The sequence below is a fragment of the Scyliorhinus canicula genome, unplaced genomic scaffold (genome assembly GCF_902713615.1).
Source record: "Scyliorhinus canicula unplaced genomic scaffold, sScyCan1.1, whole genome shotgun sequence".
Lineage (NCBI taxonomy): Eukaryota > Metazoa > Chordata > Chondrichthyes > Carcharhiniformes > Scyliorhinidae > Scyliorhinus > Scyliorhinus canicula.
Window position 1 is genome coordinate 337,960 of NW_024055441.1, and position 71,818 is coordinate 409,777.

The 71,818-nt window shown below is 44.8% G+C and overlaps 1 protein-coding gene and 11 non-coding genes across 14 annotated transcripts; 8 read left to right on the forward strand and 4 right to left on the reverse strand.

The window, feature by feature from the left end:
- Window positions 1-11,496: 11,496 nt before the first annotated feature.
- On the forward strand, window positions 11,497-13,546 carry LOC119959416 (zinc finger protein 239-like). 3 transcript variants are annotated; one of them, XM_038787702.1, is made up of 2 exons: window positions 11,497-11,525; window positions 12,172-13,546. In XM_038787702.1, the coding sequence occupies exon 2, from the start codon at window positions 12,259-12,261 to the stop codon at window positions 13,015-13,017; it is 759 nt and encodes a 252-aa protein (XP_038643630.1). In that variant the 5' UTR covers window positions 11,497-11,525; window positions 12,172-12,258; the 3' UTR covers window positions 13,018-13,546. The 3 variants fall into 3 exon arrangements, with proteins under 3 accessions (XP_038643630.1, XP_038643631.1, XP_038643629.1); XM_038787703.1 differs by having other exon boundaries at window positions 11,506-11,904; XM_038787701.1 differs by having other exon boundaries at window positions 11,506-11,802.
- Window positions 13,547-16,221: 2,675 nt separating this feature from the next.
- On the forward strand, window positions 16,222-16,294 carry trnav-cac. Its single transcript has one exon. It is a non-coding gene; the product is annotated as a tRNA-Val (tRNA).
- A 2,230-nt stretch (window positions 16,295-18,524) lies between these two features.
- trnan-guu lies at window positions 18,525-18,598 on the forward strand. The gene has a single exon. It is a non-coding gene; the product is annotated as a tRNA-Asn (tRNA).
- Window positions 18,599-27,452: 8,854 nt separating this feature from the next.
- trnav-aac lies at window positions 27,453-27,525 on the forward strand. Its single transcript has one exon. It is a non-coding gene; the product is annotated as a tRNA-Val (tRNA).
- Window positions 27,526-32,084: 4,559 nt separating this feature from the next.
- On the forward strand, window positions 32,085-32,157 carry trnar-acg. Its single transcript has one exon. It is a non-coding gene; the product is annotated as a tRNA-Arg (tRNA).
- A 329-nt stretch (window positions 32,158-32,486) lies between these two features.
- Window positions 32,487-32,559, forward strand: trnav-aac. Its single transcript has one exon. It is a non-coding gene; the product is annotated as a tRNA-Val (tRNA).
- A 2,681-nt stretch (window positions 32,560-35,240) lies between these two features.
- trnav-aac lies at window positions 35,241-35,313 on the forward strand. Its single transcript has one exon. It is a non-coding gene; the product is annotated as a tRNA-Val (tRNA).
- Window positions 35,314-36,207: 894 nt separating this feature from the next.
- trnav-cac lies at window positions 36,208-36,280 on the reverse strand. The gene has a single exon. It is a non-coding gene; the product is annotated as a tRNA-Val (tRNA).
- Window positions 36,281-38,462: 2,182 nt separating this feature from the next.
- Window positions 38,463-38,535, reverse strand: trnav-uac. The gene has a single exon. It is a non-coding gene; the product is annotated as a tRNA-Val (tRNA).
- A 10,331-nt stretch (window positions 38,536-48,866) lies between these two features.
- On the reverse strand, window positions 48,867-48,939 carry trnav-aac. Its single transcript has one exon. It is a non-coding gene; the product is annotated as a tRNA-Val (tRNA).
- A 495-nt stretch (window positions 48,940-49,434) lies between these two features.
- On the reverse strand, window positions 49,435-49,508 carry trnav-uac. The gene has a single exon. It is a non-coding gene; the product is annotated as a tRNA-Val (tRNA).
- Window positions 49,509-62,722: 13,214 nt separating this feature from the next.
- On the forward strand, window positions 62,723-62,817 carry trnap-ugg. Its single transcript has 2 exons — window positions 62,723-62,758; window positions 62,782-62,817. It is a non-coding gene; the product is annotated as a tRNA-Pro (tRNA).
- The last annotated feature ends 9,001 nt before the right edge of the window (window positions 62,818-71,818 follow it).

A 71,818-nucleotide genomic window follows, 5' to 3' on the forward strand; every position in this document is an offset into this window, starting at 1 on the left:
AATCAAGGATTCCAACACTGTGTGTTTGACACAAAGCTGATTTAATTCATCTCTATCCAGAACATTAAACTCCAATTACAGGGATTATTTATTTATTTAAAAATAAAAACATTCATAGAGTACCCAATTCATTTTTTCGAATTGAGGGACAATTTAGCACGGCCAATCCATCTTCCTGCACATCTTTGGGTTGTGGGGGCAAAACCTACACAAACACAGGGAGAATGTGCAAACTTCACACGAACAGTGACCCAGAACCGGGATCGAACCTGGGACCTCGGCACCATGAGGCAGCAGTGCTAACCACTGTGCCACCGTGCTGTGCCCCAGTTACAAGGATTATTAACATCAACTGAAACAAACTCTAACTGTCAGAATGAACATGGTTCAGTCCTGGATGTGATTCATGGCAACAAGAACAGAACATTTTGCCTTTGAAGCTCTTCTCACAGGCAGAATATTTAAAAGGTCTCGTGTCAGAGTGAACACGTTGGTGTGAAGTGAGGTGGGTGGATTGAGCGTATCCCTTCCCACACTCAAGGCAGGTGAATGGTCTCTGCCCAGTGTGAACGTGCTATAATTGGCCTTCAGTGTACAAAGTTGAAGTGGCGTTACGGGGAGAGGGAAGGGAAAGTGCACCTGGGTGGGGTGCTCTTTTGTAGGGTTGGTGCAAACTTGATGGGCCGAATGGCCTCCTTCTGCACTGTAGAGATTCGATGTTGCTGCCAGAACTGTTTAGTTAATCTAGCATTTCCTGTATATTACACACATTTTTAATCCACTAATTATATTTATTGAATCACTACACCATCAACTATGAGGAGCAGTGTGTTGATGTTTCAGCTATTCCGGGCTCGGGTGACAGTGTGGAGTTTGCACAATCTCCCATTTCTGCGGGGTTCCCTCCGGGTGCTCGAGTATTCTCCCACAGTCCAAAGATGTGCAAATTAGGTGGATTGGCCACACTAAATATCGCCTTAGTGTCCAAACAAAGGTTAGGTGGTGTTACTGGGTACGGGGATAGGGTGGAGGCATGGGCTTAAGAGGGGTGCTCATTCTGAGAGCCGGTGCAGGCTCGATGGGCCAAATGGCCTATTTTTGCACTGTAAATTGTTTTACTTTCTCTCCCACAGTCTGACCCAGTGGGTCTGTCTGGTATTATTTCCCTGGCACTGTCTATGTGTTTGGATGTTTGGGTATTTTGGGGAGCAGGTAGAACTTCCTTGGTTCTACCTCTTGTCCCCTGTTGTTTTTGGTTAATGTGTCTGGAGTCTTTGAGTTCTTCCAGTCAGTCTCCAATTCTCCTTCCTGTCTCGGGTATATTGGTCTAGGTAGCTTGGTGTTGTTTAGTTGTCTGTCTCCAGCAGGTATTGTTGTCTCTCGACAATGACTGTGCTGCTACCCTTGTCTTCTGGTCTTATGAACATATCCGTGTTGGATTCAAGCTCGCGGATTGTCTGTCTTTCTCTCCGGGTAAGATTTTGTTTGTCTCTTGTATTTCACTGTGACAGGGCAGAGACCTGATTGAAGGATCCAAACATGGGAATTCTGGGAAAGATGGTCAAGGATTTATCATAGATATCATAGAATTTGCAGTGCAGAAGGAGGCCATTCAGCCCATCGAGTCTGCACCGGCTCTTGGAAAGAGCACCCTACCCAAGGTCAACACCTCCACCCTATCCCCATAACACAGCAGCCCCACCCAACACTAGGGGCAATTTTGGACACTCCGGGCAATTTATCACGGCCAATCCACCGAACCTGCACATCTTCGGACTCTGGGAGGAAACCGGAGCACCCGGAGGAAACCCACGCACACATGGGGAGGATGTACAGACTCCGCACAGACAGTGACCCAAGCCGAAATCGAACCTGGGACTCTGGAGCTGTGAAGCAATTGTGCTATTCACAAGGCTACCGTGTTGCCCCCTGGGAGGTGACAACATGTTCAAATGATTTGGAGAGGAGAGGGAGGTTGAAGATGGGGCAGTAATTTGTAAGGATGGAAGGGTCAAGGGTTTGTTTTATTGAGGAGGGGGTGATGATGGCAGATTTGAAGGACAGAGGGACAGGGCCTGAAGAGAGAGAAATGTTGACAATATCCATGGACACAGGGTAGTTGGCTGATCAGTAGCTCAGTGGGAATAGGGTCGATGTAGCAGGAGCTGGGTCTCATGGACAAGATGAGCTCTGAGAGGGCATGAGGGGAGATGGGAGAGAAACTAGAGAAAGATGTGGGTTCAGGGCTTGGGAAAGGATGAAATTTCGAGACAGTTTGGTCCGGTGGGCTCGTAGAAGGGAGGGAAGCAGCAGAGGCAGCTGATCGGATTGACTCAATCTCAGTCACAAACAAGCTCCACAAGCTCCTCACACTTCTTGTTCGAGGTGAGGATGGAAGAGACAGGGGAGAGCGAGAGTACTTCAAAAGGAACAAACCTGTGTCAGAGATATTAAAAAGTTTCAACACACTGCGTATTTAACACAAATCTAATTTATTTGACTTTTAGCCAGAATGTTAGCCCCTGTAAATGGGCTGGAGTTTGTCATCAGCAGAAAGAGACCCAAACGAACATGGTTCAGTCCTGAATGTGAGTAACAGCAAAATCCAATCACTGCAGTTACTTGTGGCCTCGCTGGTGTCTCAGGAGGTGGGATGAAGTGGCGAATCCCTTCCCACACTCTGAGCAGGTGAACGGTCTCTCTCCAGTGTGAATCCGCTGGTGCTTCCGCAATGCGGATGACTCAGTGAATCCCTTCCCACACTTGGAGCAGGTGAACGGCCTCTCCCCAGTGTGAATTCGCTGGTGCTTCTGCAAGTTGAATGACTGAGTGAATCCCTTCCCACACTTGGAGCAGGTGAATGGCCTCTCCCCAGTGTGAATCCGCTCATGTACAGTGAGGTGAGATGATCGCCTGAACCCAGTCCCGCAGTGAGAGCACCTGAACGGTCTCTCGTCAGTGTGAACACGTTGATGGTGCATCAGTTCCCCAGAACTTTTATAGCACTTCCCGCAGTCTGGGCATTGAAATGGTCTCTCATCAGTGTGACTGCGTTGATGAGTTTCCAACTTGGATGGGTAAGTGAATCCTTTCCCACAGTCCGCACATTTCCACAGTTTCTCCTCAGTGTGACTGCATTTGTGGCTTGTGAGGCCTGATGATAGAGTGAATCCTCGACCACACACACAAATCAAGTACGGGTTCTCCCCACTGTCAATGATGCTTTTTTCTTCCATATTCAAAATTCGCTGATATTCAGGATATGATAAATTGAGGGCTGTCAGATCCTGATGTGATTCTTGGTTTGAGTTTCCGGACTTTGAAGGCACCCCTTCGAACACCCTGTGAAACTGATTTAAAATAGAAAATAGGGAGTGAGAGAGAACCCACAAAAACACAAAGGCAGGTTGTGAAATTGAGCTGAATGAATCTGGTCATTTGTGAGGCCGGCACTGGGGAAAAGGTGACCATGAAAACTGCTGGATTGTTGTAAAATCCCAACTGGGAGGAAAGAGAAAGAGGCAAAGAAGGATTTTGTATATCTACAAGACATATTAAGAGAGTAGATGGCAAAGCAAATTTGATTTTGAGCTTCATAAACAGTCATATTGATACCAGAACGATGCTTCTGGTGGCACAGTGATTAGCACTGCTGCCTCACAGCACCAGGGACCCGGATTCAATTCCGGCCTTGGTGACTGTGTGGTGTTTGCATTTTCTCCCAGTGTCTGCGTGGGTTTCAACCCGGTGCTCTGGTTTCCTCCAACAGTCTAAAGAAAAGCAAATTAGGTGGATTGGCCTTGATAAATTGTCACTTAGTGTCCAGGGATGTGCAGGTTAGATGGGGCTATGGGGTTACAGGGACAGGGTAGGGGTGTGGGACCTAGGCAGGGTGCCCTTTCAGAGAATCAGTGCAGACTCGATGGGCCGAATGGCCTCCTGCACTGTCGGAATTCTATGGTTCTAATTCTATTCTATGAATCTTTATAAAGCTCTGGTCACCACTCTTCAGGAAGGATGTGAAGGTTCTTGGAGAAGGTGCAGAGGAGATTTACCAGAATAGTTCCAGCAAAGGAGGTTGAGGGGAGATTTGATTCAGGGACACAAGATTATGCCAGATTTCCATCGGGTGGACAAAGAAACTCTGTTTCCATTCACTGATCGTACAAGCAGACGGGACACAGATTTAAAGTTTTGGGTAAAACCTGGATTGAACGATTTTAGATCCTGAGGGGTCTTGACAGGCTGGATGTGGAGAGGATGTTTCCTCTTGTGGGAGAATCTGGAACCAGGGGGTCACTGTTGCAAAATAAGGGGTCAGCCATTTCAGATGGAGATAAGGACTTTTTATTCTCTTGAGGGTTGTAAGACTTGGGAACTCCCGTCCTAAAAAGGCAGTGGAAGCAGAGTCCTTGAATATTTTTAACGCCGAGCTGGATAGATTCTGGATGAGCAAGGGGGTGAAAGGTTATCAGGGGTAGGCAGGAATGTGGCATTGAAGTTAGAATGAGATCAGCCGCAATCTTATTGAATGCTGAGCAGGCTCGAGGGGCCGAGTTAGCACTGCTACCTCACTGCACCAGAGACCTGGGTTCAATTCCTACACTGACTGTGCGGAGTTTGCACTTTCTCCCCGTGTCTGTGTGGGTTTCCTCCGGGTGCTCCGGTTTCCTCCCAGTTCAAAGATGTGCAGGTTAGGTTGAATCGGTTAGGATTGTATTCGCTGGAGTTCAGAAGAATGAGGGGGATCTCATAGAAACCTATAAAAAGTGGGTGGCACGGTGGTGCAGTGGTTAGCACTGGTGCCTCATGTCACCAAGGACTCATAGAACATAGAACAGTACAGCACAGAACAGGCCCTTCGGCCCTCGATGTTGTGCCGAGCAATGATCACCCTACTCAAGCCAACGTATCCACCCTATACCCGTAACCCAACAACCCCCCCCATTAACCTTATTTTTTAGGACACGAAGGGCAATTTAGCATGGCCAATCCACCTAACCCGCACATCTTTGGACTGTGGGTGGAAACCGGAGCACCCGGAGGAAACCCACGCACACACGGGGAGGACGTGCAGACTCCGCACAGACAGTGACCCAGCCGGGAATCGAACCTGGGACCCTGGAGCTGTGAAGCATTTATGCTAACTGAAGCATTTATGCTAACTGAAGCATTTATGCTAACTAAGGTTCGATCAGGTTCGATCCCTGCCCCGGGTCACTGTCTGTGTGGAGTTTGCACCTTCTCCCCGTGTTTGCGTGGGTCTCACCCCACAAATCCAAAGATGTGCAGGGTAGGTAGATTGGCCACGCTAAAACTGCCCCTTAATTGCAAAAAATAAATTGGGCTCTCTAATTTATGTTTAAAAAAAAAATAGGGCAAGACAGAGTAGATTCAGGAAGGATGTTCCCGATAGTGGCTGAGTCCAAAAATAGGGGTCACAGTCTGAGGATACGGGGCAGACCATTTAGGACGGAGATGAGGAGAAATTTCTTCACCCAGAGAGTGGAGAGTCTGTGGAATTTGTCACTACAGGAACTAATTAAAGCCAAACATTGCATGTTTTCATGAAGTAGTTTGATGCAGCACTTCGGATAAAGGGGATCAAAGGATACGGGGGGAAAGCGGGATTAGGCTATTGAGCTGAATCCGCTCTGATCGCAATGAATGGTGGAGCCGGCTTGAAGGGCCGAATGGCCTCCTGCTTCTATTTTCTATGTTGCTCCGTATCTATGCATGTAAATGGTCCAGGAGGTATGAGGAAGAATGTTTTTACACAGTCAGTGGCAACGACCTTAAACTTGCTGCCTATAACAGTGTTTGGAAGTAGATACAATAAAAAAAATTTAAAAAATAAATTGGATAGAAACCCGAGAGAAATAAACATGTGAGGATACAGAGACAGAGCAGGAGAGTGACTCTGACTGGATTGCTCCAGATAATAATATTTATTAGTGTCACATTAGGCTGACATTAACACTGCAATGAAGTTACTGTGAAAATCCCCGAGTCGTAACACTCCGGCGCCTGTTCAGGTACACAGAGCGAGAATTCAGGATGTCCAATTCACCTAACAAGCAGGTCTTTTGGCAATTGTGGGAGGAAACCGGAGCACTCAAGAGGAACCCCACGCAGCCACGGGGAGAACGTGCAGACTCCGCACAAACAGTGACCCAAGCCGGGAATCGAACCCGGGTCCCTGGTGCTGTGAAGCAACAATGCTAACCACTGTGCCGATTAGAGAGCTAGCATGGACTCAATGGACCGAATGCCCCTCTGCTCATAATGACTAACATTTTTTGTTTTTCTAAATTTTTAAAATAGATTTAGAGTACCCAATTCATTTTTTCCAATCCACCTACCCTGGGCTGTGAGGGCGAAACACACGCAAACAATGTGCAAACTGCACATGGACAGTGACCCAGAGCTGGGATCGAACCTGCGACCTCGGCGCTGTGAGGCAGCAGGGCTACCAGGGACCTCGGCGCCGTGAGGCAGCAGTGCTACTCACTGTACCACCGTGCTGCCAGCTGACTCTGACATTTTTGTCTAATCTCGCCTTGTAATTTAACCCAACCCCGGGGGGGTTCAGATATCACTCAGATAAATCTGTGCTACACTCCCTCCGAGGCCATTCTATCCTTCCTCAGGATTGTTGCCCAGAACTGAACACAGTTCTCCAGATTTGGTCTGACCAGGGTTTGTGAATCTCGGGGCTTTTCCAGTCACACTGAGTCCTGAAATCTTCCCTCACAGACAGAACAGACAAACCTTTTACCTTCCACACCCAGATGCTGCTGAAATTCAGGTTCTTATGAATCGAGTGACTCTGTCAGATCGCGATGTGACGTTTGGTTTGCGTTTCCCATCTGTTAAACCTCCACTTCCAGTATCCTGTAAATTTACAGAAACCTCACTGTCAGTTTAGGATAGATAGTCACAACATTCTCTCCTCACCAACTTTGATTAAATGTATTCCTGGAGGTTTGATCACATGACCTGTCACCATCCTGGATGGTGGTTTAACACACTGGGCTAAATCGCTGGCTTTGAAAGCAGACCAAGGCAGGCCAGCAGCACGGTTCAATTCCCATACCAGCCTGCCCGAACAGGCGTCGGAATGTGGCGACTAGGGACTTTTCACAGTAACTTCATTGAAGCCTACTCATGACAATAAGCAACTTTCATTTTCATTTCATTTCCTCCGGCCATTAATCGGTCAACTCATCCATCCTTGTGACACACTGCCTTCCTTGGCCAATTGAGAGGCAAAAGGACTCCTGACCGACCAGGAAAATGTTTGACTTGGGCAGCACGGTGGTGCAGTGGTTAGCATTGCTGTCTCACGGCCCTGTGGTCACAGGTTTGCTCCGGGTCACTGACCGTGTGGAGTTTGCACATTTCACCCCCAAAACCCAAAGATGTGCAGGTTAGGTGGATTGGCTACGCTAAATTGCCCTTTAATTTGAAAAACTGAATTGGGAATTCTAAATTTATTTTAAAAAAGTAAAAAAGATTGACTGTCAGCCAAACAACCTTTATCCCATTTTCAATATTTTTATATCCGCTGAGGAGAAATGTTCAAAAGTATTTTTTACTGTCCTAATGACCCAAAATTAATATCTTTACTGTCCAATTCATGTTCCAGAGTGACAAAAATATTTTGTACTGTCCCAATGATCTTCCAGGCACCCAGGTATGGATCTCACCAAGGCAGAAGGTAAAATTTGAATTCATTGAAAGTTTACTTTTTAAAAATAAATTGAGTGTACCCAATTCATTGTCACGGGACGCCCGTCCATCCGCTGTCACAGCGTCTGCATGGTCTCGCCAATGTACCACGCTTCGGGAGCTTATTGGGGGTTTGTGAATCCTCCCCGCCCACCTGCCAGGGTTTCCTTCCCAGGCAGGAATGTTCCCTTCCAGTCGGGGAACACTTCAGCAGTCAAGGGCATTGAGCCTCTGATCTCCGGGTAAGCATTCTAAGGCAGCCTTTAGGATGCGCGACAACGCAGAATCGCCGAGCAGACTTATAGCCAAGTCCCGCACACATGTGTACGGCCTCAACCGGGACCTTGGATTCATGTCACATTACATTCAACCCCCACCATCTGGCCTGGGCTTGCGAAATGCTACCAACTGTCCAGGCTTGAGACAATTCACACCTCTTTAACCTGGATTCCCCCTCTCTCTGGATCTGTCAAGACTTAATTACCTGCAAATGTTCGCATTCAAAACATTGTCTGGCATCTTTGACTTTCCCTATGTATATATTTCTGGAACATACCTCTTCATTCACCTGAGGAAGGAGCAGTGCTACAAAAGCTAGTGATTTGAAACAAACCTATTGGACATTAACCTGGTGTCAGATTTCTTACTGAGCTCACCCCAGTCCAACACCGGCATCTCCACATAATGATTGTGAAGGGTTTGCTCCAGCTCACAATGCCCGAAGACTGATTGACGGCAGGTTCGGACCAATAGGAAGAGGGGGCGGGGCTGGAGGACCGAACAAGTGCGGTTGGTCCTCCAGCCAGAGTGAATGGGAGGCGGAGCAAAGCCGTTCCTCTCGCTCCCTCCGCATGCGCCCGGCCACCTGGGCCTGTCTCGGGGAAAAGCCCGAACAGCGATCGCCAATTGAACTCCCGTATTCCAGCTTCGTAATCCGAATTTGGGGCCTACACGGAGTGTTTATGAAACCTCCCGACCCATCCACTGGCTCCATCCCTCCCTTATGACTCACCCGACCTGAAATTGACCGGCTGAGAATTTCCACCCGACCGCCGAAATCCAAAACTATCATCGGCACTGCGCATGCTCCAATTTACGATGGTGATTGGGGCTCAGTCACGCCCCTGATTCACTCCGATTGGTTGGAGGAGCAGCTGGGTCCTCCAGTTCCGCCAGTCTCTTTCTATTGGTCCAGGGTTGCCGTCAATCACTCCCCGGGCATGGTGATGTGGAGCATGCGCAGTGCCGATGCTGGACTCAGCCGGGAGGTTTCACCGGAATCAAACCCGCGTGAAATCACTGTGCCATCGTGGGGCACAGAAGCAGAGGTACCTACGTGTATATGTGCAGAAGTCATTAAAGGTGGTAGGATAGGTGAAGAGAACAGTTAAGGCATATGGGTCAGCACGGTAGCACAGTGGGTAGCACAGTGGCTTCACAGCTCCAGGTTCGATTCCCAGCTGGGTCACTGTCTGTGTGGAGTCGGCACGCTCTCCCTGTATCTGCATGGCTTCCCTCTGGGTGCTCCAGTTGTCTCCCACAATTCCCGAAATACGTGTTTGTTAGGTGAATTGCACATTCTGAATTCTACTTCCGTGAACCTGAATAGGTGCCAGAATGTGGTGACTTGGAGCTTTTCACAGTAACTTTGTTGCAGTGTTAATGTAAGCCTACTTGTTTCAATAAAAATTATTAAAGGTTATTATAATACAGTATTCTATAATAAGGGCATAGAGTACAGTAGCAAGCTGGTTATGCTGAACTTATATGAGAGACTAGCTGGTTCTGGGTGCCACAGCACTGTACACAATATTCCAACGGTGGTCCATGGTGGACTTCTTCCAACTAATAACAGGAGATCCAGGAACAGGTAACAATAGTTAATTTCAATTCAAGCATGGAGGGAACTATCCCAGTGAAACATCTGTAGGAGCACCTTCCCCTGAACCAGATCTTTGACTTTCCCACCTAAATGTTTAGTATTACCTGGCTGGAGCTCAGAAAGGAAAATTTGAAGAGCGGTGATCGTATGACATTGTCCACGAGCATGGTGACCATCCACATCTAGTCCCTTTTGGATAAAGTCAAACATAGTACTTATTCTCAATCTAGTTATCAGACTTCTTAAATTTTGTACCTGACACACTCATTTCCATAGTAACATAGATACCGTGCTTCCTTCCCTCAGTTCTGAATAGCCCATAAAAGACTTGTTCTTCCCAATTTATCCAGACCATCATGTGGAACTTCCCAATTAGTCTTCCTGCTGCATGACTGGATTAGTTTGGACACAGGTTCAGGTGCTGATAAACATCCTGGTGTTTCCTCAGCCACCAGAACTAATTATGAGCATATGGGGACATGAAAGACAAAAACACTCCCCCAATTTGATCCCTAAACAAAAAATCTTTTTGTAAGACATCAAGATGTGACCCAAATCGAATTAGAGCCTCTTTGTGATAGAAAACCTCATCATGTAGGATGGGTGAGTCCTTGCTGTGAGAGATAAGGGAAAGTCTATTACCTCTTTACCATTCTCACGCTAGGGTATGGATCCTGACAAGTGTTTTAAATCAGGTTTATCTGGAGTCTGTCATACCGGTGCCAATGATTGTACTTTGGGTGGATCCCATGGACCTTCCTCTAGAGCAGCATTCCTGGTGAGTCAGACTGCCTGGTTATTACCATCACCCTCTTCACCAACTCCTGCTACTGATGTACCTTCACCTCGCAAATAACAACTAGTTCTGGACAATTACTAGCAACATCCGAAATCATTCAGAGTTTGGACTGGTGTGTGAGTGGTTTCCTTTCTGCTGTGGAGAAGCTGTGTGTTTTTTGCTAGATAAATATGTTTTCACTGAGAGTGTTACAACTAATGGAGCTTTCAGAATTGTGGTTGATTCTGTCAACAGTTTCAAGGGCAATAATAATGATGATGTCCTCAGATTGATAGGCTAAATGCTGTGATGGTGTGGAGTTTGCACATTCTCCCGTGTTTGCATGGGTTTCGCCCCCACAACCGAAAGATGTGCAGGCTGGGTAGATTAGCCACGCTAAATTGTCCCTTAATTGAAAAAATGAATTGGGTATTCTAAAAGAAAACGGGCAAATCATTTTTTTCCACAGGGGTGATTGTGACTATGAACAATCCAATTGGAAAACAGCAGATACACATTGTTCTCACTCTGCCAGCAGGGCTGTGGGATTCAATGAAGAGATCTTCCAAAGAGCCAGTACAAGTCTAATAAGACCATAAGACATAGGAGCGGAAGTAAGGCCAAACGACTTCCATTCATGCAGTATCATTCTGTGAAACACTGAATATTCAGTATCAGGAATAGAGAGAGAAAGCGAGAGGGACCAGTGACGGCGCGATTGAACCCAGCCAGAGTCAGTACCATGAGAGGAGGCAAGAGAGTAAACAGCATAGAAGCTTGAATACCTTTGCGTGGTCACACAAGAGAACACTGAGAAAACGGAACATAGTAGATCACCAATTCACAATTTGAGATTTTTAATTAATTAATCTCAAATCGTAACAAAGTTATTTGGTTGAGTGTTTCGGATTTGATTGGTAGGACTATTACCAATCATTCCCTGCGGTTGTGAATGTGCCCTATTCACTCCACAGGAGGCCAGTGAGCAGGCGCAGTGCTGTATCCGGAGCATGCGCAGTGGTGTCACGGTGCTTGCGCAGTGGTGTCTCCGGTGCATGCGCAGTCGAGGCTGTATCTGGAGCATGCGTATTGTCACTTTGTTCGGAGCACTGCCAGTGCGGGAGCGCCTTTGTGGTGGGTTAGAGTCGGTGGGGCGGAGTGAGTAATGGAGCTGTGAGTCCGGGTGGAGAGGGAACGGAGGCTTCATAAACACCTGGTACAGGCCCCACGGTCGGAATCAGATCCTGCATGTCCCGAGTTTGCAGCTGCGGAGCTTCTATCCGGGAAAGGCCCAGTTCCAGCGGCGCCATCTCCGTTCAACAGGGAGCGGGGCGCATGCGCGGTCATTTTTGCGGAGCAGCAGATTCAGGGTCCCAGTGACCAGGAGAGAAAATGTTTGAGTAAATGAAAGGTGCGAAATACGGGCGCCCTCTTTATGTGATATGGAGATGCCGGCGTTGGACTGGAGTGGACACGGTACAAAGTCTCACTCCATCGGGTTAAAGTCCAACAGGTTTGTTTTGAATGGCTAGCTTTCGGAGCACAGCTCCTTCCTCGGGTGAATGAGGAGAAATTTCTTCCCTCAGAGGGTGGATAGTTTTTGCAATTCTCTTCCCCAGAGAACAGTGGAGGCTGCATCATTAAATATATTCGGAGCAGTGGGTGGAAAGTTACAGCATTTGGGGAATGAGATAGGAAAGCATGTTTCACAGTGTCAATTGTCTGTTCTGAATTTGTGAGCTGTACTGACAGTGATGACATTTTTAATCTCCTTTAATAGAATATTAAAAGCAAGATCTGACGGCATCATTCGGCCATTTTACGATCAGTGTGACTGGAAAAGCACCGAGACACGGACACCAGCACCATGAGGAAACCATGGAAATGTGGAGATTGTGGGAAGGGATTCACTTTCCCATCTGAGCTGGAAACTCATCGACGTACTCACACTGGGGAGAGACCGTTCACCTGCTCTCATTGTGGGAAGGGATTTACTAATTCGTCTGACTTGTTGAGACATCATCGAGTTCACTCTGGGAAGAGCCCATTCACCTGCTCCATGTGTGGCAAAGGATTCAGAGATTCATCCAGCCTGCTAACACATCAGCGAGTTCATACCGGGGAGAAGCCATTTACCTGCTCAGTGTGTGGGAAGGAATTTACTAATTCATCCAACCAGCTGAGACATCAGCGAGTTCACACTGGGGAGAGACCATCCACCTGCTCCGAATGTGGGAAAGGATTCAGAGATTCATCCTGCCTAATGGCACATCAGCAAATTCACACTGGGGTGAGACCATTCACCTGCTTACTGTGTGGGAAGGGATTCACTAATTCATCCAACCTGCTGATACACCAGAGAGTTCACACTGGGGAGAGACCATTCTCCTGCTCTGTCTGTGGGAAGGGATTTACTATTTTATCCAACCTGCTGACACACCAGCGAGTTCACACTGGAGAAAGACCATTCACCTGCTCCGTGTGTGGCAAGGGATTTACCAATTCATCTAACTTGCTGACACACCAGCGAGTTCACACTGATGAGAAGCCGTTTATCTGCTCCGTGTGTGGGATAGGATTCAGAAATGCATCCCATCTGCGGAGGCACCAGCGAGTTCACAAGTAATTAGAGGGGTTGGATTCTGCTGTTAATCACATCCAGGACTGAACCATGTTCACTCTGACATTTGGTGAACAGGGAAGGTCAGAGGGTTTCTCTCTGGACTGGTCGGTCTTCCAATTTTCACTCCAGTGGACTGATTCTCTTTGAGCAAGAGCACATTTCCACTGCAATGATCCGCAAATGCAGATATAGTACATTAATTTTATCCTGTTTAGTAAATATTCTTTTGCCTACCGCAAAAGGTGTCCTGTCTTGTCTTTCATCCATCCTCATTCCAAGTGTTGGCCGCTGTCTAGACAATCTTTCTCACTGATTTCTCCACTGCTGTTACTGCCTGTCCCATTGAGAGGCCAGTCCACATTCTGATACTATCCACCCAGGCCACCTTTGGGCTTTCCTTGTACACAGTGTCCAGGTGCCTGGCATTACCTCTTTGTCCAAACACTCCCTTCCTATTCACAACACATGTCCAAAATACGTGAGCTTCCTTGATATCACTGCCTCAAACTGGTTCCTCTGAACACCAGCTTTCTCCAGCACCCACTCATTCGTCCACTTTGCCATCCATGACAGACAGAATATCCGTCTGAGTCCTTTCAATTCAAACACTTTTATTGGAGCCTCGTCCGGCTTCTTGATGCTGCAGCTTTCACAGCCGCACATTGTCACCGGCCACACAAGGGCTTCCAGAAGATGAATGTTCATTGTAACCCAGATGCTGCGACTGCTCCACACTCTTTAAGTGAGATCACAACACCATGACCCTTCAGTCTGGCCTGAACATATTTGGTAGACTCTGGGGAGTGGGAAGTCAATTCAGTTCCAAAAACAAGTAGCAGGATAGAGAGTAAAGAAATAGTCCGGAACCTAAGTTCAGGAACTGCAGCCAATGGCAAAATGCCAATAAGTATAAGGGTGGGATGGTGGCACAGTGGTTAGCACTGCTGTCTCATGGCACCGGGGACCCGGGTACGATCCCGGCCGCGGGTCACTGTCCGTGTGGAGTTTGCACATTCTCCTTGTATCTGCGTGGGCCTCACTCGACCAATCCCAAAAGATATGCAGGGTACGTGGATTGGCCATGTTAAATTGCCCCTTAATTGGAAAAATAATTGTGTACTCTAAATATTAAAAAAATAACTACGGTGAGTATACTGGTTAAACCAAAAGAGGTAAATAATAAACAAGTGAATAAAGCAACAGTGCTGAGGGGCATGTTGGGGGTCTCGCCGAAGTAAGAGTTCGACAAACTAATGCACGGAGTGTAAGGAATAAACTAGATGAGGTGTAGGTGCAAATTCAAATTAAAGATTATGATGGAGTAGGTATTACAGAGACATGGCTGCAGGATGGTCGGGACTGGGAACTAAATAAAGCTTACAGGAGGGACGGGGAAGATGGCAGAGAGGGCTGAGTAGCCTTACTGATTAGATATACTGTCTCCTCTATGGTGAGGGAGGATAAATGGAGGGAATGAATCCAGTGGAGAGCATATCGGTGGAACTGAGGAACAGAAAAGGAACTAAAACTGTAATGGGTGTTGTGCATCGATGCCCTGGTGCCAGATCTGAGGTGTTAGATTGTGTAAATGCAGAAATTAGGCATGTGTGTAACAAAGGCAGAGTAGTATTAATGGGGGATTTTAACTGACACATAGATTGGGAGAGGCAGACAAGCAGCTGTCAGAAAGGTGGTAAATTTCTGGAATGTGTCCGGGATAGTTTCCTGCAGCAATATGTTCCAGATGTAACAAGGGGACAGGCTATATTAGATTTAGTTCTGAGTAATGAATCATATTTAATTAGTAGACTAACTGTGCGGGAACATTGATCAAATAGTGATCACAACATGACTGAATACAATGTTGGGTTTCAAAGTGAAAAACACAAATCATCGCGACATGTGCTAGGCTCGGGCTGATTCAATTTAAGGTCGTTCACCGGGCCCATATGACGGTGGCTCGGATGAGCAAATTCTTCGGGATAGGGCACAAATGCGCTAGGTGCGCGGGAGGACCAGCGAACCACGTGCACATGTTTTGGGCATATACTAAGCTGAGGGGGTACTGGGAGGGATTTGCGGGGGTCATGTCCTGCCGTCTGAGCCGCAAGGAAATGAGGTAAACATGCTGCGTGACGAACAGAAAAGGGCTCGTCCGGGATTTGAACCCGGGACTTGTCGCAAATTTCGACACCGAGACACCCGAAGCGAGAATCATACCCCTAGACCAACGAACCCCTCGAAAGCAAACAAATCAGAGTTAGGTTAGCATCAAATCAGAGAATAATGACACCACAGTATGAGGCCATTCCGGCCGCCGTGTCTGTGCCAGCTCTCTGTTAGCGCAATGGAAGAAACAAAGAAACAAAAGATATGTCTGGAGGAGCTATCGATGGCATATTGATCAACAACTACCGCCTGGACACAAAGAATAAGTGGAAACAAGATTGAAACCCAAATCTGCGATGTAAGGACACGCAAAATGGGTGCAGCATTTACAGTGTGAAACTGCTGAACACACACTGAGTGTGAAAGCTGTATTGAGCCCAGTGGAAAGATGCGCTGCTGTTCCTCGAGTGGCTGTTGAGCTTCTTTGGAACATTTCACGACGCCGAGGTCCGGGAGGTCAGCGTTAAGATCCGGCTCCCCAGTCAGTTCAATTCTCCACTTTGGCTCTGTGGATTAGATGGTTCACGTCCCTGTGGTTAACACAGATCTGGAGCATCAATTTTATCCAAACGCACTCCAGCTCAGACACTGTCTCTCTCTCTCTCTCTCTCGAGCATCATCTGTGGGGAGAGAAACGACGTAAACATTCCGAGTCCTGAGAAATCTTTTTCAGAGTGGGCCAATGTAAATCAACCCCGCCGTCAGCATCGCAAACAATTCGTAATCTCTGACCTGGAGTAAAGAGCCTGTCCTGGATTTAAACCCACGACCACTCCCATAGGCATTGATTGAAAATCCTTAAACGAGAACCAGACCTCGAGACCAAAGAGCACAAATTTAAGACCGACATTCAGCAAAATATAATTTATGTTAATTTCGATATAATTTCTACATCTCACGGCTTTATATGTTGAGACATCTGTTAATTTCAGACACAGCTGTCGCTTGCAACAAGGTACCTGGCCTCTCAAACAGACCATCAGAATCTGCAGCAACACAGTGAGGTTGTACATTCCGCACGTCCTTTGCTTGCCAGCGGTTTCTGTAGTGTAGTGGTTATCACATTCGCCTCACACGCGAAAGGTCCCCCGTTCGAAACCGGGCAGAAACATCGAACATTTAGCATTTCGTGTGAGAAAAGTTTGCACAATTATTGGGCACAAAATAATTCTGTTTCCTGAATGTTGCCGGAATCTCGTGTGTTCCAGGACTATGAGATTTCGTCTCACATGAGCCACTACACTGAATTGAACATTAAGGCCCAAGCACTGAATTTTCGGCAGGCAATGAGAGGTGAAGAATTTTCATATCTTGGCACAGCTCGGATATTAGCAGCTAGTTCATCCACAACAGAATTTCAGCGATTTACAAATGAACATATTTAATCACCATCTCAAACATGTCTAAATGTGTGACAAATGCAACTTACTGCGGATGCTTCAAACGGAAACAAAAACAGAAAATACTGGATAATCTCAGCAGGTCTGACAGCCTCTGGGGAGCGAAATGGCAGCTGTCGTTTCCAGTCAAGTGGACTCTTTGTCAAAGCTGGAGAACTGGAACTGGACATTCAGACGATTGTGGGTGGGGGGTGGGGGTGGTGGAGTGCTGTATTGGGTCTCGATAGAGGGCTAGCAATAGGTGGGAAATGACGAAAATGTCTCGGGCAGAAAGAAAAAGGGAATGTAAATGAGGCTAATCAAGGCTATGAAAGGTGCTGATGGCGCATCAAGCGGTCAGAATGTGTTAATGGCAGAACAAAGGTAAGCAGTGCGTCAGAGAACAATTACAAACAGGGATCAGATTGCTGAAGTAGGATGGTATGGGCTGGTGGGAGGGGGGCAATGCTGAGGGTAAAACATATCAATGGAAGGGATGATGAGTTGATGGAAAAAACATGTGGTGAAGGGGGAAGTGAGAGTTCACAGTCTGAAGTTGTTGAACTGATAAAATGAAAGGGACAAAGAGCTGTCTGAGTCCACCAGAATTAGTCAATAGAAATGTGAATGCCCACCCATAGACAAGCTTCTCGGGAACGTATTGGTTCCACGCAGCTTGAGCTCAGCTTCTCAAAGCAAACCCAATGTGAATGAATCCCGCCGTCGACGCTGCAAAGAAATGAAGAAAACATGCGGTTTGACCAACGGGAAAACCTCATCGAAGGGCTCCTCCGGGATTTGAACCCGGGATCTCTCGCAAATTCCGACAGAGATACACGCAAAGCGAGAATCATACCCCTAGACCAACCAGCCCCGCGAAACGAAACAGAGCATACTGTCATTGCCATCGAAAATCAATCTAACATTTGCGGAGAACGCCAAAAGTACTGCAACATCTCAGGGAGTCAGGAGGCATTTGTCGACAGGACAACAAAGTTCGTCTTTCACCGTCACCTTTCATAAAAACCGGGGCAGGTTAGAAATCAGAAGGGGGTTCAGTGCAGTTAGATTGCGAATATACAGACCGGACGATGTACCACATGCTATGGTATCAGCAAAAGCCGGCACAGCCGCCGAGATTGGTCATCATTAACATATTGACGATGAAGAAAGAGGAGATCTCAGGACGATATCTGGGGGCTGCCAACAAGTCTAAAAAGAATGGTTACCTCAATATAAACGCGCTCAGTGTGGAGGACGGGGCGGTCTATTACTGTGCAATGAGCAGAGTGTCACAAAGCAGCTACAACCACGTCCGAAAGCCTCAGAGAGTATTTTCAATTCCAGTAAATTTGCGTTCCTGCCCTTGTACCGGAGGATGGTTTGATCTGGATTCAGAAAAATACTCAGGTCTATTTCTCCACAATTGCATTGCCGTCTCTGTCCTTGTATTGGTCAATAGAGGAGCCGTTTCGGATTCGTGAGATTAATCAGCATGTCGCGATGCACAGTAAATTTAAGCTTGGAATATCCACTTCCGAGCAGCAGTAATGAAAGTTCTCAGATGTGGGGATAATAAAATCTTCCAGGACCGTTAACTTAGGTCGACCTTATGCCAATGAGTCTGAGCTCCCAGTAGTCTTCAGCGGAACATCGACTTTCTGATCGAAAATACATCAAATCTATGTTGACATTTCCTGCTTTCTGTTATGGAGGTTCCCAGATAAGGGACGTGTTTCAACGAAAGTGTGGTGCTGTCCAAGTGAGTTCTGTAAAATCCACGGGCCTGTGATGATTCCACGTCTCACAAATGTCCATGCCCGCGGGACCATGTGTACGCTCCTTCCAGATATTTTCCGCACTGCCTCAGGGGACCAATATTGCCAGCATTCTCATTCGGTCCCTGGCAATCAGAGGATTGGCGGTCACTGTTGAAATTCACAGAGTTGTGATCCTGTTGTCGTCTCCGTGGCGCAATCGGTTAGCGCGTTCGGCTGTTAACCGAAAGGTTGGTGGCTCGATCCCACCCAGAGACGAATTGTTGTTCCACTCCTGGATTATATCTGTTTAGGACAGGGCTAAATCGCTGGCTTTGAAAGCAGACCAAGCAGGTCAGAGAGGCTGATCATTAAGCCCATCACCTCCATACTCCCGGAATGCCTTGCCCCACTTCAATTCGCATACCGTTGCAACCGGTCCACATCAGACGTCATTTCCCTGGCCTGACGCTCATCCCGAGAGCATTTCGAAAACAAGGACTCCTATTTATTGCCTACAGCTCCGCCTTCAACACCATAATCCCAGCCAAACTCATATCAAAGCTCCAAAACCTGGGACTTGGCACCCCCACTCTGCAACTGGATCCTTGACTTTCTGACCAACAGACCACAGTCAGTAAGAATGAACACCAACACCTCCTCAAAACTGTTGCCCCGCAAGGCTGGGTACTTAGCCCCCTACTCTACTCTCTGTACACACACGACTGCGTGGCAAAACTTGGTTCCAACTCCATCTACAAGTTGGCTGACTATACGACCAGAGTGGGCCGGATCTCGAATAACGACGAGTCCGAATACAGGAGGGAGATAGAGAACCTAGTGGAGTGGTGTACCGACAACAATCTCTCCCTCAATGCCAGCAAAACTAAAGAGCTGGTCATCGACTTCAGGAAGCAAAGTACACACCCCTATCAGCATCAACGGGGCCGAGGTGGAGATGGTTAGCAGTTTCCCCACTGTCACCAGACTCCGAAATGACTCTCTTATTGACTGACTGTGTGCTTCAACCGATGCCAATGCATATGTAGTTACATTGTATATCTTGTGTTGCCCTATTATGTAGTCCCATGTATTTTCTTGAAATTTGTTTAATTCCCTTTTCTTCCATGTACTGAATGATCTGTTGAGCTGCTTGCAGAAAAATACTTTTCACTGTACCTCGGTAATAAACAAATCCAATCCAATAACCCGTCTTGCTCCATTTTCACATAATAATAAATGGCGATGGTCTTTCTGACCGCCCTCTCGCATCCACCTTGAGAGATGAATATCACCGCCCCCCCCCCCCCCCCCCCCACCACACACACACACACATATACCCCTACCCCTCTTGGTGTCGGTTTGTTTCTGGGACCCACTGCCTTTCTGCTATAATGTGATTGACGGCACAGACACATATAGGGATCTCTATATTGTTGTGCTGGTATTTCTCTATATATGTGTCATATTGCGATCACTTCTACATTTGCTGCTGCGCAGATTCTCTCCAATCAGACGGAATATGAACCGTGCAGGCTGCCCGGATGCTGATTGTGTATCAGGATCGTCAGTATCGATTGTACTGCTGTGTGGCGTCAGTATCCTCTTCAACCCTCATTTCAGCGTCCAGATGTTCCACTGGGTCTTGGTGGCTCCAGTCTGATAGAAACGAACAGAAAACAATAATAATCTCAAAATTCAGAATCAGCCTCATTTTGACCAACGTAACGGTCACCTGCACCATACTCATTATTATTTAATTAACAATAATATCTGGTCACTCAGTAAGGGGAGAATAGGGGTTTTGCATTGAAGGAAATACTGAGTAGCGAGATCATAACGAGGAGGGTGACGAGGCGGTTCCCCGCGATAGTTCCTGAATCAATCGCTTATCAATTATCAATTATCTGTCAGAGCAGCAATCCAGATTCAGGTCCCACTGCATTGCTGATCCAACCAATGACAGGAATCGAGCAGCGGCAGCAATGTCTAGAATATCCCAATGGTGTTGGAGCGAGGGCATCACACGGAAACTGTGACCGGTGCACCGCAGACTCAAAGCTGAAAATTGTGCGGCGGCTATCAGCTGCAGTCACAAGTGATGGGGCGGAAATAGCGACAGTTGAGCACCCAGCATCCCGTGACCATCCTGCACCTGCTCAACTCACTGAGAACAATATAGTGTCGGAGGGGTGGGGCAGATTGAACTGACGCTACCTGCGCCTATTTGAAATAACTTTTTCTATTGCCCTTTTTACCCTGCATTTAAATCCCGCGGGGTTTTCCGTTCTCAAGTTCTGACAATGCTTTTTGAAATGTTCTATTGATTCTTCTTCTCTCATTAATTGTTGCGCCAGACTCCAAATGATAACAACTCACAGTGCAATCAACCTCACTTGCTTTCATAAGGTGCGGTGGCCAAGAGGAAAGGCGTTGGTTTCGTAAACCAAAAATCGCGGGTTCAAATCCCGCCCCTGCCTCGGTGCTGATCCATTCAAAGAAGTTTCATTGTCTCGCAAACACTTGCAGCATGAAATATCGTTCACCTATCTTCTTTATAGGACATTTAACCTTCAGCTAATGAAAATAATTCCAGATAATCTGGTCTCTGAAAAAAGCGATGTTCAGAGCAGTTCCCCTTTTGTACCTTCTTCGTCAGAACCACAATAAACTGCTATTATTCTGAGTTCTAACCTCCGCATGTCCACCAAAATCTTGGCATTCTTTCGACTTCATCGCATCCATGGTGTGAACCGAGAACTACAGATTAAGCATCATTTTTTGATTAGAAACACCTATAGTGACAAAGATAGTGTATTAACAGCTGAAATTTAGATTTCTGTCCAGGTTTCTCGCCCTGATATGCATTGCAGTCAACACTGAATCCACTCAACAGCCGAATTCTAACACGGAGTAAACCGAATCCGGCAGCAGAGGGCGCCAAATTCAAGCACGGGCGTCAGAAACTCACCTGATGGTGTCGGCCAAGCCGATAGGATGGGAGGCGAGTGATGTCACAATAGACCCTCTCCCTGCACTGCACTAAGTTCCCTCTCTCCTACACAATCCCTGACTCAGTCCAGTCCAGTTCACTGGGAGAGATTCAGTCAGACATGGTTGTGATAATACTGGCGGCGCTTTGGCACAGTAAGTAGTTACAGTGTTAATTAAACCAGATTAGCATATTAATACACATAGGCTATGTGTAATTAACGATCGGGAATGTCGACGAAGTGCCTGCATCAGAGGTCCCAAAAAATGCCGCAGTTAGAAGTAGATTTATATCAACTCTGTTTAAACTCAGGGCGGCACGGTGGCGCAATGGTTGGCACTGCTGCCTCATTGCACTGAGGACACGGGTTCGATCCCGGTCCCAGATCACTGTCCGTGTGGTGTTTGAACATTCTCACTCCCACAACCTCGATGTACAGGCTCAGTGGAGTGGCCACGCTAAAAAACACCTCTTAATTGAACAAACTCTAACTTTATAAAGGAACAACAATCTGTTCATTTCATTCCTTTCACTTTCGCAGGCCGGCAATGTTCAATCCAGTATCTCAGTCACCAGTGACAATAACAGTCTCAGAAGGGGCTTCAGTGAAGTTAAATTGCCAATATAAAGGCCCCAACATGTACAAAATGCAATGATATCAGGAGAAGCCGGCACAGCCACCGAGATGGATTATCACCAACAACTCAGCAATGAAGAAAGATGTGGGTTCAGGACGATATATGGCGTTTGCTGACAAATCTAAACAGAACGGTTACCTCAGTATCAGCGCATTCGATGTGGAGGATGGGGAGGTCTATTACTGCGCACTGAGAAACAGCGTTCGAGAAAACCTAAAGCCCCGGACATAACCCTGAGTGAGTGTTTACAGCATCACTGAGGTTCCTTTCCGAGAAAGAATTGATCCCAGGCTCAGGCAAGCAATCATGTCTATTTACCGGACATTTCTCTGTCCTTGTGTAGATCAAGAGAGGAATAGTTTTGGGAAATCTTGAGAGCTATGGTTGAAAATATCAGCCATGATTGAATGGCAGAGCGGACTCGATGGGCCAAGTGACCTAATTCTGCTCCTATGTCTAATAGTCTTATGGTCTTATTATGGTCCATCATACCGCAAATTGTATTGTAACTTTAAAACCAGAATATCAACCTACCGGCAGAGGGTGGCAGTCAACTGAGGAGATGGACGAAAATCATGGCCTGCTCTTGCAGAAAGTCCAAGGACAAAGACTCCTTGTCACCTGTTCTTTTAACGAAAAGCATAATGGATCAATACGAGCTGCGGTACAAAATGTACAAGGTACTTAATGGGCGGCACTGTGGTTCAGTGGGTTGCACTGCTGCTTCATGCTCCTAGGACCCGCGTTCGATTCCCGGCATGGTTCTCTATCCGTGCGGAGTCTGCACGTCCTCCCCGTGTCTGCGTGGGTTTCCTCCGGGTGCTCCGGTTTCCTCCCACAAGTACCGAAAAGACGTGCTGTTAGGTGAATTGGACATTCAGAATTCTCCCTCTGTGTACCTGAACAGGGGTCGGAGTGTGGTGACTCGGGAATTTTCACAGTAACTTCATTGCAGTGTTAATGTATGCCTACTTATGACACTAGTGAAGATTATTATTACGACAATATCCGCTTAATGTATAATAACCGCCGAGCAACATGAGAATTACTATCAGTTGGGACATGGGAAGCACATGGTGCCAGGTTTAGACTTTAATAGAAATCAATTTTTCGATCGAAAATACCTGAAATTTCTGTTGACACGACATGTCTTTTGTTCGATTCCCACGCAGATCAGGGACATACTTCGCCCATTTATGTTATGAAGAGACGTTGCATAGTTTTGGGTGTACAAGATTATGAGGGGCATGGCAGGGTGGATAGGGAGCAGTTGTTCCCCTTAGTTGAAGGGTCAGTTACGGGGGGACACAAGTTCAAGGTGAGGGGCAGGAGGTTATGGTGAATTTGAGGAAAATCTTATTTAGCCAGAGGATGGTGACTGTTTGGAGTAAACTAGGTGGGAGGGTGGTAGAGGCAGTGTGCTTCACATCCATTAAATAGTACCTGGCTGAACACATGGCACGTCTTCACATTCAAGGCTATGGAACACGTGTTGACAAATGAGGTCCTGTAGTTCGTCCTGTATCTTTCACATGTTGGTGCTGACTCGATTGACCGGAAGGCCTCATCTGAATTGCTTGGTTCTGTGCATCTGTGATTCTGAGTGCTATAACATTCCTGGCACTATATTAATTCCGCGAGTGACAAACTTCCAGTATTTCTACGTACATATTTATGTCCAACTTTGGCTGCCCAATTTTACTGGCCTTGTCTTTCACTGGCGTGTCACTGGCAATCAGAGGAATGCATTTCTCTGCTGCAATAAAGCAAGATGTGATAATGTTGTGATAACAAGTACCGTGAGCCGGCTGCGGTATTGGGATCGCTGCACCATTGAAGGACCTCTCGCAAATTCCGACAGCGAGACACCCAAAGCGAGAATCATACTCCGAGACCAACGCCCTTCTAATCCACAGAGCCCAAGTGGAGAATTGAACTGACTGGAGAACTGGATCTCAACGCTGACCTCCCGGACCTCGGACTTTGAATTGTTCCAAAGAAGCTCAACAGACATTTGTTGCTTCCATTGATCTGACAGAGAGCTGGCACAGACACGGCGGGCGGAATGGCCTCAATCTGTGGTGTAATCATTCTCTGATTTGATGCGAACCTCCCCTTGTGGCCAGGAACCCAAAGCCTCTTCTCATTTAATCTCTCTTGATTTGCCCCCAATTAGAGCCCTTTCCTGTTGTTCTGTTTGCTCCCTCCGGGATTTCACTTGGTTAAGACGCCCTACATTTCTAACCCGTCCCGGTTTTAATGAAAGGTGATGGTGAAAGACGAGCTTTATTGTCCTTTCGCCAAATGCCGCCTGACTCCCTGAGTTGTTCCAATATTTTCCGCTTTCTCCGCAGATGCTAGAGTCACAGACAGACTCTCGGCGGTTGTGGCAAGGACTAAACAACATTACGGGCTACAAAGCGAAGCCGAGCAGTATCTCTGGCAGCAGAGCACCCCTCCCCGATGAACTTAATGCATTATATGCTCGGTTTGAGCAGGTAACCAACAATCCGCGGTCGAGTGCCCCAGCAGCCCATAATTCACCCATACGCACCATCAAGTTTCCGAAGTCAGATCGGCCTTCCTGAAAGTGAACCCATGGAAGGCAATGGGCCCGGACAGGATTCCTGGTCGTGCACTGAGAGCCTGCGCATAGCAGGTGGCAGAGGTAGTCACAGACATCTTTAACCTATCCCTACTCCACTCCGAGGTCCCCACCTGCTTCAAGAAGACCACCAACATACCGGTACCAAAGATGAATCAGGCAACATGCCTCATTGACTACCGCCCTGACGTCAGTTGTAATGAAGTGCTTCGAGAGGCTGATCATGAAGCGCATCACCTCCATACTCCCGGAACACCTTGACCCACTTCAATTCGCATACCGTCGCAACCAGTCCACATCAGACGCCATTTCTCTGGCCCCACACTCATCCCTAGAGCATCTCGAAAACAAGTACTCCTACATCAGACTCCTATTTATTGACTACAGCTCCGCCTTCAACACCATAATCCCAGCCAAGCTCATATCAAAGCTCCAAAACCTAGGACTTGGCTCTCCACTCTGCAACTGGATCCTTGACTTTCTGACCAACAGACCACAGTCAGTAAGAATGAACACCAACACCTCCTCCACAATAGTCCTCAATACCGGTGCCCCCCAAGGCTGCTTGCTTAGCCCCCTACTCTACCCCCTGTACACACACGACTGCGTGGCAAAACTTGGTTCCAACTCCATCTCCAAGTTTGCTGACGATACGACCATAGGGGGCCGGATCTTGAATAACAACGAGTCCGAATACAGGAGGGAGATAGAGAACCTAGTGGAGTGGTGTAACGACAACAATCTCTCCCTCAATGCCAGCAAAACTAAAGAGCTTCTCATCGACTTCAGGAAGCAAAGTACTGTACAATCCCCAGTCAGCATCAACGGAGCCGAGGTGGAGATGGTGAGCAGTTTCAAATTCCTAGCGGTGCACATCACCAAAAATCTATCCTGGTCCACTCACGTCGACGCTATCACCAAGAAAGCACAACAGCGCCTATACTTCCTCAGGAAACTAAGGAAATTCGGCATGCCCACATTAACCCTTACCAACTTTTACAGATGCACTATGGAGAGCATCCTATCAGGTTGCATCACAGCCTGGTATGGCAACTGCTCGGCCCAGGACCGCAAGGAACTTCAGAGAGTCGTGAATACCGCCCAGCCCATCACACGAACCTGCCTCCCATCCATTGATTTCATCTACACCTCCCACTGCTGGGGGAAAGCGGGCAGCATAATCAAGGATCCCTCCCACCCAGCTTACTCACTTTTCCAACTTCTTCCATCGGGCAGGAGATTCAGAAGTCTGAGAACACGCACGAACAGACTCAAAAACAGCTTCTTCCCCACTGTCACCAGACTCCAAAATCACCCTCTTATTGACTGACCTCATTAACACTACACCCTGTATGCTTCAACTGATGCCAATGCTCATGTAGTTACATTGTATATCTTGTGTTGCCCTATTATGTATTCTCATGTATTTTCTTGAATTCTGTTTAATTCCCTTTTCTTCCATGTACTGAATGATCTATTGAGCTGCTTGCAGAAAAATAATTTTCACTGTACCTCGGTACATGTGACAATAAACAAATCCAATCCAATCCAATCCAGATGTTAGATCGAATTTCGATGCCAATGACAATATGCGTCCATACTTTTCGCGCGGTTCGTTGGTTTAGACTCTAGTTTTGGCGTCCCCTTTAGTTCGATGGAGCGAAGGTGTTTTGCAAAGTGGTCACTCAGTCGGCATTTAGTCTCTCCAATGCAGAGTAGATGGCATAGGGATCAGCAAATGCAACAGGCCAGATTGAAGGATGTCTTATAGTAACGTGTACTCAAAAGGACAGACACAAACGATACTGTAACTGACTTAGAGGAAATGCCAGAGACTTAACTGAACCAGCTTTTGGAAAGAAAAACGGTCTTCCTGATGGAGAAACAGGAAAAGCCAGTGTGGGAATCCAGGCTCAAAGTTGATTTACAATTACCCCTCCTTTCTTCTACATGAACGGTATTTAGGCTGCAGCATTTTACACACCAAAACACAAAGAGGTCAAATATAAGAAACACATAATTGTCAATTCTTAAACTCAACTCAAGCATTGAATAACGAAACAAATATTTTGTAAGTCGGTTGCTTATTTCTGTAGGATTTAAGAATGCTGCATTAATAATAGAAGAGAGCATTCCGCCGTTAGAGATTTGCTGAACAAATACTTCAGTTCAATATAGGTTCTTCTTCTGGCTTGTAAGTTTAGACATCTATTTTAAGGAAACAGACGTGTTCTTGAAAGAAATGACATGGCCTCTCAGCCGAACCATGCGAAGCTGCAACAAGGCAGTTGAGTTGGAGGTGACACAGGTCCGTTGGCATCTGCTTTGCCAGCTGTTTCTGTAGTGTAGTGGTTATCACATTCGCTTTGTACGCGAAAAGTGGCCGGTTCGAAAACGGGCAGAAACATCTGGCGTTTCCAGTTTAGTCTGTTGCTAAATATTACCTCAACCTCGTAACTGGTCTTCATCATCGAGGAAAAACAAAAGCTTGTAACTGCTGTGGGCCAGTGGCTCAATGGATAACGCGTCTGACTACGAATCAGGAGATTGCAGGTTCGACTCCTGGCTGGCTCGCAGTTCCTAGTTTTGGCGTCCCCTTCAGTTCAGTGGGTTGGACAGCTGGTTCCCGATGCAAAGTGAGCAGGGCATCATCAATTCTTGTTTCAGCTGTGGTTAGTTATGAAAACTCTGCCCTCACAATTTAACTTCAAGCAAAACATAACTTATCTCCAGTTCAGCAAAGTTCAATATCTGATCCTTTGAAAAGTTGAGACATCAGTTTTAAAGAAACGGCTTCTTCCAATAAGTTACATGGCCTCTCAGCGGAACCATTAGAAGCTGCAGCAACACATTGAGGTTCAACATTGCACAGGGCCACTGATTGTGACGCTTTCAGCAGTTTCTGTCGTGTAGTGGTTATCACATTCGCCTAACAGGCGAAAGGTCCCCGGTTCGAAACCGGGCAGAAACATCGCGTGCTTCTGATTTTGCGTGACGAATGTTTGCACAAAATACGTTTCTTCCCACAATCTCGCAAGTTCGAGGAACATGAGATTTGGTCTCGCATGAGATATTAAAATTCCTGCAACAAAGTCAGAAATACTGAATTTTCAAGACGCCGGGGGAAGAAAAGCGTTTACTATTTTGCCACAATTCGGATATCAGCAGTTTGTTCATCCACCACAGAATCTATTGGGTTTACGGATGCAGATGAACATATTTAATCACCATTTCAAACATCTCTAAATGTACGATAAAAGCAACTTACTGCGTATGCGTCAATGAGAAAGAAAAACAGAAAACACAGGACAGTCTCAGCAGGTCTGACAGCCTCTGTGGAGAGAGATGGCAAGTGTCGTTTCGAGTCTGGGTGACTCTTTGTCGAAGCTGGACAACTGGATCTTTGGTCATGTGTAGACTGGCGGAGTGGGTGGGGGGAGAGGGGAGCGTGAAGCATTGGGCCTCGACAGACCGCCAGCGATAGGTGGAGAATAACAAAAATGTGTTGGGTCGAAAGAAAAAGGGAATGTAAATGTTTCTAATCAGTGTTAAGAACTGTGCTTCAGAGGCGTTTAGAAGATTAGAATGTGTTAATGGCAGATGACAATGAGGAACAAGGGGTGGATTTCCCAAGAGGGATGCGATTGGCTTGGGGAATGCGGAGGGGGAGACAATGGGAGAGGAAGACATATCAATGGAAGCAATGAAAATAAGTTGATGGAAATAAACATGTGGTGAAGTGGGAAGTGTGATTTCACGGTACAAAGTTGTTGAGCGTACTGTAAAATCCGCAAGGCTGTACCGTGCCTATTCTGAGGTTGGGGTGCTGTTCCTCGGCGTTGTGCTGAGCTACATGGGAATATTGCAGCAGGCCAAGATCGGACATGTGGACATGAGAGCAAGACAGTGAGTTGAAATAGCAAACGACAGGAGAGTCTGCCGCCAGCTTGTCGATGGAGCGAAGGTGTTTTGCAAAGCGGTCACCCAGTCGGCATTTAGTCTCTCCAATGCAGAGTAGATGGCGTTGGGATCAGCAAATGCAACAGGCCAGATTGAAGGATGTCTTATAGTAATGTGTACTCAAAAGGACAGACACAAACGATACTGTAACTGACTTAGAGGAAATGCCAGAGAGTTAACTGCACCAGCTTTGGGAAAGAAAAATCGGTCTTCCTGATGGAGAAACAGGAAAAGCCAGTGTTGGAATCCAGGCTCAACGTTGATTTGCAATTACCCCTCCTTTCTTATACATTAAGGGTATTTAAGCTGCAGCATGTTACACACCAAAACACAAAGAGGTCAAATATTTTTTAAAAACATAATTGTCAATTCTTCAACTCTACTCAAGCATTGAATAACGAAACAAATATTGAGTAAAGTCGGTTGCTTTTTTCTGTAGGATTTAAGAATGCTGCATTAATAATGGTCTTCAGGACACGCGACAACGAAGAATTGCCGAGCAAAGACTTGTAGCTAAGTTCCGGAAGCATGAGTGCGGCCTCAACAGGGATCTTGGATTCATGTCGCATTACATCCACCCCCCACCATCAGGCCTAGACTTGCAAAACCTACCAACTGTTCTGGCTTGAGGCAATTCACACGTCTTTAACCTGTGATTATCCCTCTCTCTGGATCTGTAATTACCTGCAAATGCCTGCATTCCAAGCATTGTCCAGCATCTCTGACTGTGTCTATATAAATGTTTCTGGAACATACCTCGCCATTCACCTGAGGAAGGAGAAGTGCTCCGAAAGCTCGTGTTCGGATCAAACCTGTTAGACTTTAACCTGGTGTTGTAAGACTTCTTACTGTGCTCTCCCCAGTCCAACGCCGGCATCTCCACATCATGGCATTAATAATAGAAGAGAGCATTCCGCCGTTAGAGATTTGCTGAACAAATGCTTCAGTTCAATATAGGTTCTTCTTCTGGCTTGTAAGTTTAGACATCTATTTGAAAGAAACAAACGTGTTCTTGTAAGAAGTGACATGGCCTCTCAGCCGAACCATGCGAAGCTGCAACATGGCAGTTGTGTTGAAGGTGACACAGGTCCGTTGGCGTTTACGTTGCCAGCTGTTTCTGCAGTTTAGTGGTTATCACATTCGCTTTACACGCGAATGGTTCCCGGTTTGAAACCGGGCAGAAACATTCCAGTGAGATTCCACTTTAGTCTGTTTCTAAATATTACCTCGATCTCGTAACTGGTCTTCATCATCGAGGAATAGCAACAGCTTGTAACTTCTGTGGGCCAGTGGCGCTATGGATAACACGTCTGACTACGAATCAGGAGATTCCAGGTTTGACTGCAGGCTCGCAGTTCCTAATTTTGGCGTCCCCTTTAGTTCAGTGGGTTGGCCAGCTGGTTCCCGATGCACATCAAACTGAGCAGGGCATCATCAATTCTCGTTTCAGCTGTGGTTACTTATGAAACCCCTGCCCTCTCAATTTAACTTCAAGCAAAACATAACTTATCTCCAGTTCAGCAAAGTTCAATATCTGATCCTTTGATAAGTTGAGACATCAGTTTTAAAGAAACGGCTTCTTCCAATAAGTTACATGGCCTCTCAGCGGAACCATTAGAAGCTGCAACAATACATTGAGGTTGAATATTGCACAGGGCCTCTGATTGCGATGCTCCCAGCAGTTTCTGTAGTGTACTGGTTATCACATTCGCCTGACACGCCAAAGGTCCCCGGTTCCACACGGGGCGGAAACATTTTGCTTCTCATTTTGTGAGAGGAATGTTTGCACAAAATACGTTTTTCCCTCAATCTTGCACGTTCGAGGAACATGAGGTTTGGTCTCGCATGAGATATTAAAATTCCTGCAACAAAGTCAGAAATACTGAATTTTCAAGACGCCAGGGGAAGAAAAGCCTTTCCTATTTTGCCACGATTTGGATATTAGCAGTTTGTTCATCATCACAGAATCTTTAGGGTTTACAGATGCAGATAAACATATTTAATCACCATTTCAAACATGTCTAAATGCACGATAAAAGCAACTTACTGCGGATGCGTCAATGGGAAAGAAAAACAGAAAACACAGGACAGTCTCAGCAGGTCTGACAGCCTCTGTGGAGAGAGATGGCAAGTGTCGTTTCGAGTCTGGGTGACTCTTTAAGGGTCAGGTGTAGGCTGGCGGACTGTGTGGGGTAAGTGGGGGTGGGGGGGGGGGGAGCGTGAAGCATTGGGCCTCGACAGACGGCCAGCGATGGGTGGAGAATAAAAAAATGTGTTGGGTCGAAAGAAAAAGGGAACGTAAATGTTTCTAATCAGTGTTAAGAACTGTGCTGACAGAGGCGATTAGAAGATTAGAATGTGTTAATGGCAGATGACAATGAGGAACAAGGGGCCGATTTCCCAAGAGGGATGCGATTGGCGAGGGGAATGGGGAGGGGGAGACAATGGGAGAGGAAGACATATCAATGGAAGCAATGAAAATAAGTTGATGGAAATAAACTTGTGGTGAAGTGGGAAGAGTGATATCACGGTGCGAAGTTGTTGAGCGTACTGCAAAATCCGCAATGCTGTACCGTGCCTATTCGGAGGTTGGGGGCTGTTCCTCGGCGTTGTGCTGAGCTACATGGGAACATTGCAGCAGGCCAAGAAGGACATGTGGACATGAGAGCAGGACAGTGAGTTGAAATGGACAGCGACAGGAGAGTCTGCCACCAGCTTGTCAATGGAGCGAAGGTGTTTTGCAAAGTGGTCACCCAGTCGGCATTTAGTCTCTCCAATGCAGAGTAGATGGCGTTGCGATCAGCAAATGCAACAGGCCAGATTGAAGGATGTCTTATAGTAACGTGTACTCAAAAGGACAGACACAAACGATACTGTAACTGACTTAGAGGAAATGCCAGAGACTTAACTGAACTACCTTTGGGAAAGAAAAAACGGTCTTCCTGATGGAGAAACAGGAAAAGCCAGTGTGGGAATCCAGGCTCAAAGTTGATTTACAATTACCCCTCCTTTCTTCTTCATGAACGGTATTTAGGCTGCAGCATTTTACACACCAAAACACAAAGGGGTCAAATATAAGAAACACATAATTGTCAATTCTTAATCTCAACTCAAGCATTGAATAACGAAACAAATATTGTGTAAAGTCGGTTGCTTATTTCTGTAAGATTTAAGAATGCTGCATTAATAATAGAAGAGAGCATTCCGCCGTTAGACATTCGCTGAACAAATGCTTCAGTTCAATATAGGTTCTTCTTCTCGCTTGTAAGTTTAGACATCTATTTTAAGGAAACAGACGTGCTTTTGTAAGAAATGACGTGGCCTCTCAGCCGAACCATGCGAAGCTGCAACAAGGCAGTTGAGTTGGAGGTGACACAGGTCCGTTGGCATCTGCTTTGCCAGCTGTTTCTGTAGTGTAGTGGTTATCACATTCGCTTTGTACGCGAAAAGTGGCCGGTTCGAAAACGGGCAGAAACATCTGTTTTTTCCAGTTTGTCTGTTGCTAAATATTACCTCAACCTCGTAACTGGTCTTCATCATCGAGGAATAACAAAAACTTGTAACTTCTGTGGGCCAGTGGCGCAATGGATAACGCGTCTGACTACGAATCAGGAGATTCCAGGTTCGACTCCTGGCTGGCTCGGAGTTTCTAGTTTTGGCGTCCCCTTTAGTTCAGTGGGTTGGACAGCTGGTTCCCGATGCAGAGCAAAGTGAGCAGTGCATCATCAATTCTCGTTTCAGCTGTGGTTACTTATGAAAACGCTGCCCTCACAATTTAACTTCAAGCAAAACATAACTTATCTCCAGTTCAGCAAAGTTCAATATCTGATCCTTTGAAAAGTTGAGACATCAGTTTTAAAGAAACGGCTTTTTCCAATAAGTTACATGGCCTCTCAGCGGAACCATTAGAAGCTGCAACAATACATTGAGGTTCAACATTGCACAGGGCCACTGATTGTGACGCTCCCAGCAGTTTCTGTAGTGTAGTGGTTATCACATTCGCCTAACACGCGAAAGGTCCCCGGTTCGAAACCGGGCAGAAACATCGCGTGCTTCTGATTTGGCGTGACGAATGTTTGCACAAAATACGTTTCTTCCTCAATCTCGCACGTTCGAGGAACATGAGATTTGGTCTCGCATGAGATATTAAAATTCCTGCAACAAAGTCAGAAATACTGAGTTTTCAAGACGCCGGGGGAAGAAAACCGTTTACTATTTTGCCACAATTCGGATATCAGCAGTTTGTTCATCCACCACAGAATCTATTGGGTTTACGGATGCAGATGAACATATTTAATCACTATTTCAAACATCTCTAAATGTACGATAAAAGCAACTTACTGCGTATGCGTCAATGGGAAAGAAAAACATAAAACACAGGACAGTCTCAGCAGGTCTGACAGCCTCTGTGGAGAGAGATGGCAAGTGTCGTTTCGAGTCTGGGTGACTCTGTCGAAGCTGGACAACTGGATCTTTGGTCAGGTGTAGACTGGCGGAGTGTGTGGGGGAAGTGTGGGGTGGGTGGGGAGAGAGGGGAGCGTGAAGCATTGGGCCTCGACAGACGGCCAGCCATGGGTGGAGAATAACAAAAATGTGTTGGGTCGAAAGAAAAAGGGAATGTAAATGTTTCTAATCAGTGTTACGAACTGTGCTTCAGAGGCGATTAGAAGATTACAATGTGCTAATGGCAGAGGACAATGAGGAACAAGGGGTGAATTTCCCAAGAGGGATGCGATTGGCTTGGTGAATGGGGAGGGGGAGACAATGGGAGTGGAAGACATATCAATGGAAGCAATGAAAATAAGTTGATAGAAATAAACATGTGGCGAAGTGGGAAGAGTGATTCCACGGTACAAAGTTGTTGAGCCTACTGTAAAATCCGCAAGGCTGTACCGTGCCTATTCGGAGGTTGGGGGCTGTTCCTCGGCGTTGTGCTGAGCTACATGGGAACATTGCAGCAGGCCAAGATCGGACATGTGGCCATCAGAGCAGGACAGTGAGTTCAAATAGCAAGCGACAGGAGAGTCTGCCACCAGCTTGTCGATGGAGCGAAGGTGTTTTGCAAAGTGGTCACCCAGTCGGCATTTAGTCTCTCCAATGCAGAGTAGATGGCGTTGGGATCAGCAAATGCAACAGGCCAGATTGAAGGATGTCTTATAGTAATGTGTACTCAAAAGGACAGACACAAACGATACTGTAACTGACTTAGAGGAAATGCCAGAGACTTAACTGCACCAGCTTTGAGAAAGAAAAGACGGTCTTCCTGATGGAGAAACAGGAAAAGCCAGTGTGGGAATCCAGGCTCAAAGTTGATTTGCAATTACCCCTCCTTTCTTGTACATGAAGGGTATTTAGGCTGCAGCATGTTACACACCAAAACACAAAGAGGTCAAATATTTTTTAAAAACATAATTGTCAATTCTTGAACTCTACTCAAGCATTGAATAACGAAACAAATATTGAATAAAGTCGGTTGCTTTTTTCTGTAGGATTTAAGAATGCTGCATTAATAATGGTCTTCAGGACACGCGACAACGAAGAATTGCCGAGCAAAAACTTATATCTAAGTTCCGCACGCATGAGTGTGGCCTAAACAGGGATCTTGGATTCATGTCGCATTACATCCATCACCCCACCATCAGGCCTGGACTTGCAAAATCCTAACAACTGTTCGGGCTTGAGACAATTTACATCTCTTTAACCTGTGATTATCCCTCTCTCTGGATCTGTAATTACCTGCAAATGCCTGCATTCCAAGCATTGTCCAGCATCTCTGACTTTGTCTATATAAATGTTTCTGGAACATACCTCACCATTCACCTGAGGAAGGAGCAGTGCTCCGAAAGCTCGTGTTTGAATCAAACCTGTTGGACTTTAACCTGGTGTTGTAAGACTTCTTACTGTGCTCACCCCAGTCCAACGCCGGCATCTCCACATCATGGCATTAATAATAGAAGAGAGCATTCCGCCGTTAGAGATTTGCTGAACAAATGCTTCAGTTCAATATAGGTTCTTCTTCTGGCTTGCAAGTTTAGACATCTAGTTTAAAGAAACAGACGTGTTCTTGTAAGAAGTGACATGGCCTCTCAGCCGAATCATGCGAAGCTGCAACAAGGCAGTTGAGTTGAAGGTGACACAAGTCCGTTGGCGTTTGCGTTGCCAGCTCTTTCTGTAGTATAGTGGTTATCACATTCGCTTTACACGCGGTTCGAAACCGGGCAGAAACATTGCTGAGAGATTCCAGTTTAGTCTGTTTCTAAATATTACCTCGATCTCGCAACTGGTCTTCATCATCGAGGAATAGCAAAAGCCTATAACTTCTATGGGCCAGTGGCGCAATGGATAACGTGCCTGACTACGAATCAAGAGAGTCCAGGTTCGACTGCTGGCTGGCTCGCAGTTCCTAGTTTTGGCGTCCCCTTTAGTTCAGTGGGTTGGACAGCTGGTTCCCGATGCAGAGCAAAGTGAGCAGGGCATCATCAATTCTCGTTTCAGCTGTGGTTACTTATGAAAGCCCCGCCCTCACAATTGAACTTCAAGCAAAACATAACTTATCTCCAGTTCAGCAAAGTTCAATATCTGATCCTTTGATAAGTTGAGACATCAGTTTTAAAGAAACGGCTTCTTCCAATAAGTGACATGGCCTCTCAGCGGAACCGTTAGAAGCTGCAACAGTACATTGAGGTTCAACATTGCACAGGGCCACTGATTGTGATGCTCCCAGCACTTTCTGTAGTGTAGTGGTTATCACATTCGCCTAACACGCGAAAAGTCCCCGGTTCAAAACCGGGCAGAAACATTTTGCGTCTCATTTTGTGAGACGAATGTTTGCACAAAATACGTTTCTTCCTCAATCTTTCATTTTATCAGTTCAACAACTTCAGACTGTGAACTCTCAGTTCCCCCTCCACCACATGTTTTTTTCCATGAACTTATTATTCCTTCCATTGATATGTTTTACCCTCAGCATTGCCCCCCCCCAGCCCATACCATCCTTCTTGATCAATCAATGTTTGTAATTGTTATCTGACACACTGCTTACCTTTGTTCTGCCATTAACACATTCTGACCACTTGATGCGCCACCAGCACCTTTCTTAGCCTTGATTAGCCTCATTTACATTCCCTATTTCTTTCTGCCCGAGACATTTTCGTCATTTCCCACCTATTGCTAGCCCTCTATCGAGGCCCAATACAGCACTCCACCACCCCCACCCCCCACCCACAATCGTCTGAATCTCCAGTTCCAGTTCTCCAGCTTTGACAAAGAGTTCACTTAACTGGAAACGACAGCTGCCATTTCGCTCCCCAGAGGCTGTCAGACCTGCTGAGATTATCCAGTATTTTCTGTTTTTGTTTCCGTTTGAAGCATCCGCAGTAAGTTGCATTTGTCATACATTTAGACATGTTTGGGATGGTGATTAAATATGTTCATTTGTAAATCGCTGAAATTCTGTTGTGGATGAACTAGCTGCTCATATCCGAGCTGTGCCAAGATATGAAAATTCTTCACCTCTCATTGCCTGCCGAAAATTCAGTGCTTGGGCCTTAATGTTCAATTCAGTTTAGTGGCTCATGTTCGACGAAATTTCATAGTCCTCGAACACACGAGATTCCGGCAACATTCAGGAACAGAATTATTTTGTGACCAATAATTGTGCAAACTTTTCTCACACAAAATGCTAAATGTTCGATGTTTCTGCCCGGTTTCGAACCGGGGACCTTTCGCGTGTGAGACGAATGTGATAACCACTACACTACATAAACCGCTGGCAATCAATGGACGTGCGGAATGTACAACCTCACTGTGTTGCTGCAGATTCTGATGGTCTATTTGAAAGGCCAGGCCCATTGTTACAGAGGACAGCTGTTTCTTAAATTAATAGATGTCTCAACATATAAAGCCGTGAGATGTGGAAATTATATCGAAATTAACATGTTATATTTTGCTTAATGTCGGTCTTAAATTTGTGCTCTTTGGTTTCCAGGTATGGTTCTCGTTTAGGCATTTTCAATCAATGTTTCTGGGAGTGGTCGTGGGTTTAAATCCAGGACAAGTCCTTTACTCCAGGTCAGAGATTATGAATTGTTTGCGACGCTGACGGTGCGGTTGATTTACATTGGCCCACTCTGAAAAAGATTTTCTCTTTAAAATTGATGCTCCAGATCTGTGTTAACCACAGGGACGTGACCCATCTGATCCACAGAGCCAAAGTGGAGAATTGAACTGACTGGAGAGCTGGATCTTAACGCTGCCCTCCAGCACCTCGGCGTCGTGAAATGTTCCAAAGAAGCTCAACAGACACTCGAGGAACAGCAGCGCATCTTTCCACTGGGCTCAATACAGCTTTCACACTCAGTGTGTGCTCAGCAGTTTCACACTGTAAATGCTGCACCCATTTTGTGTGTCCTCATATCGCAGATTTGGGTTTGAATCTTGTTTCCACTTGTTCTTTGTGACTGGGCGGTAGTTGTTTATCAATCTGCCTTCGATAGCTCCTCCAGACATATCTTTTGTTTCTTTGTTTCTTCCATTGCGCTAACAGAGAGCTGGCACAGACACGGCGGCCGGAATGGCCTCATACTGTGGTGTCTTTATTCTCTGATTTGATGCTAAACTAACTCTGTTGCCAGGGACCCAAGGTCTCTTCTCATTTAATCTCTCCTGACTTTCCCCCTATTAGAGCCCTTTCCTGTTGTTCTGTTATCTCCCTCCGGGAGTTCACTTGGTTAAGACGTACTACATTTCTAACCTGTCCCGGTTTTAATGAAAGGTGACGGTGAAAGACGAACTTTGTTGACCTGTCGACAAATGCCGCCTGAGGTGTTGCAGTACCTGAGATGTTGCAGTACTTTTGGCGTTCTCCGCAGATGTTAGATTGATTTTCGATGGCAATGACAGTCTGCTTTGACTCTTTTCGCTGGGCTCGTTGGTCTAGGGGTATGATTCTCGCTTTGGGTGTTTTGCTGTTGGAATTTGCGAGAAGTCCCGAATTCAAATCCTGGATGAGGTCTTCTGTTGGTTAAGCAACAAGATTTCTTTGCGGCGCAAAGCAATCTTCTGTTTTTGTTTGCCATTGACGCATCCGCAGTAAGTTGCTTTTTTCGTACATTTCTACATGTTTGAAATGGTGATTAAATATGTTCATCTGCATCTGTAAACCCAATAGATTCTGTGGTGGTGGAACAAACTGCTAATATCCGAATTGTGGCAAAATAGGGAAGGCTTTTCTTCCCCCCGAGTCTTGAAAATTCAGTATTTCTGACTTTGTTGCAGGAATTTTAATACCTTATGCGAGACCACATTTCATGTTCCTCGAACGTGCGAGATTGAGAAACAAACGTATTTCGTCCAAACATTCGTCACACAAAATGCGATTTTCCTGCTCGGTTTCGAACCGGGGACCTTTCACATGTTAGGCGAGTGCGATAACCACTACACTACAGAAACTGCTGGGAGCGCCGCGAACTGTTGACGTGTGTAATGTTCAACCTCAATGTGTTGCTGCAGCTTCTCGTGGTTCAGCTGAGTGGCCATGGAACTTATTGCGGTAAGCCGTTTCTTTAAAACTGATATCTCAACTTATCGAAGAATCAGATATTGAACTTTGCTGAAGTGAAGATAAGTTATGTTTTGCTTGGTAAGTTAAATTGAGAGGGCAGGGCTTTCAAAAGTAGCCACAGCTGAAAGGAGAATTGATGATGCCCTGCCCACTTTGCTCTGCATCGGGAACCAGCTGTCCAACCCACTGAACTAAAGGGGACGCCAAAACTCGTAAATGCGAACCATTCAGGAGTCGAACCTGGAATCTTCTGATTTGTAGATAGACGCGTTATCCATTGCGCCACTGGCCCACAGCAGTACCAAGCTTTTACTATTCCTCGATGATGAAGACCAGTTACGAGATTGAGGTAACATTTAACAACAGACTAAACTGGAAGCACCACATGTTTCTGCCCGGTTTCGAACCGGGGACCATTCGCGTGTAAAGCGAATGTGATAACCACTACACTACAGAAACTGCTGCTAACGCAGACTCCAACGGACCTGTGTCACCTTCAAGTCAGCTACCATTTCAATTCACTGTCCTGCTCTCATGTCCACATGTCCGATCTTGGCCTGCTGCAATGTTCCCATGTATCTCAGCTCAACGCCGAGGAACATCCCCCATCCTCCGAATAGGCACGGTACAGCCTTGCGGATTTTACAGTCGACTCAACAACTTCGTACCGTGAAATCACTTGTTCTGGAAAATACAGAATGTGTCATTTGAAACATCGAGGTCTGCCAACATCTGATCGGGGAGAGTGCAGGGAAAGATCCCACAAGAGGTTGGTGGCAGCTGAAGGGCACAGAAACTGTGGGCAGCAATTTCAGTCTATCAGAATGGTTATTACAACCTGCAGCAGGAGAAAGGCAAAAGAAAAAAAGTTTTAAAAAATCTCTTTGTGTTGTTGGAAAATTGTGATGGACTGCCCCTTTAAGACCCGAAGTCCGATCCTTATCAGAGGTCCCGATCAGAACAGCTGAAACAAAGAAACCAGCGTGGACTTCAGACTCCTCCCCTTTTTCTCCCCACGAGGCAAGAAGCAAGAACAAAGACACCAGCAGCAGAACACCAGCGGCACCCGAAGAAGCAAGAAGGACAGCAGGAGCAGCAGCAGGAGAGAAGCGGCCCAACGGCAGACCAGACCAGACCAGACCAGAAGGAAGACGGCCCAGCAGCAGGAGCAGCAGCCACTGAAGACAGAAGAGGAGAAAAAGAGAAAACTGCACCAGGAGAGATGACCAGGAGGCTTGAAAGTGAAAGAGAGAGAGAGAGAGTCTGAAGGCCTCACCAACCAACTAGACAACATCAAAAAGTAAATAATGTTTTTAATTAAATGAGATAAAAAAGAGTATGTTAATAATAAAATAATTTAACCTGAAAAAGTGGTTATTAGCTTACTTCACTTCCTTAAGAACGCAGGACCCGGGACATCAATGCCATTAAGGGGTAAGTAAGTAAAATTCTTCAGTGAAGGTAGGAGTTATACCGGGGGATAACTTGAAAGGAGAGTTTGACCCGAATAGCACTCTCAGAGGCCTGTACTGGAGTCAGGGAGGGAGTTCCCTGGTCGCCGTTTTTAGAATATTGGCCCTTAAGGTTCTTTGGTATAAAGGGAATTCTAAAACATATAGGTGAATTTAGAAAAACATGGCGCCCAGCGTGGAGGCCTAGAATATTAGAAGTTTCTAGGTAAAGCGAGGCTAGAATATTAGAAGTTTCTAGTTAAGCAGAGTAGGGGCTAGAATATTAGAAGTTTCTAGTTCCCAAGAAAGGCCTAGAATATTAGAAGTTTCTAGGTAAAGCGAGGCTAGAATATTAGAAGTTTCTAGTTAAGCAGAGTAGGGGCTAGAATATTAGAAGTTTCTAGTTCCCAAGAAAGCCTAGAATATTAGAAGTTTCTAGGTAAAGCGAGGCTAGAATATTAGAAGTTTCTAGTTAAGCAGAGTAGGGGCTAGAATATTAGAAGTTTCTAGTTCCCAAGAAACGGGTGGAATATTAGAAGTTTCTAACCGGCAAAAAGGCTAGAATATTAGAAGTTTCTAGTCTATGTGTGAGTCAAACTTTACCTGCCGAGTTTAGTTTGGAAAGTCAGGTGTGATTGGCTTTTGTAAGGATATTCTGTGGATCGAGGGGACTGAAGCTCAGGTTGGGTGTGAAAATCAGTAGACTAGAAGATACTGACCCTGAGAAAAAGTCTGCAAGACATTTTGGTGATAGCACTAAAATCTTGCATCCATCACTGGTAAAAGGGGCTAAAGAATAAATCATCCTCAGAGTAAGGCGGATTGTGCGGACATTTTCTGGAAAATAGGGACGCTTATATTCAGAAACCAATAATCAATCGACCCTTAACTAGAGCAGGAAGATAGTGCCTTGGTCAGCCTTGGATAGGGCCCAGAAAGGGTACTTATCCTTAATTTCAGAGTGCACCTGAAAGGGACAACCAGGAACAGAACTAAAAATCCGAAAATGGCAATTAGGGTAATTCTCATGCCCTGGGATACGGTCAAGAGAAATGTAGAAATGAAAAGGGAATGGAAGAAATTAAAAGAGCAAAAGAAATCCTGGACAAGCGATATGTATCCAGACGGAGATATCTCCCTCTTTGTTAGAGTGCCAAAAGCCCTGCAATATACAGATTCAGTCAGGGTCCTTAAAGCACTTTGTCAGTTTGCATTTGAAAAGCGAGCTGAATCACTAATCGTATTTGGACACAGACAGAAGCATGCAGCTGCTCAAGTGGGCAAAGTGTGTTCCAAACTGATTAAAATCATTGACGGAGTAAACAGGACAGAAATAATACAGATCCATAGTAAACACAAAATTAACTCTGAAGTGGTAGGCAAATATATAAAACAACTGCAGAAAAATGAACCATTAGAAATGGAAAGTGACGAGGAATCAGGCCTAGAATCAGATAGCCGAGAGAATTCGGACTCCTGTGAAAATTTCCCAACGGGATACAATTTTCCATACCCAGATCCAAGTCTGTTTCAGGAAGAAAATTGGCCTCAGCAATCTGCCACACATAAGAGAGAAGCGTTTATCGATCATTTCGTTGAACCACAAGAAAGTGAAGAGGAACAAGGCATAGTTGGGATTATGGCGCCTTATGTGATGGGACAGGAAGAGTTATCATCCTCATCCGAGAATGAGGAAATAGTCAAACCAAAGAGAGGAATAGGGAATAGAAAAAATTCTAAACCATTAGAAATAGGGGATTATAGCGATCACTGGAAACACCAACAACCTTCCACTTATCAACCAGTAAATAAGGATGTACCGTATTATATTTATAATCCAGAAGCAGAAATGGTACACCATAGAGATCAGGAAGGATGGGAAAGAGAGGTTACAGCTAGGGGACTTAAAATAGGAGAAATATTAGGCGGAAGTCAACAAATTGATTCTACGAAATTACTGGAATTACCAAACGTTACCCCCAAAGCTAAAATTTGGCAAATGAGCAAAGGGTATGACAGTTTCGGAAGAGCCATGAGTAGGGTAAGGAACAGCACAGAAACACAAGGCCAGATAATAGCAGCACTAAGACCACAGGAAAGGATACAGAATCGTCCAAGACCCCAAAAAACTGCTCCTACTCCAATGGATAGGGCAAGTTATGCTCCACGAGATAGCCAGGTACCAAGTGCAAGGTTTGAAGAATATATAGAATCGGTGGAAGAGTTTGCACAACATAGTACCCCCTATTTTGAGGAAGAACCGGTACGACGACGGATACATTTCTCCGAATATAGGGACCCAGATAGAGGTGCCCCTTTGAGAACACCATGCCCCAGAAGTGAGAAAATAGTTCAGTCATTTACACCAGGTCCAGAGGAAGGACAGGGAGGCATGATACCGTATAAAATAGTAGCAGCCGTAATGAAGACAGCAGGCCCAAAGAAACATGGGGAGAGTAAAATTGAGTATTCACAGAGGTTAAAACAGTTAGCGAAGAAAATGGGGGCATCAGGAGAATCCACCAAATTGATTGATTTACATACAGTGGGAGAAATAGTTACAGGCGAAGTCTCAGATTTAATAAGTGAGTTAGATTTGGGAAATGAGAGAGCTAATTTAATGAAAGAGATGACAGAGGCAGCATATGCAGGGGAACACCTCACACCATATATCGACCGAATATATGAGGTTAATAAGGAAGAGGGGGTCGATGTAGTCAGATTCCTGAGGGAATTAGGACCCAAGATTCCAGGAGGAAAAAGCCTCTCAATAATACTGTTAACGACCTCTAGAAGAGAAATAGGAAGAGAACTGGTTAAATTTGATTTGGCAGGCAAAGCATTTAAGGATAAGCACACAAAAGGGGAACAAAAAAGAGCAGCTGCCCAGAATAATGTTTCAACACAAAATGCTCAGATTAGACCACCAAACCGGCAGATACCTGACAAATCGGAACAAAATCCAGCACAACCAGCAATGCCACAACATGGGTATAATTTGCGGTCACAAGGGCCACCTCCACCACAAAATCTAGATTATTTACCAAGGGAACAATTCCTAGCCCTCAGCCAGGAGGAAAGAGACAGATTCATTGAGGATAGGAGAAGAAGAGCAGCTGGTCAGGGGAGGATTGAGCAAGGTAGATATCAACCACCAGAAGGGTATCCGGGACGCTCGCGAGGGGGATCCCGAGGAAGAGGCAGAGGAGGCCCCGGTATATAGTGACAGGATTCGGCTTCTCCCCTTAAACAGGCTATACAAAATCTAACCACAGAAACAGACAAAGGAGAATTAGTAGTAGTGTACAAGGGGGTAAGATTTATAGTGGACACAGGGGCTGAGATGTCAATGATAAGGGAAGAAGCGGGAAATCCGACAGGAAAGAAATACATAGTAGAAGGAGCATTAGGGAATAAGGATATTAGGCCAGAAGTTAGATTGGGAGAATTACTGGCAATATCAGGAACTGCTAATCTGATGGCAGGGAAAGATTTAATAAAAATAGATACTGGAAAAATAAGGATATTAAAACCAATTGATAACATGGAGGAAATAAGGAAACAGAAAGAGAAAAGTATTTTAAATGACGAAGCTTGGAAGAAGATGGAAGAAGTACTGATGGGAGCAAACCTAGCGATAGGTAAGAATGACACAGGTTTGCTTAGCCAGCAATTTCAACACACAATTCACGGGGGACAACACAGACCTCAAAAACAGTATCCTTTGCCTAGAGGAGCTAAGAGCGAGCTGGAGATAATAATCAAGGAATTGGAGCAGCAGGGGATTATTCAAGGGGTCACATATGCCTCAACAAATAGTCCACTTCAGGTAGTAAGAAAACCAGATGGTACATTTAGAATGGTAACAAATTACAAAGCTTTAAATAAAGTCACAAAGAAGGACAAGAGATATTTAATAAATCCACAAGCTACCTTAGAGCAAGTCGCGGGAAAAACTTACTTAACTAGTATAGATTTGGCGAATGGATTCTGGAGTGTTCCATTAGACCCAGACAGCAGGGAGAAAACAGCATTCACCTTTGGAACTAAGCATTATGTATATTGTAGACTTCCACAGGGATATGTTAATTCTCCAAATCACTTTCAGGCAATAATCAGGGAGCTGATTCAAGATGATTTGGCCTTAGTATATATCGATGATATATTAATTGGAGATGACGATCAGGACAAACATGTGGAAAGAGTGGCCAGGATCATTAAGACACTTGGTGAAGCAGGCTTTAAAATAGGGCTAAAGAAATGTCAAATTGGGAGAAGCGAAGTCAACTATTTGGGTTATTCAGTATCGAAGGAAGGTAGAGAGGCCAGTATTGAAATGAGGAAGAAGATAGCTGAAATTACTGCGCCGGTTTCGAAAAAAGGGGTTCAAAAAATAATGGGAATGTTGGGATATCTAAGGCCAGTAGTGAAGGACTTCAGTCTCTATGCTAAAGCCATTTATCAAACCTTGAAGGGGGATTTTATTTGGACCAGCGAGGCCCAGAGAGGGTTAGATCAGTTAAAGGCAGCAATTGCGATATCGGGGTCATTAGTTGGGAGACAAGAAGAGGATGACTTAAGCATTAAATTAGACATATATAAAAATGGATATGGTATGGTACTTGCTAATCTTAGCAATCAGACACCTATCAAACATCTGACAGGAAACTGGTCGAGAGCTGAACAAAAGTTTTCAAACATCGAGAAATGTCTAGCAGCTATAACAAAGAGAATAGCAGAGATAGAAAACTTGTCGGGTGGTAAGAAAATTTATGTCACCACTGAGTTTTTGGAGTTAAAGGAGCTAACCAAGAGACAGATTTGCCAGCAAGGCGCGAATACAGCTCGATGGGAAAGATGGGAAACCATTCTTCTAAACCCTGACTTAATGTTTGTTCATAACATTCAAAAGGGACAGAAACTTGATGAGCCAGTTAGTAAAACGGAGTTGGTGAATGCTTGGGTATTATACACTGATGGTAGTAAAGTCAAGAAGGACGAAGAACAAGCCAGATGGGCATTCATTTTAAAAAATTCAGGAAACATAGTAGTGGAGGAACAGGGAATAATCATTGGATCAGCTCAGACAGCAGAGGTAGAGGGAGTATTGCAAGGGTTAAAGGAGTGTCACCAGCGAAAGCTGCAGGAAGTTACCGTTGTAACCGATAGCTTTTTCGTGCAGCAAGGATTGGAGAAAGATTTGGAGTTTTGGAAACTAAACGGTTGGACGAACGGTAGAAATAAACTACTGGAACAGAAAGAACAGTGGGAAGAGATAGATAAAATTTTAGCCGATATGGAGATCCAGACAATTCATCAAAAAGCACACACAAAAGGAATTGGGGAACTGTGTAAGGGGAATCAGGAAGTGGATGAATTAGCCAGACTTAGGACAATAATCTTGGGGACTCTTGGGAACTCAGCAGCCGACCATCAAATGATAATTAAGCAAGTACATGAAGCCACAGGACATGGGGGTCATGTTGTAGTCTCAAGGGAGTTGAAGAAGTTGGGACTTAAAATAGCCTATTGGAGACAACATTTAACTGCAGTAAGGAGAAAATGTGAGAGATGTATGGCCTGTGGAGGACAGAGAGGAAATAAAACATATGGGAGCATAAAAACTGAGAAACCAATGCAGGAATGGTCATTAGATTATGCAGGACCACTTTTTCCCAGAAGCAGCAAAGGTAATTTGTATTTTTTAGTCAAAGCTGATAGCTGCACGGGAGAAATTGACCTTAGAGCAACCAGCAAAGCAAATGGAGCCACAACCAAAAGGGTATTGGCAGAAATGATGACCTCCAGAGGTAGACCAGAATCGATCCGAATGGACAACGCGCCACACTTTAGAAACAATACTGTTATTAACTTTTGTGCTGACAGAGGAATAACAATCAATTGGGCCGTGAAATATGCACCTGAGAGTAATGGAATGGCTGAGAGGTCTGTAAGAAAAGTAAAGGATTGGATCATAAAGAATCAGAATAATAAAGGCTGGGATAAAGACATTGAAAGAATAGTATTTGATCTTAATAGCAACCTTGGAACCTCTGTCCCCCAGGGACAAGGAGACCCAAGTGAATCTGGGAATTATCAAGTAGGAGACGAAGTTTGGGTGAAGTTACCAACTAAGACTGCGGGGAAAATCATTCGCGAGACTGTAAAATGTAAAGACAAGATTCTGGGTACACATACAATTGAATTAGAGAAGCATGGTGTCTGGAGCAAAAGAAATTGTGTCACGCTTGAAACACACGACCCAGTGAGCATCAGAGGAGTTTGAGATTCTTCGAATCTCACTCAGGGGTGCAATGACAGAAGGAGGCTTGACTACATCAAGGATATGGAATATAAACCAGTTCAAAAAGAAATGATGGCAAAAGGAATCCGGAAGTCCTGGAGAGGGCACTTCTGGGATAATCCGAATTAAAGAATAGGGCCCTCTCCACCCTTGATCTGTTCATTTGCTTTTTCAGGTGGAAAAAATTAATAACAAACCAGGTCGCAAGAAGGAAGAGAACTACACTCCAATAACAAACCAGTTCGCGAGAAGGAAGAGAACTACACTCCAGAGAAGAATCTGTTCGACAGGATTGGGGGGAAACTAATGATATAATTGGCTACAAATTTGAGGGAATTAAATGCAAATTAGAATATCAAATTATAACTGGACAGTGAAACCCCCGGTCAGACATCTCTAACTGGACATTAGTTGATGGATGATCTGTGGTCTCCATGGGGTATGTACTACGCAGTGGAATCATTAAGGTCTCGGCAGCAGATAGCAGCGACTGACGAGGAACCCCAATATGATCAATGATAATAGGTTAAGAATTTCAGTAGCTTGATACTACGGCGGGAAAATTGTTACCAATGCAACAAAACAATATTGCATTGAAGAGCTATAATCGTTGATAAGAAATTTTTTTTTATTTTCATGTAAATTGATAGGGACTGTTGTATATATATGAGAAGGGGGGTATGTGTGTCGTTAAATAACTTGATCCGCATTTCTAAACTGTGAATGTTTTAATAGAGGGTTAGTTAGTATGTAATAATGGTTGTTCCAAAAGCCAAGAAGCGATGTTTCGATATTGATATTAAATTGTTAACAGTTGAAAATATGTAAAGTGTAACACGCAGTCTATTGGTTAGGTAATGAATAAGGTGTTAAGATAAGATAAAAATTTTACTATGTATAGAACAATAGGGAGAAATTGTTTGGGAAGAAAAAAAAAAGAGACGGTTCAATGCGGTTTTGTAAATGCTGAAATGAAAAATATACACGTTGTCAGAAAGATGTTCTCTCATGTAAACCAGGGGTTGGCAGACTTACATGATTCACGACAATGTTAGACATTAATGGGGAAGTTAGGAATACAAGCAGGATCAATTGAACATTTTAAATTAATAAGACTAGGGGATCAGTGGGGGGTAAAAGATATCACAATTACCACATTCCAATCAGAAATGGAAAACAAGACTCGTATTGACACTGGTCTATGATATGCATACAAATGACAATGATCAGGGATGTAGGTTAGTACAATTGGATGGGGGGACAATAAACCAAATTATAGTAATGTTTCAAATGTCAAGACGGGGTGTTCTGGAAAATACAGAATGTGTCATTTGAAACATAGAGGTCTGCCAACATCTGATCGGGGAGAGTGCAGGGAAAGATCCCACAAGAGGTTGGTGGCAGCTGAAGGGCACAGAAACTGTGGGCAGCAATTTCAGTCTATCAGAATGGTTATTACAACCTGCAGCAGGAGAAAGGCAAAAGAAAAAAAGTTTTAAAAAATCTCTTTGTGTTGTTGGAAAATTGTGATGGACTGCCCCTTTAAGACCCGAAGTCCGATCCTTATCAGAGGTCCCGATCAGAACAGCTGAAACAAAGAAACCAGCGTGGACTTCAGACTCCTCCCCTTTTTCTCCCCACGAGGCAAGAAGCAAGAACAAAGACACCAGCAGCAGAACACCAGCGGCACCCGAAGAAGCAAGAAGGACAGCAGGAGCAGCAGCAGGAGAGAAGCGGCCCAACGGCAGACCAGACCAGACCAGACCAGAAGGAAGACGGCCCAGCAGCAGGAGCAGCAGCCACTGAAGACAGAAGAGGAGAAAAGAGAAAACTGCACCAGGAGAGATGACCAGGAGGCTTGAAAGTGAAAGAGAGAGAGAGAGAGTCTGAAGGCCTCACCAACCAACCAGACAACATCAAAAAGTAAATAATGTTTTTAATTTAATGAGATAAAAAAGAGTATGTTAATAATAAAATAATTTAACCTGAAAAAGTGGTTATTAGCTTACTTCACTTCCTTAAGAACGCAGGACCCGGGACATCAATGCCATTAAGGGGTAAGTAAGTAAAATTTTTCAGTGAAGGTAGGAGTTATACCGGGGGATAACTTGAAAGGAGAGTTTGACCCGAATAGCACTCTCAGAGGCCTGTACTGGAGTCAGGGAGGGAGTTCCCTGGTCGCCGTTTTTAGAATATTGGCCCTTAAGGTTCTTTGGTATAAAGGGAATTCTAAAACATATAGGTGAATTTAGAAAAACACACTCTTCCCACTTCACCACATGTTTATTTCCATCAACGTATTTTCACTGCTTCCATTGATATGTCTTCCTCTCCCATTGCCTCCCCCTCCCCATTCCACTAGCCAATCCCATCCCTCTTGGGATATCCGCCCCTTGTTCTTCATTTTCCTCTGCCATTAACACATTCTAATCTTCTAATCGCCTCTGTCAGCACCGTTCTTAACTTTGATTAGAAGCATTTACATTCCCTTTTTCTTTCGGCCCAACATATTTTTGTTATTCTCCACCCATCGCTGGCCGTCTGTCGAGGCCCAATGCTTCACGCTCCCCTCTCCCCCCCCACCCACCCTCCACTTCCCCCACACACTCCGCCAGTCTACACCTGACCAAAGATCCAGTTGTCCAGCTTCGACAAAGAGTCACCCAGACTCGAATCGACACTTGCCATCTCTCTCCACAGAGGCTGTCAGACCTGCTGAGACTGTCCTGTGTTTTCTGTTTTTGTTTCCCATTGACGCATCCGCAGTAAGTTGCTTTTATTTAGACATTTTTGAAATGGTGATTAAATATGTTCATCTGCATTTGTAATCCCAATAGATTCTGTGGTGGATGATCAAAATGCTAATATCCGAATTGTGGCAAAATAGAAAAGGCTTTTCTTCCCCTGCCGTCTAGAAAATTCAGCATTTCTGACTTTGTTGCAGGAATTGTAATACCTTAAGCGAGACCTGTGCGAGATTGAGGAAGAAAGGTATTTTGTGTAAACATTCGTCACACGAAATGAGAAGCACGGGACGTTTCTGCCCGGTTTCATACCGGGGACTTTTCGCGTGTTAGGCGAATGTGATAACCACTACACTACAGAAACTGCTGAAAACTTTACATTAGTGGACGTGTGTAATGTTCAACCTCAATGTGGTGTTGCAGCTTCTAACGGTTCCGCTGAGAGGCCATGTAACTTATTGCAAGAAGCCGTTTCTTTAAAACTGATGTCTCAACCTATGAAAGCATCAGATATTGAACTTTGCTGAACTGGAGATAAGTTATGTTTTGCTTGAAGTTACAAAGAGAGGGCAGGGATTTTATAAGTAACCACAGCTGATACGAGAATTGATGATGGCCTGCTGAATTTGCTCTGCATGAAGAACTAGCTGTCCAACCCACTGAACTAAAGAGGACGCCAAAACTCGGACCTACGAACCAGCCAGGAGTCGAACCTTAAATCTTCTGATTCGTAGTCAGACGCGTTATCCATTGCGCCACTGGTCGACAGCAGTTTCAAGCGTTTGCTATTCGTCGATGATGAAGACCAGTTACGATATTGAGGTAACATTTAGCAACAGACTAAACTGGAAGCACCAGATGTTTCTGCCAGGTTTCGAACCTGGGAACCATTCGCGTGTAAAGCGAATGCGATAACCACTACACTACAGAAACCGCTGGCAACGCAGATTCCAACGGACCTGTGTCATCTTTAAGTCAGCTGCCTTGTTGCAGCTTCGCATAGTTCGGCTGAGAGGCCATGTCGCTTCTTATAAGAATACGTCTGTTTCTTCAAACCAGATGTCTAAACTTACAAGCCAGAACCTTAAAAGAAGAACCTATATTGAACTGAAGCATTTGTTCAGCAAATCTCTAACGGCGAATTGCTCTCTTCTATTATTAATGCAGCATTCTTAAATCCTACAGAAAAAAGCAACCGACTTGAAACAATATTTGTTTCCTTATTCAATGCTTGAGGCGAGTTTAAGAATTGATAATTATGAGTTTTGAGTACACATTACTATAAGACATCCTTCAATCTGGCTGGAATTGACACTTATGTGTTTCTTATATTTGACCTCTTTGTGTTTTAGTGTGAAAAATGCTGCAGCCTAAATACCGTTCATGTATAAGAAAGGAGGGGTAATTGAAAATCAACATTGTGTCTGGATTCCCACACTGGCTTTTCCTGTTTCTCCATCAGGAAGAGCGTCTTTACTTTCCAAAAGGTGGTTCAGTTAATTCTCTGGCATTTCTTCTAATCAGTTACAGTATCGTTTGTGCCTGTCCTTTTGAGTACACATTACTATCAGACATCCTTCAATCTGGCCTGTTGTATTTGCTGATCCCAACGCCATCGACTCTGCATTGCAAACACTAAATACCGACTTGGACTTGGTGACCGCTTTGGAAAACACCTTCGCTCCATCCACAAGTGGGTGGCAGGCTCTCCTGTCGCTGTCCATTTCAACTCACTGTCCTGCTCTCATGTCCACATGTCCGATCTTGGCCTGCTGCAATGTTCCCATGTAGCTCAGCACAACGCCGAGGAACAGCCCCCATCCTCCGAATAGGCACGGTACAACCTTGCGGATTTTACAGTGGGCTCGGATATTTCTGCCAGCTTTCGAACCGGGTACCATTCGCGTGTAAAGCAAATGTGATAACCACCACACCACAGAAACAGCTGGCAATGCAGATCCCCAACGGACCTGTGTCACCTTCACTCAGCTGCCTTGTTGCAGCTTCGAATAGTTCGGCTGAGAGGCCATGTCACTTCTTATAAGAATACGTCTGTTTCTTCAAACCAGATGTCTATACTTGCAAGCCAGAAGAAGAACCTACATTGAACTGAAGCATTTGTTCAGCAAATCTCTAACGGCGAAATGCTCTCTTCTATTATTAATGCAGCATTCTTAAATCCTACAGAAAAAAGCAACCGACTTGAAACAATATTTGTTTCCTTATTCAATGCTTGAGTTGAGAACATGAGGAATTGCTCTGGTTATTGTCGGAGCCGCAACATCTAAAATATTCTAATGAAGATTCCTATGCTCCGTGATTCACGGGAAATGTAACGTCCTCATATTTCGGAGCAGTCTAATCGCAAAGAACGTGTTTAAGTTCATTATAGAAGGGACCTGGAAAAAAATCATCGTCGAATAATTGATGATTTAGTGCACACAGTGGAGTAGGAAATTAGGAACCGGGTATGTAGCATTGGTATTTTACCGTCGAGATACTTTGCTGTCTTCCTTGCGCAAAGAAATAAAGTGTAATCACAAATAAGGGCTACAATTGACCAGAGAGTGAATATGTCGGTTTTGTTTCCGGTTCGATGCCTCCAGAAATCTCGTTTCAACTTTTCTTCTGAGCTCACTCTATGGAATACTGCATCAAAAGAAATATGCTCTATAGGTCAATCTCATATTTTGTCAGTTTGCGAAGTCGAGCTGCCCATCCTCTGTCCATCCCGGGAGGGAATGTATTCCTTCAACATCTGCGCAATCAGATGGATAATTGCCAGTCTGAATCTAACAATTAGCTGAAATCTGCTATGCTGAAATGAATCATAATTAGAAGTAAATCGTGGTTATTGCTGGACAAGAGATATTTTATTGAAGTTTTCGTCTTGCGCTGATCAGGATGTTTACAAAATATAATTTAAGTGATATCCAAAAATCAATGGGACATGATAAGAGCGTTCTGATTGGCAGGCAAATGGACTCTGATTTTCCCACCGCTATTGCCATCTTTTATCAACACGAATAGACCTGTATTGGAATTATCATTTCTCGAGCTAAAGAAATATCAGAAAAGTAGGAAGAGGGAAACTCAAACTTGCCACTGATCACAAACTTCCCTTAATGCTTTGATGTGACGCTCGATGCTGTGGCAGTTCCGCTCCAGGTTAAAATGCGGCATTCGTCTTTTCATCTTTATTGTATTCAAACTCCTCAAGAGCCACTGGCTTCTGGATGCGGAGAGTTTCATAGTGTACCTCTTTTAATTAGGGGTCCCGGTTCCGAAACTCAAACAACATCCATGTTTTCCGCCTGACAGAATGAACCTGGCAACATTGTAGTTCTTTAAAATGTGGGATATTCAATTTTTTTCTAATTAAAGGGCAATTTAGTGTAGCCGATCGTACACATCTTTTGACTTGCGTGACCCACGCAGACACGGGGAGAACGTGCAAACTGTACAAAGCCGGGATCGAACCTGGGGCCTCAACGCCGTCAGGTAGCAGCACTAATCAGTAGTCACTGTGCCGCCCAAACGTTGTGCTTGAACACTGTCCTGCTCCCCATCTGCATTGATTAGAAATATAGCGAACTGTGAGCTGATTGGTTGAATTAAAACAAAGACAGTTTAAGCTGATTGGATGCCATCTGATGATGCTGCCAACAATGACTCAATCAGCAGCGACCCGGATGTTACTTTACCCCTCTTCAAAACAATTTCAGCTTCAGCCACTCTGCTAATATCCACCGCCAGCTCTCTGCAAACATGACATCTGCTACTTTGTTTTTATTCCTCACAGCTGCGGCTCTTTTAACAGGTAGGTTCATAAATTACGAAACTCTGTGTTTCACATCTTCTGCGGGCATTACAGTTAATCAAATAGTTCACTCAACACAACTAAGGAATAAATGGATTCACAATTAGTAATGTCATCATTATTCACGGTATCCCAAAACTCTACGCTGGGAGTAGGCGGGATTCCCCGAGTTACGCTGGGACTCTAGACTCCACTGGTGCCCATGAGGCACTTTGACAGATACAAGAGTTCGAACGAAACGCATCGACCGTTTCCAGTTTCCCCTTCAAATTACAAGAGATGGAGGAGCGAAACTGATCTCCACAGAAGGTGCCGAATATTCAGGAAATAAACGTAGATCTCATTGGTCTAAAAACCTTCCCACTGCAGCCCCTATGCTGTTGGAAATGCATTCATATTTAACTGTGCCGATATATTTCTCAGAATCATGTTTACGATTTAGGGTATTAACATAGTGAAGTGACAGCCTTCCATTCAATGTTGCTTTGGGTTCTTACAGGATATTGTCGATGAGATTCAGTGTCACAGACACCGGCTGCAATAACAGTGATTGAAGGAGAGAATGTTCAGTTGCTCTGTAATTAAACCACTGCAAGCAACAATATTCCTTATCTGCACTGGTATCATCAGTATCTCGGCAGATCTCTGGAGTTTCTAATGAAGATAAGCAGATTCTCCGATAAGACAGATAAACTTCCAGGGGACCGTTTTTCAGTGAATCTGGATGAATCAATCCACACCGTCTCGCTGGATGTGTCTAAAACAGAGCTGACAGAGTCCGCGGTGTATTTCTGCGCGCTGAGCCCCACAGAGACACAGAGCTGGGCTGAACCAGTACAATAACTATCAAAGTGTCACTCCGCATAACAGCGTTAGGCACACACTGAGATCAGCGGTGTGTCTAAATTGGTTCCTGAAATCGTAGCGATATCCATGCTTCTAATTCGAACATATAACTTTGCTCCTAAAACATTTCAATGTAGATAGTTTAGTGAGCGGAAATGTAATATTTAGATGGCGCTTTTCTTTACGTCCCAAGATGCAACACCGTCACTGTGACAAAGAAATTCAGAAAACTCATCAGCCGATTATGGCCGAGTAGATTATTTCAAACAGTGGGGTTTAGTGAGCTGCCTTTTTCAGGGACGTGATTGACCTGGACAACGTTCCTGCTCTTCATGGAAAATATTGCCTTGTGATCCACCACGTTCATCTTAGAGGAAAGCCATGAGGTGGAGATGCCGGCGTTGGACTGGGGTGAGCACAGTAAGAAGTCTTACAACACCAGGTTACCGTGTCGCGTCTTTTCGTCCGACGTCACTTCGTCCAACGACACTTCGTCCACGTCTTTTGGTCCAACGTCTTTTTGTCCGCCCGTCTTTTGGTCCAACGTCACTTCGTCCAATTATCCAATTACAAATTAACTCCGTATAAAACCATTTAATTGATAAAATGCAAGTACAATACAGCAAGTGAATTTAATTGCTAAAATGCAAGTAATTGATAAAATGCAAGTAAAATGCAAGTTGAAAAATGCAGTTAAAAAATTTAAAAATGCAGTTAAAAAATCTAAAAGTTTACAAATTACTTAAAATTCCCGAAATTACTTAAAATTGATGTAAATTGTAAGCAACATTCCTCAAGAAATCAATTTTTGTTGTAGAATCATATTCAACGACCAATCTTTTGAGGCGTTCAGTTATTTTCTTATATCGCGTACATGAAGTCGACTGATCTCCCCGAAGAATTTGAGCCTTTTTGCCTATTATGAACCCTTCCTCGTCCTTCAGAGTTTTGATTAACCTCCAGATATTCAAATGAGCTCCACCCGCCGAACGCTTTATCGCAGAACTTCGCGGGACTTCCCTCAGATTGGCCCATGATTATTCTTGACAAAGTGTTGCAGTAGTTTCCATTGCCTCTTGCAGCATGGCTGACCAGGAAACTCTCCAGCTCTTAACACCTATCATTAGCCATATTGGAAGAACTTGAAAGCTGATAATCATCGTGTGTGGCCAGGCAAGGAGCACACCTTCTGCAGCCATAAAGCCCTGGAGTGGTATTGAAACGCAGAACTTCCGGCCCAGAAGACGTGCTTCAGTGCCTGAGAATCCGTAATTCACATTTTTATTCTTGCCCGAAACGTGGTTGTGGTGAAGCGTCACAGATATTTCCTGTAACCCCAGCTGCCACCTGTAACAGCGGTGAACTAATTGGCAGCTCTACAGGCTTAAAACAAAGAGAAGATATCGGAACGTTAACTAGCGGAATTCTGTCTGTGAAACAACGATTCTCAATGTATTCCCAAATATTGCTGCAGTATATTGGTGGATTATTATCATAGAAGTGTTACTACTGCTTCGGTGTTATAGTTGCTGCATCTGATGCCTCTTTTGTTGTTTTTCTTTTGCTACATTTTTTATTTAATATTGACCCAGATCAGTTGTCTCAGTTTTCTGACGTGCCTTCCTTATTGCCAAAGCCCGTGTTCATTTGCATAAATAGATGAACTGAAAAAACTCATAAAACAACTGATAAGTTTGGACGTTCGTTTGGAAAGAATGGAAGTCTTGAAAGCTCGCTAAACATTAAACAAAATGTAAAATAATGTAAATAAACCACGTATCGAAAAGTGATTGCTATTTTTCTGTGGGTTAATCTGTTAGTTATATCATTGGAAATAACACATTTTTAATTCCAATAAATCACACGGATGAAAAACATTTGTTTCTACATTTTGTTTGGCTCACTCTCATTTCCACTGCACACGGGCTGGTTGGCTCCACAGCCCTCATGTTGAGTACAGGCTCCTCATCTCTTTGTTTCACAGCGCCACACTGTCCTGTAATACACTGCAGCGTCTGACAGCTCAACCGTGTTAACACTGAGAGCGATGCAACCTCTCTCACTGTCCACAGATACTTTAAACCTTCCCTCAAATCTTTCATCTCTGAATGTGGAGACCAGATTCTGGGGAGCCTGATTGGAGAACTGCCGGTACCAGAATACATAGTCATTTGTAGTAAGAGTAACATTGTGATGAAGCGAGATGGTCTGTCTTTGTGTTCCCCCATACATCCATATCTGAAATATCCCCAAGTGACATGGAACAGCTGTTAAAACAAGAATAACATTAACGTTATGACACATACAGGGTCAATTAACTAAAGTGTTTGAGTACATAGGCAGAATAAACTAATCTATCTGTGTATCTACATATATATCCGCCTGCCCGCCTGTCTGTCCGTCCATCTATCCACCTACTGACAATCTGTCTAGCTACATATTTGTTTATCTAACTTTCTCTCCCATATCTGTCTACCTGGCATCTGAGAAAGTTCATTGTTCCGCCTGCCTCTGTGGAACAACAAAACAAATAAAATGTTACGACATTCTGCATCTGTAATAAAGCTGATGGATATTGTAACTCTATCCAGGTGGAGGTTTAAATATGGGAAAGTAATCATTCTGATAATCATCGGCATTTCTAAAAGTTCTGGTTTGTGCAAATGTAAACGGGGCAACGGAAACCCGGCAGTGAACAAGATATTGTACAGCCGAATCCGCTCTGTGTCTCACTGTGTCTGCTTCGCACAGAGATACATTCCGGAGTCCTGGACCGCGCTGACATCGATACAGATGGTATTTGCCTTCTTTTTTCTGTCAAAGGACAGGGTGTAGCGTCCTTTGGTCTCATTCCCCTGGTAAATGGAGGCGATAAATGTGGGAGCCCCTGTCAGTGTCTGTCTGTACCAGGCTACGGTATCGCCTGTACCAATGGAGATCCGACAGTTCAGTTCAGCCCGATCCCCTTCCCGAGCCACCACCTGCTCAGGGTGGGAGCTCTGATCCTCACACTGAACAGCTGGGAACAAAAGAAAATCATCATAACCACACGGTACTATGAGTTTGTTTTTAAAAAATGCATCAGATAAGAAAATAAACTCACCCAATATCAGCAGCATCAGCGCTCCAGCTGGAAACAGCTCTTTCCCACGGTTTCTGGTCATGTTGATGAAAGTGGACAAAAGGCGGATCAATCTGGGTCTGATTTCCAGACTGGGACTTGCTGCCGAGTCCGGGACTCAATGCTGAGCGGGTGAGGAGTGGAGAGAGCTTTACGTTCTCCCCCTGAATGTGAGACTGATCCTCACCGATTGGACTATTATTGGGTGTCTTTATTTGACGTTACACACGGTGCCATTGAGCGATTGGTTGTTTCTCAATTCATAGAGTGCGTGAACCGTCACTGATCCCCAACCTCTCTGCTTCCTGTGTGTAACAGCAGGTTGGCATGATTCATATAGTCAGTGCTCTGTTGTGTATCCAACTGAACAGAACCATTTATTATCTAAAAATCATAGTGCTTCACAGTCCAAAGAGAGGGAATTCGGCACATTACTTCCGTACTGTCTCGCTGAAAAAAATATCCACTCTTTGTTTCCATACATTTCATTATTTAAAAGTTCCTATTTACTGGTCATATGTTTATCCACTTCTTCCTTAAGCTGACTGATGGATTTCTTGCATCCCTGCTTCATCTTTCCCAATCCCTCCCATACTCTGTCTGTGAAGTTAACAACAAATGAAATAAGAGGCACGGAACCAATCCATGTGTTTGAACAGCATTCCCAACAGTGATATGTACATATTTATACGTGTCTGTATCTGTTCTAATATCTGCATCGCTTTTGATAGAACCCGGAACCTTTAACTCTTTAACGTCATCAGCAACGTGTTGCCAAATTTCTGCATTTAAACCCTGAATACTTTCTTCTCTTTGAATCATTCAAATTATATTTAGCTTCTTCCTCATTCCATCTACTTTATGTGTTTATATGATTTTATAAAAGCAGACACAACATTTTTGGTTGTACTTTAGATCAGCAGCGTTTTTGCTCCGTGGTTATTCAATGCAGGAAACGATCTGCTGACGCAGACATACAGATTCCTGCACCACTGCATTGTTTATAGAACCAGTGATAGGAAGGGGCCAGAGGCAGCGATGTCTCCACCAGCACAATCCGTTCAGATCGAGGGCAGCAAACGGAAGCTGTGGCCGGGGACACCACAGAGTCTAAACTGATCAAACTGTGCGGCTGTCACCAGCTGCCGTCACAAGTGCTGGAGCGGATATAGCGACGGTTGAACCTGCAGAATCTGAGACCATCCTGCACCTGCTCACTGCTCAAGTGACTGAGAACAAACAGTGTGGGAGTGACATTAATGGCCCAGAATCAGAGATTTAGGGACGGAGTGTAGTGTCCAGTTTAACTGTGCCGATTTGAAAACGCTGTCCCAATCGCCTTTCACACCCTACATTACCCATGCTGCTTTCCCTTCACAATTCCCTTTTCAAAGTTGCCGTTGAATCTTCTTCCTTCGTCATTTCATGCGTCGAACTACGGATGTTAACATACCGCAACAAAATAGCTAAAATTCACCTTTCACGATCCAATTTTCCATGAAATTGGGATGATTTTGTCTGCTGGTTTTGGAAACAATAACTTGTGATCTATACGACCAAAAATACATCATTTTAGCACATCAGTTGAGGTCGCTTCTACTTTCTTTGTTAAAAGCAAATGAAGGCAAGCTTCGCTAGCCTTGTGCAAAGGTTTCCATTAGGCCTGCTATTCTGATATATAACGTCCGCACTTTCTCCGACTTCTTAACAATGTTCATACTTTGTCCTGCACATGATTTGGCCAGAGCCGGCCAACAAAGAGTTCTACAGATTTAGTGTCACTTGACATTTTGTATCATCTCACAGAAACATCAACAGCACCAAAATCTGAATCTGAAAAGCTCCAATTTGCGTTTCTGGTAAACATTCGTACCTTCTAGTGTGGTTCAGTGCTCGCGGAATTCTTTCAATGGCCGCATTCTAACAGCAATGAGATAAATCCGGCAGCAGAGGCCGCCATGTTCAAGCAAGGGCGTGATGACGTCATGCGATGGCACTGTCAAAGCCGATAGGTTTAGGAGACTAGGTGATGTCATAATGGGTTTGGTAGCCTGGGTGATGTCACAATGGGCCTGGCCCCCTGCAATGTGTGGGTGGGAACAATCAACTGAACAGAGCCCGGGTTCCCTCTCTCCTCTCAATCTCTGACTCATCCCATTCCCATTCACTCACAGAGATTCAGCCAGACATGTTTCTGCTAATACTGGAGGCGCTGTTGGGCGGTAAGTACTGGATAATGTTCACCATGCCAGATGAGCTGATAATAGATTGTAATAATTAATGATCAGAAATGACAATCTGGTGGGTAGAGTGGAAGTTCCACAAACTGATACATTTACAAACAAATTCAGGTCACTTATTTTTAAACTCTTGATATTTAATTCCTCCACTATCGCCGGCGGACAATGCGTAGATCCATAACTCATTACCGGTGACAAAACCCGGGTCAGAAGGGGATTTGGTGCAATTACAATGTCAATATTCGGAGCCAGACACTCGCTACAGCCAATAATATCATAAGAAAGCGGCACAGCAACCAGTGTGGATAATTAGCAATGTATCAACTCCCAAGAAAGATGCAGTTTCAGGACGATATCTGGCGGCTGCTGACAAGCCTGAACAGAACGGTTACCTCAATATAAGCGCCCTCAGTGTGGAGGACGGAGCGGTCCATCACTGTGCAGTGAGGCATAGCGTTGGGTATAACATAACGCCCCGTAGAAAAACCTCAGCGCGTATTTACTCGACAGACAAGCTTTATTCAGTGTCATTGCTTGCGGGAATAATTTCACGAAGTAGTCAGGTCTATCTATCGCCGTTATATTGCTGTCTCTGTTCTTGTACAAGTCAACATAGAGGCAGTTCGGTAAATCATAAGGCTCATCTCCATGCGGCGATTTCCACAGTAAATTTAAACTTGAAATACCCAGTACGAGCAGAAGTAGTGAAAACTATCTGATGTGGCGCTAATAATACCGAAAATTATGGATATTCTTTCCAAAACTTAACTCAAGTGGGCCCAAGGCCGCCGAGTCTCCGCCATCCCATCCTGTAATGAACCTGAAAATGTGAGAAAGTCTGCAAAGCACAATAACCATTTCAACAGAGCGCCACCGAGCAACACGATTATTATTATCGTGCAGGACCATGTGAAGTTTTGGTGTATGGTTTAGCCTTCAACAAAAATATAACATTTTCGATCGATGTCGACTATTTCTGCCCAAAGTTAAGGCACTATCCAGGTCAGGGGCAGAATTCACCAGCTAAGAGATGGAGAAGCAGGTTGAGTGCGTCCCAGGGGCTACGAAGACTCCAGCAGTTAGAAAACACCGGAGATGTGAATTTGTGCGGCCCACACAGCTCCTCACATTCTCACACATGCTGCACTCTCGCAGTTGTTGATTAATCTGCCATTGACTGCTCCTCCAGACATATCTTTTCTTTATTTGTTTCTTCCATTTCTCTGACAGAGAGGCTGGCACAGACACGGCGGCACGAATGGTCTCATTCTGTGGTGTAATCATTCTCTGATTCGATGCGATCCTCACCCTGTGGCCAGCGAACCGAGGGCCTTTTCTCATTTAATCTCTCCTGACTTGGACGCTATGAGAGGTATCTCCCATTGTTCTGTTTCCTCCCTCTGGGATTTCATTTGGTTAAGACGTCCTACATTTCTAACCTGTCCCGGTTTTAATGAAAGGTGATGGTGAAAGACGAGGTTTGGTGTCCTGTCGACAAATGCCGCCTGACTCCCTGAGGTTAATATCTAGAGGTTAGATCGACTTTCTATGGCAATGACAGTATGCTGCGGTCACTTTCAAGTGGCTCGTTGGTCTAGGGGTATGATTCTCGCTTCGGGTTTTTGAGTCTCGGAATTTGCGTGAGGTCCCGGGTTCAAATCCCGGACGGGCTCTTTGATGTGGTTTTCTATTGGTCAAGCAGCATGTTTTCTTCATTTCTTTGCAGCGCAGACGGCGGGATTCATTTACATAGAACAGTACAGCACAGAACAGGCACTTCGGCCCTCAATGTTGTGCCGAGCCATGATCACCCTACCCAAACCCACGTATCCGCCCTATACCCGTAACCCAACAATCCCCCCCTTAACCTTACTTTTTATTAGGACACTACGGGCAATTTAGCATGCCCAATCCAACTAACCCGCACATCTTTGGACTGTGGGAGGAAACCGGAGCACCCGGAGGAAACCCACGCACACACGGGGAGGACGTGCAGACTCCACACAGACAGTGACCCAGCCGGGAATCTAACCTGGGACCCTGGAGCTGTGAAGCATTTATGCTAACCACCATGCTACCCTGCTGCCCCAATTTACATTGGGGTTGCTTTGAGAAGCTGAGCTCACACTGCATGGATCCAAAACGTTCGCAAGAAAACCAAGACATTTTCGAAAGGCTTGTTCTGCCATTAACACATTTTGTTAATGCGCCATCAGCACCTTTCTTAGCCTTGATTAGCCTCATTTATATTCCCTTTTTCTTTCTGCCCGAGACATTTTCGTCATTTCCCACCGATTGCTAGCCCTCTATCGAGGCCCAATACAGCACTCCACCACCCCCACCCCCCACCCACAATCGTCTGAATCTCCAATTCCAGTTCTCCAGCTTTGACAAAGAGTCCACTTGACTGGAAACGACAGCTGCCATTTCGCTCCCCAGAAGCTGTCAGACCTGCTGAGATTATCCAGTATTTTCTATTTTTGTTTCCGTTTGAAGCATCCGCAGTAAGTTGCATTTGTCATACATTTAGACATGTTTGAGATGGTGATTAAATATGTTCATTTGTAAATCGCTGAAACTCTGTTGAAGATGAACTCGCTGCTAATATCCGAGGTGTGCCAAGATATGAAAATTCTTCACCTCTCATTGCCTGCCGAAAATTTAGTGCTTGGGCCTTAATGTTCCATTCAGTTTAGTGGCTCATGTGAGACGAAATCTCATAGTCCTGGAACACACGAGATTCCGGCAACATTCAGGAAACAGAATTATTTTGTGCCCAATAATTGTGCAAACTTTTCTCACACGGAATGCTAAATGTTCGATGTTTCCGCCCGGTTTCGAAACTGGGACCTTTCGCGTGTGAGGCGAATGTGATAATCACTACACTACAGAAACCGCTGGCAATCAATGGACGTGCGGAATGTACAACCTCACTGTGTTGCTGCAGATTCTGATGGTCTGTTTGAGAGGCCAGGTCCCTTGTTGCAAACGACAGCTGTTTCTTAAATTAACAGATGTCTCAACATATAAAGCCATGAGATGTAGAAATTATATCGAAATTAACATAAGTTATATTTTGCTGAATGTTGGTCTTAAATTTGTGCTCTTTGGTCTCGAGGTCTGGTTCTCGTTTAAGGATTTTCAAGCAATGCCTATGGGAGTGGTCGTGGGTTTAAATCCAGGACAGGCTCTTTACTCCATGTCAGGGATTATGAATTGTTTGCGATGCTGACGGCGGGGTTGATTTACATTGGCCCACTCTGAAAAAGATTTCTCAGGACTCGGAATGTTTACGTCGTTTCTCTCCCCACAGATGATGCTCGAGAGAGAGAGAGAGACAGTGTCTGACCTGGAGTGCGTTTGGATAAAATTGATGCTCCAGATCTGTGTTAACCACAGGGACGTGACCCATCTAATCCACAGAGCCAAAGTGGAGAATTGACCTGACTGGGGAGCTGGATCTTAACGCTGACCTCCCGGACCTCGGCGTCGTGAAATGTTCCAAAGAAGCTCAACAGCCACTCGAGGATCTTTCCACTGTGCTCAATACAGCTTTCACACTCAGTGTGTGTTCAGCAGTTTCACACTGTAAATGCTGCACCCATTTTGTGTGTCCTTCCATCGCAGATTTGGGATTCAATCTTGTTTCCACTTGTTCTTTGTGTCCGGGCGGTAGTTGTTGATCAATATGCCATCGATAGCTCCTCCAGACATATCTTTTGTTTCATTGTTTCTTCCATTGCGCTAACAGAGAGCTGGCACAGACACGGCGGCCGGAATGGCCTCATACTGTGGTGTCATTATTCTCTGATTTGATGCTAACCTAACTCTCTGGCCAGGGTCCCAAGGCCTCTTCTCATTTAATCTCTCCTGACTTGTCCCCCATTAGAGCCCTTTCCTGTTGTTCTGTTTCCTCCCTCCGGTAATTCACTTGGTTAAGACGTACTACATTTCTAACCTGTCCCTGTTTTAATGAAAGGTGATGGTGAAAGACGAACTTTGTTGTCCTGTCGACAAATGCCGCCTGACGACCTGAGATGTTGCAGTACTTTTGGCGTTCTCCGCAGATGTTAGATTGATTTTAGAAGGCAATGACAGTATGCTTTAACTCTTTTTGCGGGGCTCGTTGGTCTAGGGGTATGATTCTCGCTTTGGGTGTGTCGCTGTCGGAATTCGAATTGCGAGAGGTCCCGGGTTCAAATCCCGGACGAGCCCTTCGATGAGGTTTTCCCGTTGGTCAAACCGCATGTTTTCTTCATTTCTTTGCAGCGTCGGCGGCGGGATTAATTCACATTGGGTTTGCTTTGAGAAGCTGAGCTCAAGCTGCATGGAACCAATACGTTCCCGAGAAGTTTGTCTATGTGTGGGCATTCACATTTCTATTGACTAATTCTGGTGGACTCAGACAGCTCTTTGTCCCTTTCATTTTATCAGTTCAACAACTTCAGACTGTGAACTCTCACTTCCCCCTTCACCACATGTTTTTTCCATCAACTTATCATCCCTTCCATTGATATGTTTTACCCGAAGCATTGCCCCCCTCCCCCCAGCCCATACCATCCTACTTCAGCAATCTGATCCCTGTTTGTAATTGTTCTCTAACGCACTGCTTACCTTTGTTCTGCCATTAACACATTCTGACCGCTTGATGCGCCATCAGCACCTTTCATAGCCTTGATTAGCCTCATTTACATTCCCTTTTTCTTTGTGTCCAAGACATTTTCGTCATTTCCCACCTATTGCTAGCCCTCGACCGAGGCCCAATACAGCACTCCACCACCCCCACCCCCCACCCACAATCGTCTGAATCTCCAATTCCAGTTCTCCAGCTTTGACAAAGAGTCCACTTGACTGGAAACGACAGCTGCCATTTCGCTCCCCAGAGGCTGTCAGACCTGCTGAGATTGTCCAGTATTTTCTGTTTTAGTTTCCGTTTGAAGCATCCGCAGTAAGTTGCATTTGTCATACATTTAGACATGTTTGAGATGGTAATTAAATGTGTTCATTTGTAAATCGCTGAAATTCTGTTGTGGATGAACTAGCTGCTAATATCCGAGCTGTCCAAGATATGGAAACTCTTCACCTCTCATTGCCTGCCGAAAATTCAGTGCTTGGGCCTTAATGTTTAATTCAGTTTCGTGGCTCACGTGAGACGAAATCTCATAGTCCTGGAACACACAAGATTCCGGCAGCATTCAGGAAACAGAATTATTTTGTGCCCAATAATTGTGCAAACATTTCTCAAATGCCTATTCAGAGGATGGGGGCTGTTCCTTGGCGTTGTGCTGAGCTACATGGGAACATTGCAGCAGGACCAGATCGGACATGTGGACATGAGAGCAGGACAGTGAGTTCAAAAACGAAGCGACAGGAGTGTCTGCCACCAGCTTGTCGATGGAGCGAAGGTGTTTTGCAAAGTGGTCACCCGGTCGGCATTGAGTCTCTCCAATGCAGAGAAGATGGCATTGGGATCAGCAAATGCAACAGGCCAGATTGAAGGATGTCTGAAAGTAATGTGTACTCAAAAGGATAGATACAAACGATACTGTAACTGACTTAGAGGAAATGCCAGAGACTTAACTGCACCAGCTTTGGGAAAGAAAAAACCGTCTTCCTGATGGAGAAACAGGAAAAGCCAGTGTGGGAATCCAGGCTCAAAGTTGATTTACAATTACCCCTCCTTTCTTCTACATGAACGGTATTTAGGCTGAAGCATTTTACACACCAAAACACAAAGAGGTCAAATATAAGAAACACATAATTGTCAATTCTTAAACTCAACTCAAGTATTGAATAACGAAACAAATATTGTGTAAAGTCGGTTGCTTTTTTCTGTAGGATTTCAGAATACTGCATTAATAATAGAAGAGAGCATTTCGCCGTTAGAGATTTGCTGAACAAATTCTTCAGTTCAATGTCGGTTCTTCTACTGGCTTGTAAGTTTAGACATCTGTTTTAAAGAAATAGACCTGTTCTTGTAAGAAGCGACATGGCCTCTCAGCCGAACCATGCGAAGCTGCAACAAGGCAGTTGAGTTGAAGGTGACACAGGTCCGTTGGAGTCTGCGCTGCCACCTGTTTCTGTAGTGTAGTGGTTATCACATTCGCTTGACACGCAAGCACGAGAAAAGTGTTCACAATTATTGGGCACAAAATAATTCTGTTCCTGAATGATGCCGGAATCTCGTGTGTTCCAGGACTATGAGATTTAGTCTCACATGAGCCACTAAACTGAATTAAACATTAAGGCCCAAGCACTGAATTTTCGGCAGGCAATGAGAGGTGAAGAATTTTCATATCTTGGCACAGCTCGGATATTAGCAGCTAGTTCATCCACAACAGAATTTCAGCGATTTACAAATGAACATATTTAATCACCATCTCAAACGCCAAAAGTACTGCACCATCTCAGGTAGTCAGGCGGCATTTGTCGACAGGACAACAAAGTTCGTCTTTCACCGTCACCTTTCATTAAAACCGGGGCAGGTTAGAAATCTGGTACGTCTTAACCAAGTGAATTACCGGGGGAGGAAACAGAACAACAGGATACTTCAGTTCAGTATAGGTTCTTCTACTGGCTTGTAAGTTTAGACATCTGTTTTAAAGAAATAGACATGTTCTTGTAAGAAGTGACATGGCCTCTCAGCCGAACCATGCGAAGCTGCAACAAGGCAGTTGAGTTGAAGGAGGCACAGGTCCGTTGGAGTGTGCGCTGCCAGCTGTTTCTGTAGTGTAGTGGTTGTCACATTCGCAATGTGGAGTTTGCACATTCTCCCCATGCCTGCGTGGGTTTCACCCCCACAAACCAAAGATGTGCAGGCTAGGTGGATTGGCCACGCTAAATTGCCCCTCAATTGAAAATAAAATAATTGGGTACACTAAATTTATTATTAAAAAAACTAAGTTCCTAACAGGCATTAAATCAAATGTTGGTTCTTTATCGGGGTTAATATTTATGGTGGGGCACGGGTTGGTAACACTTCATTTTTTCACATAACGGAACCAGAGTTCCCCATTTAGAGCTCAGCTCGGACCAGGAAAAGTTCCGTAAATCGGGATTTTACACAGAATGAACAACATTCAGCACCATAGAAGGAGATCATCTGGGCAAGCTATCAGTTCTCATATAGTTTTGTTTGTACTAACAGTTCACAATCCAGGTCTCAGATCGGATTCAGTGTGAGGAGGTGGGAGTGCCTTGCCGGTTTTTGTACGAGCTGACTGTGTCTGTGTAACAGTGTGGGGCTCAGAGCACAGAGATACACGGCAGAGTCAGAGACACCGACCCTGGTGATATTTAAAGGAACTGTTTTCCTATTCTTGTCCAAATCAGCAGAAAACCGGCCTGGGAAATCGGAAGACCTTTCTCCAGTCCCCGTGCTATATTTCTTCAGTAGATATCTCGGAGCTTCGCCGGAATACTGGATGTACCAGAAGAGAGTCTTGCCAGTGACATCTGCTTTGTAACTGCAGTTCAATGTTGCCGTCTGTCCTTCCTGAACCGGTAATTCAGGTGGGTCCTGGGAAACTGAATCTTGGCCATTGGTTCCTGTAACAACATATACAATATGTCAGAAATCTGGGAGTAAATAAAACCCATGAAACATAGACTGAGGATTTGAGCTCAGACTCACCGGACAGCAAGACCATTATTATCAGTAAAGCACACAGGGAGCACATGGTTCTTGACGGGACAGTAAACAGCGGCACTGTTTCAAATATGTTGCTGCGTCGAGCCTAATATCAATTCCTATGAAACTGAGAGGCGTCTCTCAGTGCTGCGATTGGCCGGTCTCTCAGCTCTGACGTCAGCTGTGGACCAATCACTGTCAGCTGGGGAATGATTGCGGCTGGTTCTCTCCAATCACATTCCAGCCCTGACTGTGTGTTTTGGTCTTTCTTACTCACTTTCTCTACGTCACATTGTCAGCCATTCTGCTTCTTTCTCCGTTTAAATCGTTTTGCTTCGATCTCAGTGTTTACAACCTTCCTGACGTAGATATTTTACTCTAATTATGGTGAAAGGTTAAATAAATATCTTATAATCAGTCAAGTGCCATCCAGTGCATGAAATATAATGCATAATTATTGATTTAAAGGTTCCCGGGATAAACAGTCACCCAATTCCACACCAAGATGCATTTCCACTGGGGTCTCTTGCACCGGTAAAGTACTGATTTCAGTCAGTATTTATTTCTGCCCTAGGGAATTTAGAATGTGACATCTCTGAAATTAGATCACTTTTAAGAGGTGCCGCCTGATCTGTTGTCATCTGATCTAGAACGTTTAAAGTTACAGATATATTCAGTTGTTCACCCGGGAGACTTGCAGGTTTGTGCGAATGAGGTCGGAAAATTATGGAATCTGATCCTGGAGTTAGAAACATGATACATTTTCCAACAGCGACAATCATTGAACTCAGGGGGGGAGGGGGGGGGGGGGGTAGAGAACCATTCAAATGGTGTTCATTATCTGAACATTGTCTATGGGAATTCCTGATACCGAGCCCTTGATTGTCGACCTGCTCCACTTTTTGTATGAGCCCCGCCGGCCCCTCATCCACTGTGGGTCTCAGCGCGCAGTAATACACGGCGCTGTCTGTCATCTTCAAATCTGTTACAGACAAGTGAAAAGTGCTTTGTGTCGGGTTGAGATTCCCGCTGAAGTGTTCAAAGCCGGGAGCCGTCTCGTTAAACCCATATCTGTCGGTTCTGAGCAGATACTGGGGAGCTCGGTGTGGATACTGGCGATACCAGAAGAGGTAATAGCTTGTAGCTGAACTCGATACCGAGTAACTGCAGGGTATGGCTGAATCTTCACCCACTTCTGCATCGACTCGTTGTTCTTCCTGAGACACTGAGTCTCCCTTACTCATCCCTGAAAATAAACAACAGACACAAAGCGGGTTAGAAGGAGGAACGTCAGGAGGAGGAGTACCAGGACATGGAAATAAGAATACATTTGGGAATTGGGGGATTTCGAACAGCGGTTCAATATAACAAACCTGTGGTCAGGACAATAACCAGAGACAGGCAGCGTGACAGCCCCATGGTTCGTGTCTGAACTCCAGAAACAGAGACAGTTTTCACTGACTGTATCAGAGCTGCAATTGGAGAAGATGAAAAAGTTCTGGAGATGTTATGAGTTCGAATCCGATTTCTTCGCTCCGCCCACTTTCACGTCTTAAAACAGTCGCTTCCTCTGGAACTGGTCGGTGATGTTTGATAAGTGATCAGAGAGCGCCCTCCTGTGGACAGAACAACCGCCCATTGGAAACACACACGGCCACGTGCAAAGACATGGACGTAAAACATCCATACAGACATGCACAGACACTGAAATACATTCCAACAAGTGTTGACATGATTTTCGATTACATGCTAGTCTGAATTGCCAACGATGAAAGTAAGTGAATAGGTCCACCTCCCGTGTTCAGCAGGAGCCTCGTTTACAGCACAAAATCAACACAAACATAGACATGCTGATAAATAAACACAGTTATAGATCCCCAAACTGATCTCTCAAACAGACGCACAGACAACCACTAAAGTAGATAAGGAACCAGATTAACACAGCCATAGAAACACAAAAGAGAAATGCCATCAGAGACACTATCAGAATCCTTGGACGTTTCAGAGTGAACTTTCTAAAATGGAATTCCCTAAGGTTGTCAGAGTGGTAATGTGTTAGATAGTAATCCTGGGATGTATTTTTCATTAACCATGAGGATCGATTTATAAAAACGACTACACAGAGGACTCTTTTGGAGAAAAGGTTTGAATGGATGGGTTTATATTTTGCAGACAAGCACATTCTGGGTGTATCCGTGATGTGAATGAGGCCGGTGAGGAAAGGATAGATGCTACACCCATTCCCGAGGTCTTGCATCGCATTTCAGGCAAACTTGTTGACAGCACAAGAAGACTGTTTCCATGGGCGGCCGGGAAGTGTGGTTCACGCGGACAGCGCCAATGTTCACAGGCAACTCAATGAAATCCCACTGTTGTTTTGATGCAGAAAGTCTCAATTATTATATGTGTTAAAGGAGACCCGTCAAATTCTTCTCATTCTGTCTGTAAATTGGACATTCTGAATTCTCCCTCTGTGTGCCCGAACAGGCGCCGGAGTGTGATGACTAGAGGCGTTTCACAGCACCTTCATTGCAGTGTTAATGTCGGCCTACTGTGACACTAATAATGATTATTGTCGTGAAATGAAGCTAAAGTGTTAAGAAGGGATGATGTGGAGTCGAAATTAATACAGAGTAGCAAATGTTTATTTCCTTTTCAACCAATGGAAATAATTAATCAGGATTTTAAGTTTGATTAATTTCACTTCAGGTTTAGGTTATTAGGTCCATTCAATTGCTCAAATTTCAACATGTGGTTCCCATAGCTGCACATTCCTCTGTTCAACTAAGGTAATCAGAAAAATAAATTAACAGCAATTGAGGCACTTTGCCATTTAGCTGCCTTTAACCTACACTAATCTGCAATTAGCTGCAATTTAAATGTTGGGACCACCAGCGAAAGTGATGAACTGGCACATCAATGGAAATGCTTTGTTGATAAATTAAGCCGTGCGAGGATTTATTAAGGGCAAATCGTGATTAATTAAGTTGCTTAAATTTTCTGATGAGGAGCAGAGATGGTTGGTCTGAGTATTTCTGTTGATGAACTTCCAAATAAAATTTGATAATGTGCTGCAGCGCCACCTTGTGAGCAATAATGGAGCTCCTGAAGTAAAATGGGCAGCAGCAAGATCGAAAGGAAATTTCCAGGAAACAACTAACAGCGTGGACCAGCTGTTTTTCGGAGTGAAGGGAGATTTGTAGTGAATGTTCCAGGGATCAGCATTGCGGCATTTTATATTGTCTGAGAGGGGCGATTTTCAATATCTATGGATGATATGAAATATGACAACATTGCGAACCATCGGTCGGATAATGTACAACTTCAAAACAACAAAGACAGGTTTGTGGAATGGGCGGGAAATTGGCAGATTAAATTTAGTGCAGAAAAATGTGAAATAATTCAAATGTCCTGCAGAATGCAGAAAGGCAAAATAACATAAAACGAATAATTCAGGATCGGAGGGAGCTTTGACAAAGGGTCATCTGGACTCGAAACGTTAGCTCTTTTCTCTCCTTACAGATGCTATAATAATATTCACTGTCACAAGTAGGCTTATTTTTCAATGAAGTTACTGTGAGAATTGCCAGACCTGCTGAAATGTTCCAGCATTTTCTCTTTTGGTTTTTGATTCCAGCATCCGCAGTAATTTGCTTTTATCAGAGAGACCTGTATGTATATGTAGATAACTTACTGGTGAGGGTAGGACAATTGAGAGACCGGTCATTGAAACAATTAATGGGAATTATCAATGGGTATATAAAATACAGAGGAAAGGACGTTATGTTAAACTTGTATTAAATCCTGAACCCACTGAACTGAAGCATTGTGGGTATCACACTGAGGGGAGAATGTGAGTCATTAGGGTGGGTGCAGAAAATGCCCACGGGAATGGCTCCAGAGGTGAGCAACTTAATCTACGAAGATAGATTGGACAAGTTGCGACTATTTCCCTTGACCATCAGGTTACGAAGTGATCTGACGGAGATATTCAAAATCATGAGGGCTCTAGACAGAGTAGATATGGAGGAAACTATCCCACTGGTGAGAGGGCCGAGTACCTGAGGTCACAGATTGAAGGAATTAGGGAAATAAGTATGGAGACATGAGGACAAACATTTTAACCCAGTGAGTGGTTAGGATGTGGACCGGACTGTTCGTTTGTGTGGTGATGGTAGGGTTTATTGATGCTTTCAAAGCAGAATTAGATTATAATCTCAAAAAGAAAAACAATGCTAGACTACGGGGAAAATAATGGCATTCCGCAAATTGCATCATTAGAGGGCCGACGCATATATGTCGGTCCAAACGGCCTTCTTCTCTACTTAAAACACCCTCTGACTATGTTTAATGGGAACGGCAGTGGGTTAGCTAGCATGTCACTGGGCCAGTAATGAGGCCATGTTCAAATCCTGCTGCAGCTGACAGTGTGCTTGAAAAATGCAAATAGAATGGCCCTGTAACTTACCAGGTAACATGGTGAACAAACGCTAGCCTTGCCTGTGAGGGCCACATCTAGTGAAATATATTTTTTAAATCAATAACTGCAATAGCAAGGTTTGGCCAGTTGATGGCAGTGACACCGTGATTGCTGACATTACATGAAGCAGAGAATTTCTCAATTGTGACTGCCAAGGACCCTGGAAACTGTTAGGTTAGGTCAGGTTCCTGATTTTATGACAGCAGTTCTCAGTTGTTACTGTGGTCAATCTCAGCTGTTAACATGATAAACTAAGGCCCATTTTATATTACACTGTATTGAGGAGGTTACGATAGCATGGAATCGGTTATTATAATGTCCATGTCTGGATTGTTACTTCACTAGACTCAACTGATACTAACCAGAACTAGCTCCTGTTTGTATTACCTGAGCCACTGTCTCAGTTATTGCTTTACCTGAATCTGCCACGTTCCTCAGGGTAGTGGTCTGGGCCCAACCATATCCAGCTGCTTCATGAATGGCCTATTGTCCATCATAAGGACAAAAGTGAGGATGTTCGCTGGTGTCTGCGCAATGTTCAACACCGTTTGTGACTCATTAGATGCAATCCATGTCAGAATGCAACAAGATCTGGACTATATTCAGGCTTGGGCTAACAAGTGGCGTGCAGGCGGTGCGCCTGTCTAACAAGAGAAGATCGAGCCATCTCCCCTTGACATTCAGTGGCATGACAATGGAATCCCCAGTATTAACATCCAGGGGCTGCCATTGACTGTAAACTGAACTGGTGAACTCGCTGAACTAGCCATACAAATACTGTTGCGACCTGAATAGGTGAAAAGCGAGGAATCCTTCTGCAATAACTCACTTCCTTACTCCCCAAAGCCTGTCCACCATCTACAGGGCACAAGTCAGGAGTGTAATGGAATACCCTCCACTTGTCTGGATTAGTGCAGCTCCAACAGCACTCGAGAAGCTCTCCATCCAGGAGAGAGCAGTCCGCTTGATTGCTAACCCTTCTAAAAACATTAAATCCCTCCGCACCGACGAATAATGGCAGCTTTCTGCCGCCACATAAAAGATGCACGAGAACAACTCAACAAGGTTCCTTAGGCAGCACCTTCTAAACCCACAAACAGTACCTT

Coding starts and splice junctions, on each gene's coding strand:
- LOC119959416 (XM_038787702.1), top strand. CDS start 12,259: ATGAGGAAACCATGGAAATGTGGAGATTGTGGGAAGGGATTCACTTTC.